The 72,089-nt window shown below is 42.8% G+C and overlaps 1 protein-coding gene across 1 annotated transcript; it reads left to right on the top strand.

Annotated features, from left to right (window-relative positions):
- Positions 1-45,872: 45,872 nt before the first annotated feature.
- LOC138368504 (autotransporter adhesin BpaC-like) lies at positions 45,873-55,026 on the top strand. The gene is made up of 2 exons (XM_069331030.1): positions 45,873-46,019; positions 54,418-55,026. The coding sequence occupies exons 1-2, from the start codon at positions 45,873-45,875 to the stop codon at positions 55,024-55,026; spliced, it is 756 nt and encodes a 251-aa protein (XP_069187131.1).
- Positions 55,027-72,089: the final 17,063 nt, after the last annotated feature.

Below are 72,089 nucleotides of genomic sequence, written 5' to 3'. Positions count from 1 at the left end.
GTGACATAGTAGTAACCTGCAGGTGACATGGTAGTAACCTGCTGGTGACATGGTAGTAACCTGCTGGTGACATGGTAGTAACCTGCTGGTGACATAGTAGTAACCTGCTGGCGACATGGTAGTAACCTGCTGGTGACATGGTAGTAACCTACTGGTGACACAGTAGCAACCTGCTGGTGACATGGTAGTAACCTGCTGGTGACATGGTAGTAACCTTCTGGTGACACAGTAGTAACCTGCTGGTGACATGGTAGTAACCTGCTGGTGACGTGGTAGTAACCTGCTGGTGACACAGTAGTAACCTGCTAGTGACATGGTAGTAACCTGCTGGTGACATGGTAGTAACCTGCTGGTGACATGGTAGTAACCTGCTGGTGACATGGTAGTAACCTGCTGGTGACACAGTAGTAACCTGCTAGTGACATGGTGGTAACCTGCTGGTGACATGGTAGTAACCTGCTGGTGACAGGGTAGTAACTTGCTGGTGACATAGTAGTAACCTGCTGGTGACATGGTAGTAACCTGCTGGTGACTTAGTAGTAACCTGCTGGTGACATAGTAGTAACCTGCTGGTGACATGGTAGTAACCTGCTGGCGACATGGTAGTAACCTGCTGGTGACATGGTAGTAACCTACTGGTGACACAGTAGTAACCTGCTGGTGACATGGTAGTAACCTTCTGGTGACATAGTAGTAACCTACTGGTGACACAGTAGTAACCTGCTGGAGACATGGTAGTAACCTGCTGGTGACATGGTAGTAACCTGCTGGTGACATGGTAGTAACCTGCTAGTGACATGGTAGTAACCTGCTGGTGACATGGTAGTAACCTGCTGGTGACATGGTAGTAACCTGCTGGTGCCATGGTAGTAACCTGCTGGCGACATGGTAGTAACCTGCTGGTGACATAGTAGTAACCTGCTAGTGACATGGAATTAACCTGCTGGTGACATAGTAGTAACCTGATGGTGACATAGTAGTAACCTGCTGGTGACATAGTAGTAACCTGCTGGTGACATGGTAGTAACCTGCTAGTGACATAGTAGTAACCTGCTGGTGACATGGTAGTAACCTGCTAGTGACATGGCAGTAACCTGCTGGTGACATGGTAGTAACCTGGTGACATAGTAGTAATCTGCTTGTGACATGGTAGTAACCTGCTAGTGACATGGTAGTAACCTGCTGGTGACATGGTAGTAACCTGCTGGTGACACAGTAGTAACCTGCTGTTGACATAGTAGTAACCTGCTGGTGACACAGTAGTAACCTGCTGTTGACATAGTAGTAACCTGCTGGTGACACAGTAGTAACCTGCTGTTGACATAGTAGTAACCTGCTGGTGACACAGTAGTAACCTGCTGTTGACATAGTAGTAACCTGCTGGTGACAAAGTAGTAACCTGCTGTTGACATAGTAGTAACCTGCTGGTGACACAGTAGTAACCTGCTGGTGACACAGTAGTAACCTGCTGGTGACACAGTAGTAACCTGCTGGTGACACAGTAGTAACATGCTGGTGACATAGTAGTAAACTGCTGGTGACACAGTAGTAACCTGCTGGTGACACAGTAGTAACCTGCTGGTGACACAGTAGAAACCTGCTGGTGACACAGTAGTAACCTGCTGGTGACACAGTAGTAACCTGCTGTTGACATAGTAGTAACCTGCTGTTGACATAGTAGTAACCTGCTGTTGACATAGTAGTAACCTGCTGTTGACATAGTAGTAACCTGCTGGTGACACAGTAGTAACCTGCTGTTGACACAGTAGTAACCTGCTGGTGACATGGTAGTAACCTGCTGGTGACACAGTAGTAACCTGCTGGTGACATAGTAGTAACCTGCAGGTGACATGGTAGTAACCTGCTGGTGACATGGTAGTAACCTGCTGGTGACATGGTAGTAACCTGCTGGTGACATAGTAGTAACCTGCTGGCGACATGGTAGTAACCTGCTGGTGACATGGTAGTAACCTACTGGTGACACAGTAGCAACCTGCTGGTGACATGGTAGTAACCTGCTGGTGACATGGTAGTAACCTTCTGTTGACACAGTAGTAACCTGCTGGTGACATGGTAGTAACCTGCTGGTGACGTGGTAGTAACCTGCTGGTGACACAGTAGTAACCTGCTAGTGACATGGTAGTAACCTGCTGGTGACATGGTAGTAACCTGCTGGTGACATGGTAGTAACCTGCTGGTGACATGGTAGTAACCTGCTGGTGACACAGTAGTAACCTGCTAGTGACATGGTGGTAACCTGCTGGTGACATGGTAGTAACCTGCTGGTGACATGGTAGTAACCTGCTGGTGACATGGTAGTAACCTGCTGGTGACATGGTAGTAGCCTGCTAGTGACATGGTAGTAACCTGCTGGTGACATTAGTAACCTGCTAGTGACATGATAGTAACCTGCTAGTGACATGGTAGTAACCTTCTGGTGACATAGTAGTAACCTACTGGTGACACAGTAGTAACCTGCTGGTGACATGGTAGTAACCTGCTGGTGACACAGTAGTAACCTGCTGGTGACATAGTAGTAACCTGCAGGTGACATGGTAGTAACCTGCTGGTGACATGGTAGTAACCTGCTGGTGACATGGTAGTAACCTGCTGGTGACATAGTAGTAACCTGCTGGCGACATGGTAGTAACCTGCTGGTGACATGGTAGTAACCTACTGGTGACACAGTAGCAACCTGCTGGTGACATGGTAGTAACCTGCTGGTGACATGGTAGTAACCTTCTGTTGACACAGTAGTAACCTGCTGGTGACATGGTACTAACCTGCTGGTGACGTGGTAGTAACCTGCTGGTGACACAGTAGTAACCTGCTAGTGACATGGTAGTAACCTGCTGGTGACATGGTAGTAACCTGCTGGTGACATGGTAGTAACCTGCTGGTGACATGGTAGTAACCTGCTGGTGACACAGTAGTAACCTGCTAGTGACATGGTGGTAACCTGCTGGTGACATGGTAGTAACCTGCTGGTGACATGGTAGTAACCTGCTGGTGATATGGTAGTAACCTGCTGGTGACATGGTAGTAGCCTGCTAGTGACATGGTAGTAACCTGCTGGTGACATTAGTAACCTGCTAGTGACATGATAGTAACCTGCTCGTGACATGGTAGTAACCTTCTGGTGACATAGTAGTAACCTACTGGTGACACAGTAGTAACCTGCTGGAGACATGGTAGTAACCTGCTGGTGACATGGTAGTAACCTGCTGGTGACATGGTAGTAACCTGCTAGTGACATGGTAGTAACCTGCTGGTGACATGGTAGTAACCTGCTGGTGACATGGTAGTAACCTGCTGGTGCCATGGTAGTAACCTGCTGGCGACATGGTAGTAACCTGCTGGTGACATAGTAGTAACCTGCTAGTGACATGGAATTAACCTGCTGGTGACATAGTAGTAACCTGATGGTGACATAGTAGTAACCTGCTGGTGACATAGTAGTAACCTGCTGGTGACATGGTAGTAACCTGCTAGTGACATAGTAGTAACCTGCTGGTGACATGGTAGTAACCTGCTAGTGACATGGCAGTAACCTGCTGGTGACATGGTAGTAACCTGGTGACATAGTAGTAATCTGCTTGTGACATGGTAGTAACCTGCTAGTGACATGGTAGTAACCTGCTGGTGACATGGTAGTAACCTGCTGGTGACACAGTAGTAACCTGCTGTTGACATAGTAGTAACCTGCTGGTGACACAGTAGTAACCTGCTGTTGACATAGTAGTAACCTGCTGGTGACACAGTAGTAACCTGCTGTTGACATAGTAGTAACCTGCTGGTGACACAGTAGTAACCTGCTGTTGACATAGTAGTAACCTGCTGGTGACACAGTAGTAACCTGCTGTTGACATAGTAGTAACCTGCTGGTGACACAGTAGTAACCTGCTGTTGACATAGTAGTAACCTGCTGGTGACACAGTAGTAACCTGCTGTTGACATAGTAGTAACCTGCTGGTGACACAGTAGTAACCTGCTGTTGACATAGTAGTAACCTGCTGGTGACAAAGTAGTAACCTGCTGTTGACATAGTAGTAACCTGCTGGTGACACAGTAGTAACCTGCTGGTGACACAGTAGTAACCTGCTGGTGACACAGTAGTAACCTGCTGGTGACACAGTAGTAACATGCTGGTGACATAGTAGTAAACTGCTGGTGACACAGTAGTAACCTGCTGGTGACACAGTAGTAACCTGCTGGTGACACAGTAGAAACCTGCTGGTGACACAGTAGTAACCTGCTGGTGACACAGTAGTAACCTGCTGTTGACATAGTAGTAACCTGCTGTTGACATAGTAGTAACCTGCTGTTGACATAGTAGTAACCTGCTGTTGACATAGTAGTAACCTGCTGGTGACACAGTAGTAACCTGCTGTTGACACAGTAGTAACCTGCTGGTGACATGGTAGTAACCTGCTGGTGACACAGTAGTAACCTGCTGGTGACATAGTAGTAACCTGCAGGTGACATGGTAGTAACCTGCTGGTGACATGGTAGTAACCTGCTGGTGACATGGTAGTAACCTGCTGGTGACATAGTAGTAACCTGCTGGCGACATGGTAGTAAACTGCTGGTGACATGGTAGTAACCTACTGGTGACACAGTAGCAACCTGCTGGTGACATGGTAGTAACCTGCTGCTGACATGGTAGTAACCTTCTGGTGACACAGTAGTAACCTGCTGGTGACATGGTAGTAACCTGCTGGTGACGTGGTAGTAACCTGCTGGTGACACAGTAGTAACCTGCTAGTGACATGGTAGTAACCTGCTGGTGACATGGTAGTAACCTGCTGGTGACATGGTAGTAACCTGCTGGTGACATGGTAGTAACCTGCTGGTGACACAGTAGTAACCTGCTAGTGACATGGTGGTAACCTGCTGGTGACATGGTAGTAACCTGCTGGTGACATGGTAGTAACCTGCTGGTGACATGGTAGTAACCTGCTGGTGACATGGTAGTAGCCTGCTAGTGACATGGTAGTAACCTGCTGGTGACATTAGTAACCTGCTAGTGACATGATAGTAACCTGCTAGTGACATGGTAGTAACCTGCTGGTGACATGGTAGTAACCTGCTAGTGACATGGTAGTAACCTGCTGGTGACATATTAGTAACCTGCTAGTGACATGGTAGTAACCTGCTAGTGACATAGTAGTAACCTGCTGGTGACATGGTAGTAACCTGCTGGTGACATGGTAGTAACCTGCTGGTGACACAGTAGTAACCTGCTGGTGACACAGTAGTATCTGCTGGTGAGACAGTAGTAACCTGCTGGTGACACGGTAGTAACCTGCTGGTGACATGGTAGTAACCTGCTAGTGACACAGTAGTAACCTGCTGCTCACACAGTAGTAACGTGCTGGTGACATGGTAGTAACCTGCTGGTGACATGGTAGTAACCTGCTGGTGACACAGTAGTAACCTGCTGTTGACATAGTAGTAACCTGCTGGTGACACAGTAGTAACCTGCTAGTGACATGGTAGAAACCTGCTGGTGACATATTAGTAACCTGCTAGTGACATGGTAGTAACCTGCTAGTGACATAGTAGTAACCTGCTGGTGACATGGTAGTAACCTGCTGGTGACATGGTAGTAACCTGCTAGTGACATAGTAGTAACCTGCTGGTGACATGGTAGTAACCTGCTAGTGACATAGTAGTAACCTGCTGGTGACATGGTAGTAACCTGCTGGTGACATAGTAGTAACCTGACGGTGACATGGTAGTAACCTGCTAGTGACATAGCAGTAACCTGCTGGTGACATTGTAGTAACCTGCTGGTGACATAGTAGTAATCTGCTGGTGACATGGTAGTAACCTGCTAGTGACATGGTAGTAATCTGCTGGTGACATGGTAGTAACCTGCTGGTGACACAGTAGTAACCTGCTGTTAACATAGTAGTAACCTGCTGGTGACACAGTAGTAGCCTGCTGTTGACATAGTAGTAACCTGCTGGTGACACAGTAGTAACCTGCTGTTGACATAGTAGTAACCTGCTGGTGACACAGTAGTAACCTGCTGTTGACATAGTAGTAACCTGCTGGTGACACAGTAGTAACCTGCTGTTGACATAGTAGTAACCTGCTGGTGACAGAGTAGTAACCTGCTGGTACACAGTAGTAACCTGCTGGTGACACAGTAGTAACCTGCTGGTGGCACAGTATTAACTTGCTGGTGACATAGTAGTAAACTGCTGGTGACACAGTTGTAACCTGCTGGTGACACAGTAGTAACCTGCTGGTGACACAATAGAAACCTGCTGGTGAATCAGTAGTAACCTGCTGGTGACACAGTAGTAACCTGCTGGAGACACAGTAGTAACCTGCTGTTGACATAGTAGTAACATGCTGGTGACACAGTAGTAACCTGCTGTTGACATAGTAGTAACCTGCTGGTGACATGGTAGTAACCTGCTGGTGACATAGTAGTAACCTGCTGTTGACATAGTAGTAACCTGATGTTGACATAGTAGTAACCTGCTATTGACATAGTAGTAACCTGCTGTTGAAATAGTAGTAACCTGCTGGTGACACAGTAGTAACCTGCTGTTGACACAGTAGTAACCTGCTGGTGACATAGTAGTAACCTGCTGGTGACACAGTAGTAACCTGCTGGTGACATAGTAGTAACCTGCTGGTGACACAGTAGTAACCTGCTGGTGACATGGTAGTAACCTGCTGGTGACATGGTAGTAACCTGCTGGTGACATAGAAGTAACCTGCTGGCGACATGGTAGTAACCTGCTGGTGACATGGTAGTAACCTACTGGTGACACAGTAGCAACCTGCTGGTGACATGGTAGTAACCTGCTGGTGACATGGTAGTAACCTACTGGTGACACAGTAGTAACCTGCTGGCGCAATGGTAGTAACCTGCTGGTGACATGGTAGTAACCTGCTGGTGACACAGTAGTAACCTGCTAGTGACATGGTAGTAACCTGCTGGTGACATGGTAGTAACCTGCTGGTGACATGGTAGTAACCTGCTGGTGACATGGTAGTAGCCTGCTGGTGACACAGTAGTAACCTGCTAGTGACATGGTAGTAACCTGCTGGTGACATGGTAGTAACCTGCTGGTGACATGGTAGTAACCTGTTGGTGACATGGTAGTAACCTGCTGGTGACACAGTAGTAACCTGCTGTTGACATAGTAGTAACCTGCTGGTGACACAGTAGTAACCTGCTAGTGACATGGTAGAAACCTGCTGGTGACATATTAGTAACCTGCTAGTGACATGGTAGTAACCTGCTAGTGACATAGTAGTAACCTGCTGGTGACATGGTAGTAACCTGCTGGTGACATGGTAGTAACCTGCTAGTGACATAGTAGTAACCTGCTGGTGACATGGTAGTAACCTGCTAGTGACATAGTAGTAACCTGCTGGTGACATGGTAGTAACCTGCTGGTGACATAGTAGTAACCTGACGGTGACATGGTAGTAACCTGCTAGTGACATGGCAGTAACCTGCTGGTGACATTGTAGTAACCTGCTGGTGACATAGTAGTAATCTGCTGGTGACATGGTAGTAACCTGCTAGTGACATGGTAGTAATCTGCTGGTGACATGGTAGTAACCTGCTGGTGACACAGTAGTAACCTGCTGTTAACATAGTAGTAACCTGCTGGTGACACAGTAGTAGCCTGCTGTTGACATAGTAGTAACCTGCTGGTGACACAGTAGTAACCTGCTGTTGACATAGTAGTAACCTGCTGGTGACACAGTAGTAACCTGCTGTTGACATAGTAGTAACCTGCTGGTGACACAGTAGTAACCTGCTGTTGACATAGTAGTAACCTGCTGGTGACAGAGTAGTAACCTGCTGGTACACAGTAGTAACCTGCTGGTGACACAGTAGTAACCTGCTGGTGGCACAGTATTAACTTGCTGGTGACATAGCAGTAAACTGCTGGTGACACAGTTGTAACCTGCTGGTGACACAGTAGTAACCTGCTGGTGACACAATAGAAACCTGCTGGTGAATCAGTAGTAACCTGCTGGTGACACAGTAGTAACCTGCTGGAGACACAGTAGTAACCTGCTGTTGACATAGTAGTAACATGCTGGTGACACAGTAGTAACCTGCTGTTGACATAGTAGTAACCTGCTGGTGACATGGTAGTAACCTGCTGGTGACATAGTAGTAACCTGCTGTTGACATAGTAGTAACCTGATGTTGACATAGTAGTAACCTGCTATTGACATAGTAGTAACCTGCTGTTGAAATAGTAGTAACCTGCTGGTGACACAGTAGTAACCTGCTGTTGACACAGTAGTAACCTGCTGGTGACATAGTAGTAACCTGCTGGTGACACAGTAGTAACCTGCTGGTGACATAGTAGTAACCTGCTGGTGACACAGTAGTAACCTGCTGGTGACATGGTAGTAACCTGCTGGTGACATGGTAGTAACCTGCTGGTGACATAGAAGTAACCTGCTGGCGACATGGTAGTAACCTGCTGGTGACATGGTAGTAACCTACTGGTGACACAGTAGCAACCTGCTGGTGACATGGTAGTAACCTGCTGGTGACATGGTAGTAACCTACTGGTGACACAGTAGTAACCTGCTGGCGCAATGGTAGTAACCTGCTGGTGACATGGTAGTAACCTGCTGGTGACACAGTAGTAACCTGCTAGTGACATGGTAGTAACCTGCTGGTGACATGGTAGTAACCTGCTGGTGACATGGTAGTAACCTGCTGGTGACATGGTAGTAGCCTGCTGGTGACACAGTAGTAACCTGCTAGTGACATGGTAGTAACCTGCTGGTGACATGGTAGTAACCTGCTGGTGACATGGTAGTAACCTGTTGGTGACATGGTAGTAACCTGCTGGTGACATGGTAGTAACCTGCTAGTGACATGGTAGTAACCTGCTGGTGACATTAGTAACCTGCTAGTGACATGGTAGTAACCTGCTAGTGACATGGTAGTAACCTGCTGGTGACATGGTAGTAACCTGCTAGTGACATGGTAGTAACCTGCTGGTGACATATTAGTAACCTGCTAGTGACATGGTAGTAACCTGCTAGTGACATAGTAGTAACCTGCTGGTGACATGGTAGTAACCTGCTGGTGACATGGTAGTAACCTGCTGGTGACACAGTAGTAACCTGCTGGTGACACAGTAGTAACCTGCTGGTGACACAGTAGTAACCTGCTGGTGACATGGTAGTAACCTGCTGGTGACTTGGTAGAAACCTGCTGGTGACACAGTAGTAACCTGCTGGTGACACAGTAGTAACCTGCTGGTGACATGGTAGTAACCTGCTGGTGACATGGTAGTAACCTGCTGGTGACACAGTAGTAACCTGTTGACATAGTAGTAACCTGCTGGTGCCACAGTAGTAACCTGCTGTTGACATAGTAGTAACCTGCTGGTGACACAGTAGTAACCTGCTGTTGACATAGTAGTAACCTGCTGGTGACACAGTAGTAACCTGCTGTTGACATAGTAGTAACCTGCTGGTGACACAGTAGTGACCTGCTGTTGACACAGTAGTAACCTGCTGGTGACACAGTAGTAACCTGCTGTTGACATGGTAGTAACCTGCTGGTGACATGGTAGTAACCTGCTGGTGACATGGTAGTAACCTGCTGGTGACATGGTAGTAACCTGCTGGTGACATAGTAGTAACCTGCTGGTGACATGGTAGTAACCTGCTGGTGACATAGTAGTAACCTGCTGGTGACATGGTAGTAACCTGCTGGTGACATGGTAGTAACCTGTTTGTGACATGGCAGTAACCTGCTAGTGACATGGTAGTAACCTGCTGGTGACATGGTAGTAACCTGCTAGTGACATGGTAGTAACCTGCTAGTGACATAGTAGTAACCTGCTGGTGACATGGTAGTAACCTGCTGGTGACATGGTAGTAACCTGCTGGTGACACAGTAGTAACCTGCTGGTGACACAGTAGTAACCTGCTGTTGACACGGTAGTAACCTGCTGGTGACATGGTAGTAACCTGCTAGTGACACAGTAGTAACCTGCTGCTGACACAGTAGTAACGTGCTGGTGACATGGTAGTAACCTGCTGGTGACATGGTAGTAACCTGCTGGTGACACAGTAGTAACCTGCTGTTGACATAGTAGTAACCTGCTGGTGACACAGTAGTAACCTGCTAGTGACATGGTAGAAACCTGCGGGTGACATGGTAGTAACCTGCTGGTGATATTGTAGTAACCTGCTGGTGACATAGTAGTAACCTGCTGGTGACATAGTAGTAACCTGCTGGTGACATAGTAGTAACCTGCTGGTGATATTGTAGTAACCTGCTGGTGACATAGTAGTAACCTGCTGGTGACATAGTAGTAACCTGCTGGTGACATAGTAGTAACCTGCTGGTGATATTGTAGTAACCTGCTGGTGACATGGTAGTAACCTGCTGGTGACATAGTAGTAACCTGCTGGTGACATGGTAGTAACCTGCTGGTGACATAGTAGTAACCTGCTTGTTGTGGCCACTATGCACCAGTAACCGGGTGGTTCTTGATGTTGTAACCTCTATTATAGTACCCGACCCCATATCGGTAGTATGCTTTCAAGAAATGGTTGTATATTGCAATAAAGATTAAGGGTGGGGGCGATAAAAAATACACTATTCTTTTCTATAATATAATTTCCTTCACCAATAAAAATATATATTTACCATCACCAAAAAAAATATTTTGGATAAAATAGATTATGACTACACGTATATTGAGTAATGGCACTTTCACTCGGGACACTACTATGTTGGCAGTGATCACCAACACCAGCGTTTCCACCATCCAGTACCTTGAGCACGTGTACTGACAAACGCTGGCGAGTTCACCTTTTATGTGGACCAGTCCACCGACTCAGTCTCACAGGGTGCCTACACCCCACTTTCGTTCTCCAGCAACCCACTGGCAGAGAACTTCAGCAAGATGCTGACAGGGGTCACAAACAACCATATACAGGGGTAGCTAACCGCTGGCAGAAGCCTCTAGCAGCCTACTAGCAACGCTTCACAATAGGCACATCACAGTCGTTCGTTACTCTCCTAAGCCAATCCCGGATACGTTGATGTCTTATCAACACTGCATAATTTAGCAGCTAACACACTGCTCAGTTCGACGGCGGCTTACTCAGTCTTCTTCCAGGACCAAGCTGAGGGCTCGTGGACTGCCCAAGGTAAACTGCCTTCATCAGTACACTCACCTCCATATGTCACTTATGTGGACAAAAACGTCCTCAATTACATGGACGGTACACTGGGGAAACCATGAAGAAACACTCACTCACCGGGGAGTTGACATTATGCTCTGTAGGTACAACAGATGACGTTGATCATGACCTGCCATCCACCAGAGGTCATCTACGTCGACCTCTATTTCTGATCAGGGCAGGAAACAGGAGCCATTCATTGCTGTCATGCCACCACCAATAGATGGCGTTGTCCAAATAGCATCCAATATCAGAGGGGGGGGGGGGGGGGTTCGAGTGCAGACCCATAGATGGCGCTGAAATTGCCCCTCTATACTCCGACGATGGTGATGATACCTTAACAGTTCACAGGTGACATAGCAGTAACCTGCTGGTGACTTTGTAGTAACCTGCTGGTGACACTGTGGTAACCTGTTGAGTGTATTCCTGAAGATGTCACATTGCTGATGATAGGTCGAAAAATAAAAATGGAAAGATTAATTTAATAATTTATATATCTTATCACTTTTTGCTGACCAATCACTCATATTCCGTCACAGAACTAAACTTCGAGGAGTCTGTGAGGATGCAAACGGGGTCATTAATTTTAAAATTAATAAAAAATCAATTTATTATCCGATAATTATGTGACTTGTATAATAATGCGCGCCAACGTCTTCCCATTCTCACCGTTACCACAGTGCAGAGGGCTGGGGTAGTGTCCGTGAAGATTCACCTTGGCCACCGTTCAGAGGGCTGGGGTAGTGTCCGCGAAGATTCACCTTGGCCACCGTTCAGAGGGCTGGGGTAGTGTCCGCGAAGACTCACCTTGGCCACCGTTCAGAGGGCTGGGGTAGTGTCCATGAAGACTCACCTTGGCCACCGTTCAGCGGGCTGGGGTAGTGTCCGTGAAGACTCACCTTGGCCACCGTTCAGAGGGCTGGGGTAGTGTCCGTGAAGACTCACCTTGGCCACCGTTCAGAGGGCTGGGGTAGTGTCCGTGAAGACTCACCTTGGCCACCGTTCAGAGGGCTGGGGTAGTGTCCGTGAAGACTCACCTTGGCCACCGTTCAGAGGGCTGTGGTAGTGTCCGTGAAGACTCACCTTGGCCACCGTTCAGAGGGCTGTGGTAGTGTCCGTGAAGACTCACCTTGGCCACCGTTCAGAGGGCTGTGGTAGTGTCCGTGAAGACTCACCTTGGCCACCATTCAGAGGGCTGGGGTAGTGTCCGTGAAGACTCACATTGGCCACCGTTCAGAGGGCTGGGGTAGTGTCCGCGAAGACTCACCTTGGCCACCGTTCAGAGGGCTGGGGTAGTGTCCGTGAAGACTCACCTTGGCCACCGTTCAGAGGGCTGGGGTAGTGTCCGTGAAGACTCACCTTGGCCACCGTTCAGAGGGCTGTGATAGTGTCCGTGAAGACTCACCGTGGCCACCGTTCAGAGGGCTGGGGTAGTGTCCGCGAAGACTCACCTTGGCCACCGTTCAGAGGGCTGGGGTAGTGTCCGCGAAGACTCACCTTGGCCACCGTTCAGAGGGCTGGGGTAGTGTCCGTGAAGACTCACCTTGGCCACCGTTCAGAGGGCTGTGTTAGTGTCCGTGAAGACTCACCTTGGCCACCGTTCAGAGGGCTGTGGTAGTGTACATGAAGACTCACCTTGGCCACCGTTCAGAGGGCTGGGGTAGTGTCCGTGAAGACTCACATTGGCCACCGTTCAGAGGGCTGGGGTAGTGTCCGCGAAGACTCACCTTGGCCACCGTTCAGAGGGCTGGGGTAGTGTCCATGAAGACTCACCTTGGCCACCGTTCAGAGGGCTGTGATAGTGTCCGTGAAGACTCACCTTGGCCACCGTTCAGAGGGCTGGGGTAGTGTCCGTGAAGACTCACCTTGGCCACCGTTCAGAGGGCTGGGGTAGTGTCCGTGAAGACTCACCTTGGCCACCGTTCAGAGGGCTGGGGTAGTGTCCGTGAAGACTCACCTTGGCCACCGTTCAGAGGGCTGGGGTAGTGTCCGTGAAGACTCACCTTGGCCACCGTTCAGAGGACTGGGGTAGTGTCCGTGAAGACTCACCTTGGCCACCGTTCAGAGGGCTGGGGTAGTGTCCGTGAAGACTCACCTTGGCCGAAATGCAACACCACATAATAATATCATACAGACAGATAATAATTGCTGCTGTATTGTATAAACAAGTTACCCATAGAAAATGTAACCTGTAGTGGAATTACCGTCTATAGAAAATGGGATATCATCACCACATACTATTATAAATTCACCAGCTATTCTGCTGGGAATTATTCTTAAATACATTAGTCTTTGGACTTTACCATCATAAAAACATCTCATATAAATTATCTTAATTATCAATATTAAAGTAGAGTAAATGTGACCCTTCTATCACTTTCTGTCATCTGGACAATGTAAGCCAGGCGTCAGTGAGGAAGGAGGGGCAGCCATTGTTTATATCTTAGACCAGAGGCTCAGGGGAGCAAATACGGCTCCTGTTAAATTTACTTGGACGAAGTGTTATGGAAACCAAAGGTGTACCATTATCAACACGCTGTCAACAAAACAAGTTAAGTGTTCTTCCGAAACCCATTTATCTTTCATTTATGGCCATTAATGTCAGTGGATATAGGGTGACCCAATTAGAGCACAAGATAGCCTCATACTAAAGGTAATTAAGCCCAGGTCTTAAGGTTCCATGTACTGTGTTTTCTCTGATATAGCTTGTCATATACTAGGATTCTAGCTTCATAGCTAGCGCCCTTTTGACAGGTCAAGACGAGGAAGCATGCTTTGTGCATCAGTTACCAGGGTGATGGAAGCTACCTCAAAGAGGGAAAATGTGGTGTCTACATCCTGGTTATACCTGGTGGACTAAGGCCTGCTGTACAAATAAGATAAGGAACCTCTTCAATGTATGTAGTCTAATACTGTAGTTTGATTGGTTGCATATATATAAATTCAATTAATATAAACCCCCCTAATGTGTAGAGGATCGATTTGTGAGATTATGAAATTATTGCAGAAATACAGTCCACTCATTATCATACAAATTGCTATTGAAGTATATAAATTAACGTAAATATAAATTCATATAAATCAAATAAATATAAATCTCACAGGTCGGTTCCCACAGCGAAGACTCACCTTGGCCACCGTTTAGAGGGCTGGGGTAATGCCCGTGAAGACTCACCTTGGCCACCGTTCAGAGGGCTGGAGTAGTGTACGTGAAGACTCACCTTGGCCACCGTTCAGAGGGCTGGGGTAGTGTCCGTGAAGACTCACCTTGGCCACCGTTCAGAGGGCTGGGGTAGTGTCCGTGAAGACTCACCTTGGCCACCGTTCAGAGGGCTGGGGTAGTGTCCGTGAAGACTCACCTTGGCCACCGTTCAGAGGGCTGGGGAAGTGTCCGTGAAGACTCACCTTGGCCACCGTTCAGAGGGCTGGGGTAGTGTCCGTGAAGACTCACCTTGGCCACCGTTCAGAGGGATGGGGTAGTGTCCGTGAAGACTCACCTTGGCCACCGTTCAGAGGGCTGGGGTAGTGTCCGTGAAGACTCACCTTGGCCACCGTTCAGAGGGCTGGGGTAGTGTCCGTGAAGACTCACCTTGGCCACCGTTCAGAGGGCTGTGGTAGTGTCCGTGAAGACTCACCTTGGCCACAGTGTTGAGGGTTGATGAACCGTCCATGAAGAACATCAAGGAACAGTGAGGATCGTTAACAGCGGTCAACACAGCCTCCACTCCTCCGCTCAGTAGTGCAACAGTATCACGACTCTCTGTGAAATGTTTGTACTTGATGCCATCTGTTTCATATGGTATATGTAATGTCAATGGAAAATGTATGTATATATATATATATATATATATATATATATAAATTAAACAGGAAATTTCCTTAAGTACTTTCGTATATTAAATACATCTTCAGAAGGTCTTTAATATACGAAAGTACTTAAGGAAATTTCCTGTTTCATTTTTCCTCCGCGGTCTGACATTGTCACATTCTTAATCACGTGTTTATTTTCGTGATATACACACATGTATGTATATATATATACATATATATATATATATATATATATATATATATATATATATATATATATATATAAATATATATATATATATATATATATATATATATATATATATATATATATATATATATATATATATATGTCGTACCTAGTAGCCAGAACGCACTTCTCAGCCTACTATGCAAGGCCCGATTTGCCTAATAAACCAAGTTTTCCTGAATTAATATAATTTCTCTAATTTTTTTCTTATGAAATGATAAAGCTACCTATTTCATTATGTATGAGGTAATTTTTTTTTTATTGGTGTTAAAATTAACGTAGATATATGACCGAACCTAACCAACCCCACCTAACCTAACCTAACCTATCTTTATAGATTAGGTTAGGTTAGGTAGCCGAAAAAGTTAGGTTAGGTTAGGTTAGGTTAGGTAGGTTAGGTACTCGAAAAACAATAAATTCATGAAAACTTGGCTTATTAGGCAAATCGGGCCTTGCATAGTAGGCCGAGAAGTGCGTTCTGGCTACTAGGTACGACATATATATATATATATATATATATATATATATATATATATATATATATATATATATATATATATATATATATATATATATATATATATATATATATATATGTCGTACCTAGTAGCCAGAACGCACTTCTCAGCCTACTATGCAAGGCCTGATTTGCCTAATAAGCCAAGTTTTCATGAATTAATTGTTTTTCGGCTACCTAAGCTACCTAACCTAACCTAACCTAACTTTTCCTGCTACCTAACCTAACCTAACCTATAAAGATAGGTTAGGTTAGGTTAGGTAGGGTTGGTTAGGTTCGGTCATATATCTACGTTAATTTTAACTCCAATAAAAAAAAATTGACTTCATATATAATGAAATGAGTAGCTTTATCATTTCATAAGAAAAAAATTAGAGAAAATATATTAATTCAGGAAAACTTGGCTTATTAGGCAAATCGGGCCTTGCATAGTAGGCTGAGAAGTGAGTTCTGGCTACTAGGTACGACATATATATATATATATATATATATATATATATATATATACATATATATATATATATATATATGTCGTACCTAGTAGCCAGAACGCACTTCTCAGCCTACTATGCAAGGCCCGATTTGCCTAATAAGCCACGTTTTCATGAATTAATTGTTTTTCGACTACCTAACCTACCTAACCTAACCTAACCTAACTTTTTCGGCTACCTAACCTAACCTAACCTATAAAGATAGGTTAGGTTAGGTTAGGTAGGGTTGGTTAGGTTCGGTCATATATCTACGTTAATTTTAACTCCAATAAAAAAAAATTGACCTCATACATAATGAAATTGGTAGCTTTATCATTTCATAAGAAAAAAAATAGAAAAAATATATTAATTCAGGAAAACTTGGCTTATTAGGCAAATCGGGCCTTGCATAGTAGGTCAAAAAGTGCGTTCTGGCTACTAGGTACGACATATATATATATATATATATATATATATATATATATATATATCGTACCTAGTAGCCAGAACGCACTTCTCAGCCTACTATGCAAGGCCGTATTTGCCTAATAAGCCAAGGTTTCCTGAATTAATATATTTTCTCTAATTTTTTTCTTATGAAATGATAAAATTACCCATTTCATTATGTAATTCATTTCATTTTTTATTGGAGTTAAAATTAACGTAGATATATGACCGAACCTAACCAACCATACCTAACCTAACCTAAATTATCTTTATAGGTTAGGTTAGGTTAGGTAGCCGAAAAAGTTAGGTTAGGTTAGGTTAGGTAGGTTAGGTAGTCGAAAAACAATTAATTCATGAAAACTTGGCTTATTAGGCAAATTGGGCCTTGCATAGTAGGCCAAGAAGTGCGTCCTGGCTACTAGGTACGATATATATATATATATATATATATATATATATATATATATATATATATATATATATATATATATATATATATATATATATATATATATATATATATATATATTGTCTCGTCCACAGGTACGTTGGTAAACAGCGATTCTACGTCCAACGAGGCTCTTATCCCTGTGGCCCGTGCGCCCCGCAGTAAGTCCACAAATTCCTTTGGAGACTTCAGGCTGAAGGCGCAAGGAACATAAGGAGTCAGCAGGCCGTTGAGTCGCTTCGCCAATCTGTACGTGGGTGTGGGTATCTGGCTAATGATTGGCCGAAGTGGGTTTCCAGGCTTGTGCGTCTTGACATTTCCATACGCATATCCAGGTTTATATTCCCCAATGATCTTTGGCAGGTGGAGTCCGGATTTCTTGGCGTTCACAGTTTCGATCAGTTTGTTGACCTTTGCTTTTAATTCGGCTGTAGTGTCCTTCGTTACCCTTTGGAACTTAGTTTGGTCAGAGAGTATGATGTTCATTTTCGCCAGATATTCGTCTTTTTTAAGAATGACATATATTGGCGACTTGTCACCTCTCCTGACAACTATCTCCTTGTTCTCACGAAGGCTTTTAGCTGCCGCTCTAAGCTCGGGGGACAGTATGGTGCTTCTGTAGTTGCCTCGATTCTTTCCTCCTTCTGCAATAAGTTCTGCTTGTAAGGTATCTTTGGTAGTGACCTTCTTTTGTGTCTCGAGGTCGAATATGTCGTCCAACAGAATTTCCAACTCCACTTTCCGGGCCATTTCACTCGGTCTGGACATAACATGACAGTTTATGCCCAAATTTAGGAGAGTGACTTGGTCCTCAGTGAGGTTAATTCCTGCAAGGTTCAGGAAGCCATCTCTTGGTCGTGGAATTGCCATAGGTCCTCCATATAATGTTGTTAGTTTCTTGATAATCCTTGTTTCAGTGCTGAGGTGATGTTGGTCTGTGAGGATGTCGAGGTGTTGTTCAATGCGGGTACGGATACTATGGTCGATGTTGCTATTTCTCCACTCGTTTGTAGCATGAAGTAGTTGCGTTTTTTTGGCTTTGATTTCATTCTCTGCCTTGTATATCTGATCACGAATCAGATCCTGGCGATATTTTATCGTGAAGGCTTGATTCCTTGCTGCTGGGTCGTGCACTTTAACATTAGTATATTTTGGTAGCAGTCTTTCCTGTAGACATATTTTATTAAATATGACCGAAAAAGTAAGATTAATAATTCTAACACGAATTTTCTCAATCTTTCGTACATTATGCTTCACTGTTGGAGGTAAATCAAAAATCACTTCTCCAAAATTCATTTTTATTTCTAGTCTGACGCGACACGGGCGCGTTTCGTAAAACTTATTACATTTTCAAAGACTTCACAAATACACAACTGATTAGAACTTGCGTTTCCCTGATTTTATATCTACATTTGAGTGAGGTGGGAAGGGTGATGTGGCATTACATTTGAGTAAGGTGGGAAGGATGATGTGGCATTAGAGGATATTAATAGGGTATTAAAACAGGTACAAGAGGAGTGTTGTTAACGCATACGTCGACCGTGCTCTCAGCCACAGCTCAGAATGGAAGCAAGTCGACGAAGAACTCTGTAGGGTAAGGCAGGTTCTAGTCAATAACGGCTTCTCCAATGGTTTCATCGAAGACATCATAAGAAGGAAAGTGAAAAGCCATGCAACCTCCGAAGAGACAACTAACACAACACCTATACCCCCTATTAGACTATTTTACAGGAACTTCTTTTCCACAGCTCATAAAACAGAGGAAAGGGTCCTGAAAGATATTGTTAATAGAAACGTTATCCCTACAGACAAAAATCAGAGGATACAACTGACGATTTACTATAAAACCAGAAAAACGGCCAGCCTACTCATGAGAAACTCTCCAGACACGAAACAGAACGCTTTAAAAGAGACTAACGTCGTCTATGCCTTCAAATGCCCACTTGGGGACTGTAAGCTCCAAAAAACCCAGTATATAGGCAAGACAACAACATCTCTTTCTAGGCGTTTAACGATGCATAAACAACAGGGCTCCATTAAGGAACATATTATCTCTTCCCATAACCAAACCATCGCCAGAGAAATCCTAGTAAACAACACAGAAATCATCGATAGATACAGCGATAGCAGGCGGCTCGACGTTTGCGAGGCACTACACATCAAGAAGTCAACACCAGCAATCAACAGCCAATTATTGCACAACTATATTCTACCCACCTCAAGACTCCGCTCCAATATAGAAGCATCAAGAAATATGGACCAATAGGCTTTCTACAAACACTTCTATTCAATATCCATTGTTTCGTGTTCTGTCTTGTGTTGATACTTTTAATACCCTATTAATATCCTCTAATGCCACATCATCCTTCCCACCTTACTCAAATGTAATGCCACATCACCCTTCCCACCTCACTCAAATGTAGATATAAAATCAGGGAAACGCAAGTTCTAATCAGTTGTGTATTTGTGAAGTCTTTGAAAATGTAATAAGTTTTACGAAACGCGCCCGTGTCGCGTCAGACTAGAAATAAAAATGAATTTTGGAGAAGTGATTTTTGATTTACCTCCAACAGTGAAGCATAATGTACGAAAGATTGAGAAAATTCGTGTTAGAATTATTAATCTTACTTTTTCGGTCATATTTAATAAAATATGTCTACAGGAAAGACTGCTACCAAAATATACTAATGTTAAAGTGCACGACCCAGCAGCAAGGAATCAAGCCTTCACGATAAAATATCGCCAGGATCTGATTCGTGATCAGATATACAAGGCAGAGAATGAAATCAAAGACAAAAAAACGCAACTACTTCATGCTACAAACGAGTGGAGAAATAGCAACATCGACCATAGTATCCGTACCCGCATTGAACAACACCTCGACATCCTCACAGACCAACATCACCTCAGCACTGAAACAAGGATTATCAAGAAACTAACAACATTATATGGAGGACCTATGGCAATTCCACGACCAAGAGATGGCTTCCTGAACCTTGCAGGAATTAACCTCACTGAGGACCAAGTCACTCTCCTAAATTTGGGCATAAACTGTCATGTTATGTCCAGACCGAGTGAAATGGCCCGGAAAGTGGAGTTGGAAATTCTGTTGGACGACATATTCGACCTCGAGACACAAAAGAAGGTCACTACCAAAGATACCTTACAAGCAGAACTTATTGCAGAAGGAGGAAAGAATCGAGGCAACTACAGAAGCACCATACTGTCCCCCGAGCTTAGAGCGGCAGCTAAAAGCCTTCGTGAGAACAAGGAGATAGTTGTCAGGAGAGGTGACAAGTCGCCAATATATGTCATTCTTAAAAAAGACGAATATCTGGCGAAAATGAACATCATACTCTCTGACCAAACTAAGTTCCAAAGGGTAACGAAGGACACTACAGCCGAATTAAAAGCAAAGATCAACGAACTGATCGAAACTGTGAACGCCAAGAAATCCGGACTCCACCTGCCAAAGATCATTGGGGAATATAAACCTGGATATGCGTATGGAAATGTCAAGACGCACAAGCCTGGAAACCCACTTCGGCCAATCATTAGCCAGATACCCACACCCACGTACAGATATATATATATATATATATATATATATATATATATATATATATATATATATACATATATATACATATATATATATATATATATATATATATATATATATACATATATATATATATATATATATATATATACATATATATATATATATATATATATATATATATATATATATATATATATATATATATATATATATATATATATATATATATATATATATGTCGTACCTAGTAGCCAGAACGCACTACTCTGCCTACTATGCAAGGCCCGATTTGCCAAATAAGCCAACTTTTCATGAATTAATTGTTTTTCGACTACCTAACCTACCTAACCTAACCTAACCTAACTTTTTCGGCTACATAACCTAACCTAACCTATAAAGATAGGTTAGGTAGGGTTGGTTAAGTTCGGTCATATATCTACGTTAATTTTAACTCCATTAAAAAAAAAATTACCTCATACGTAATGAAATGGGTAGCTTTATCATTTCATAAGAAAAAAAATAGAGAAAATATATTAATTCAGGAAAACTTGGCTTATTAGGCAAATCGGGCCTTGCATAGTAGGCTGAGAAGTGCGTTCTGGCTACTAGGTACGACATATATATATATATATATATATATATATATATATATATATATATATATATATATATATATATATATATATATATATATATATATATATATATATATATATATATTGTGACGGTAACGCGTTGGTGTTCGGCTGTTTAAGGCTAGGGGTATGGCCTCGTCACATAGTTATAAAAAAAAAAAATAGAAAAAACTGGAACTTCGTCTGTGGTAAGGTAAGGAGAAGACACACAAAACACAAGTAAACTTTAACAATGAAATTTTAATTACGTTAAATAAATCAAAACATAAAAAATGGACAAACAAATTTGTATAATAAAATCAATCAAAATAATAAGAATAATTAAATGACACAATGAAAAGTTACGTTAAGACAAAATAACAAGAAGTGCAATACAAAAATAAAGGTAAGGTGCTGGAATATTGGCTTTAAGCTACCACCTCTCTCAGTATACGCTAACGTCTAGCCGGGAGGAGTGGTAACCGCGGAAGCACAGAATATTCTGAGGTCTGAGGTCGTGGCGACCCCAGACATCAAGTAGTATGGGGGGGGCGAGTGCAGTTGCAGCCAGACCGGCGACCAATCAGCGGAGCCGGTAGCGATCAACAGGTAGTTTGGCGGTTTGAGTCTGAACAGGTGTCCCTGGCTGCATACGTTTTGCGCTCTGGCAAACCTTGCTGGTGTTGTTGTCGTTGTTGGACATTTCTTCCCTAGTAGTTTTATATAGTTTGTTGCGACGTATTTGTAGAGGGAAGAGCAGGCTCAATCTCTTGAAGGAGATTATTGTCACAACTCTCCCCCGAAGCCTGCGGTTCTGGAAGAAGTACGTCGTTATGTGGTGGAGTAATGGATGGAGTCGCTTCTACTTCATAAACTCTGGAGAGGGCATCGGCTATGGTGTTGTCAGAACCCTTGATATAGCGGATCTCCAGGTTGAAGTCTTGTAAATACAGAGCCCATCGTAGAAGACGCTGGTTGGAGAATTGGGCTTGATGTAGGAAGCAGAGAGGGTTGTGGTCTGAGAAGATGGTGGTAGACCTGGCGCCTTGTAGGTACGGAGCGAAGTGTTGGAGGTTCAGAACGATGGATAGTAGCTCCTTTTCAATAGTGCTGTAGTTCCTCTGGTGTGGTTTCAGTTTGTAGCTGTAGTAGCTGACAGGTAGAACCTCCTCGCCTCGTTGTTGCATCAGGACACCACCAACGCCGGTACCACTGGCGTCGACATGAAGGACGAAAGGCTTGGTGATATCTGGAGAGGCGAGAATGGGGTTAGAACAGAGGAGGAATTTGAGTTGTTCGAAAGCAACGGTTTGCTGCATGGTCCAATTATACCGTTGCTTGGGACTGGTTAATAGAATTAGAGGTGTGGCGACTGTACTGAAATTCCTCACAAACCTACGGTAGTAAGAGGCAAGACCAAGGAAGCGCAGGAGCTGCTTCCTGGTGGTAGGCTGTGGATACTGTTGGATGGCTTGAGTGTGTGAGTCTAACGGAGCTATGCTGCCACTCCCAATAACATGACCCAGATAACGCACTTTACCTTTCGCGAAAGTGGACTTGCCCAGGTTGATGGTGAGGCCGGCTGTCAGGAGCTTGGAGAACAGACGTCGCAGCTGGAGCAGATGTTCACTCCAGGTGTTGGAGGCTACGACGATATCGTCCAGGTAGGCGTATGTGTTATCCAAGCCCTGGATGACACGGTTGACAGCTCTTTGAAAGGTGGCCGGGGCATTACATAGTCCGAAAGGAAGGCGTTCATATCTGAAAAGTCCAAAAGGAGTGATGAAGGCAGATATCTCTTTAGCGCGCTCCGTTAGACACACTTGATAGTACCCCTTAAGCAAGTCCACTTGGGACAAGTACTGGGCACTACCAATGGCATCAAGGATGTCATCTATCCTTGGCAAGGGGTAAGCATCCTTGACAGTGACATTGTTCAGTTTACGATAGTCAGTACATAACCGCACCTTACCTTGGGGTTTGGGCACCAAGATACAAGGTGAGGCCCAGGGGGACTCACAAGGTGTAGCCAGTCCATGATCCAAGAGGTACTGCACCTCAGCACGCATGACTTCCTTCTTGCTCGGGCTGATTCGGTAGAAGGGTTGACGAACCGGCCGGGTGTCGGGGAGCAGTTGGATGTCGTGCTGGGTAACATTACACTCTTGGGGATCATCTCGGAACAACTCTTGATGTCCTCTGAAGATCTTGACAAGAGGTGCACTATGATTATCCTGAAAGTATTTGGGAAGATCATTAAGGATTTCGGAATTAGAAAGCGCTGACTCCTTGTCAGTGCTTTCGGGAGGAGAAGCTGGGAAGGTCTCACTGTGGATGTAGGGTTCTGTGAAGGTGGAATAGTTAATTAGGACAGTGGGAGGAGTACCATTATATTGCTCCAGGAGGTTGACGTGGCACAGCTGGGTCTTCCGCCGCCTATCTGGAGTCTCTATTACGTAGTTGTTATTATTCCTGCACTCTTTGACGCAGTAGGGTCCTGAAAACCTGTTTTGTAAAGGTGAACCTGGGATAGGGAAATAGGCAAGGACGAAGTCTCCCGGCATGAATTTTCTTACTTTGCTGGTCTGGTCGTAATGAGTCTTCATTCTCACCTGGGCTTTCAATAGATTATTATGGGCAAAACGGTGGACTCTCTCTAGAATGTGTTGAAGGTTTTGAAGAAACTGGGGCACATTCTGATGCTCACTGAAGGTGGCATCTCTGAGAGAGAGTCTTTGAAAGCCTTAAGGGGAGTACGGCACTTACGGCCGTAGAGCATCTCATAAGGAGATACTCCTAGGGACTCATTGGGGAGACTTCTGAAAATACACATTATAAGGTCAATCTGCTTATCCCAATCCTTCGAGGTTTCACTACAAAACTTTTTCAAGAGTGCTTTGATGGTCTGATGACTACGTTCAAGAGAACCCTGTGAAGCAGGACGATAGGGGCTGGACAATACCTGTTTGATGTTGAACTCCTCCAGTGTCCTTTTGAAGAGATCACTGGTGAAGTTGGTACCACACTTTGAATCTCCCTGGGAAATCCGTATTGAGTGAAGATCTTCAATAGATGTTTTATAACCGTAGCAGCCGTGATGTTCTTCACTGGAACTGCTATGGGAAATCTGGTGGTAGGACACAGGATGGTTAGGATGTAGGCGTTACCTGAACTGGTCCGAGGTAAAGGACCAACACAGTCTATTATGAGTCTGTGGAAAGGTTCCGCAGGCACCTGTATGGGAATCAGTGGCGCTCTGGGAATGGAGATGTTCGGTTTGCCTGCCATCTGACATGTATGACACTGTTTTACGTACTGTTTGACGTTATTTACCATACCTGGCCAGTAGTAGTCTTGACGAATTCCATGGTAAGTCTTGTTGAAGCCGTAGTGGGAGAATGCTCCGTGGGCCAGGTGTAGAATAGTGGGCCGCAGGCTGGTGGGAATCACAAGTTGTTCGATGCTGGCCCAATCGTCCTCCTCCTTCAGTTTACTGGGTCTATATCTGCGGTAGAGTAAGTCGTTCTCTTGGAAGAACCCAGGAATACTGTCGGGTTGAGTCTCAGCCTGGAAAAACAATGGTGTTAAAGTAAGATCTTCCCTCTGCAACTTACGGAACTCCAACTTGGTCAGATGCGGGGGTAGTTTCTGAGGGTCTTGAGGGACAGCGGTAGCAGTAGAGTCAGCTGGCTGTGGACGTGCGGCTTGTGTACGGGTGGTCACGAGAACCGGAGGAGAAACTTCATCACTCTCTTGAACCTCTGCTGGAACATACTCTAGAATAGGGTTTATTGGCACAGAGTTACACACCTGGGGTTTGTCCATGACGATGAGGTTGGTCGGTTGCAGGTCTTCTGCCAAGTCGTTGCCTAGGAGAAGTTGCACTCCAGGCATGGGAAAAGGCTTTTCCCTGACGGCGACTTGGACTTCCCCGTTCACGTAGGGACAATCCAGGTGGACTCTGGCGAGAGGGTATGGAGTGGTAGCAGTGAGGTCAGTGATGAAGACAGTTTCTCCGGTGTAGACGATGTTGGGCACAGCCGACTTCAAGATGATCGATTGAAGAGCCGCTGTGTCCCTCAAGATCTTCAATTTGAAACGTCCCTCCGGATTTGAACCGTTGGCAGAGACAGTTCCAGTATACAGGTGGTTACTGAAAAGAGAAAGATCATTAACATCAACACCAACATTCATCACAGGCTTACCGGACTTAGGAGGAGTTGGTTTGGGTTTCTGTGGGTCAGTGGTTCCCTTGTATTGAGACTTACCACACTTGTCTATGGTATGTCCATAGAGTCTACAATACTTGCAGTACAGTTGCGAACCAGCTTGATCGGGGCTCACTTTCTCGTAACTGTACCACGACTTCTTACTGGAGGATGGTTCGGGTGTCAGCCGGTGGATGAGGCTGTAAGTGTCAGCCGACTTAGCACACTTCAGGTAGTCGGTTTCTTCTTTATCTGCTAAGTAGAGACGGACAGGAGGCGGCACACGTCTCAAGAATTCTTCAACAAGCATCAGGTTGACGAGTTCTGTAGAAGTAGAGACATGTGCTGCTTCCAGCCATTTCATGAAATATCTCCGTTTTGTGTTAGCAAACTCAAGGAAGGTAGTGGTACTTGCCTTCAGGTGGTCACGGAATTTCCTTCTATAACTTTCAGTAGAGAGGAGGTAGGCGTCCAACACTGCTTGTTTCAGAGTGTGGTAGTCATTCTCAGACGCCAAAGTACTGAGTGTGACTGCAGCTCTACCTGTAAGATGGACTCTGAGAAGTGTGGCCCATTGGTCGACAGGCCAACTGAGTTGATTAGCAAGGGTTTCAAAGGTGGTAAAAAACACATCAACTTCTGCTTCTACAAAGGATGGCATTAACTTACTTGCATGTGATATATTAAAACTGACGGGAAGATTGGCAGTAGCTTGCTGGCGTTGAGTGAAGTGTGAAGTTTCCAAGGCGATTTCGCGTTGACGACACTCTAGAGCCAGAGTTGCTTGTTGCTTGTCATGTTCGCGTTGCATCTCCAACTCGCGTTGTTTGGTTTCAAGCTGTACTCGTTCACGTTCACGGAGTAATGCGACCTCACGTTCGTGTTCTTCTCTCCTCAAGGCAGCTTCGCGTTCTTGTTCTTCTCTCCTCAAAGTAGTTTCACGTTCTCTGAGGGTGATTTCTTCCCTTCTTAAGGCAGCCTCACGTTCTTGTTCTTCCCTTCGTATGGCAGCTGCTTCTCTTTGCTGCTCACGTTCAATCTTTGCCAGCTCTAGTTTGAGTTTCATCGTTGCCAAATCAGTTTTATCTGCAATATAGTAAGTTTCATGAGTTTCAGAGTCTATCTTACCTTGCTCTAAATAGTAATCCAGCAACAGGTTGTGTAGGTCATTTTTGTTGGCTTGGTAGGGAACTTCTAGTTGATACTCATGTGCAAGAGTTTGTAATTCAGTCCTCTTGGCACGACTTAAAGTCCCTATTTCACCTGCTGGATTTGCACGGAAAGCTTGGAGACGAAACATGGTGAAATTAGCAAATAAAGGTACAACGAATATTCAATAGTGAATGTCAGAAACAGGACAACGTGGCAACTGGTACCTATCCTGTGGGATCTTTAACAATTAAAGTTAAGTACAAGATGTTAAATGATTAATTTAAATCAAAGGCGCAGGAAATCTTGTACCCGGTACTCATGTAAGAGGATAAGTGCAAGAAAATCCTACTAACAAATGAAACAGAGTTTCAAAAACAAATGAAACAGTAATTGCCTCAAAAGTAAAATTGGTAGTCCAAGGATGTAGGCATACCTTGCCAAGTCTCTATAGGACATAAAGCAAGTTTTTCCTACTGAATTTAATATGATACTTACAGAATTAGCGAACTTTTGTGCTCTGAAAAAGTAAGCTAATTCCCTACCGTTGTATGTATCATCATCTCTGACTGACGTGTAGGGGTGCGAGGTGTCCACTGGTGACGAGAACTGCTGCTGAGGTCCCAATTCAGCAACTAAAGTTCGAGCTAGAGGAACTATGGCCCTCTTTGTCCTCCTACAGTCAGATTGCAGAAGATTGGGTGCTCTTGACCCGGGGCAGACCACAGTACCAGGGTACCAATATGATGATCTGTCAAAATGAGAAATATCCAAGGGACAAAGATGGTAAACACGAGTAATAACACGGAGGGAGAGATGACCAATTAAGAGTATGACTGAGGCCTACAGTCACCACGTAATCCAAAGTTGTCTCACCTTCACCATATGTTACTCTCGTAATGCACAATACACTGCACCATATAAAAATGAAATTGAATATGAAAAATAGTAAAAGCTACGTTAACAAAGTTAAATACGCTTACCATAAATTACCACTTGGCACCAGTACCTGAGTGAAGCTCCTAGGACAGGCCCCCATTTAATATGTGACGGTAACGCGTTGGTGTTTGGCTGTTCAAAGCTAGGGGTATGGCCTCGTCACATAGAATAAAAAAAAAATAGAAAATCTGGAACTTCGTCTGTGGTAAGGTAAGGAGAAGACACACAAAACACAAGTAAATTTTAACAATGAAATTTTAATTACGTTAAATAAACAAAACATGAATAAAATGGACATACAAATTCGTATAATAAAATCAATCAATCAAAATAATAAGAATAATTTAAATGACAAAGTGAAAAGTTACGTTAAGACAAGTGAGCAATAACAAGAAGTGCAAATAACGTAAATATTGGTGCAGGAATATTGGCTTTAAGCTATCACCTCTCTTAGTACACGTAATCCAAAGCTTTAGTCTACCAGGAAGAAGTGTTAACCGTATGAAAGCACTGAATATTCTGAGGACTGAGGTCGTGGCGGCCCCAGACATCAAGTAGTATGGTGGGTGAGTGCAGTTGCAGCCAGACCGGCGGCCAATCAGCGAGGAGCCGGCAACAAGACAGGTAGTTTGGCGGTTTGAGCTGGAGCAGGTGTTCCTGGCTGCATACGTTTTGCTCTCTGGCAAACCTTGGAGATGTTGTTGTCGTTGTTGGACATTTCTTCCATAGTAGTTTTATATATTTGTAGTGACGCATTTGTGGAGGGAAGAGCAGGCTCAATCTCTTGAAGGAGATTATCGTCACAATATATATATATATATATATATATATATATATATATATATATATATATATATATATATAAATGAGCTTGAACTCACCAGCAACAGTGCCAGTGAGGGAGGCCTACCACCTTAACGGCAGGGGCGCGATGGGGAAGGGCGGGGGCGGAGGGAGGCGCGTGAGGGAAAGTGAACCTTAGAGTAACGCGTCACTAAGAACACCCGCTCACCGGTCAGGCGGAGGAGGCTGGCTCAGTGAATGATAGTGAACAATTTCTGTCTGTTTAGTGTATATTTTGCGGCCCCGACATACAAAGTGAATACCATGTATATATAGTGCCATAGTGAAATATACATCTCAAAGTGCCAACTCCGATACTCAGTGCCATACACCCCACAAAGTATCAACCCCAGTTTATAGTGTCATACATATAACAGAGTGCCAACCCCATATTCTCAGTGTCATACATACCCTGGTGTACATATATATGAATGTATATTGTGTGTCATGTGTATAGCCCACTCGATACCACGCCTCCCCCCCAAACCGACCCCCCCCCCCCCGTACCTCACTACCTGAGCTGACCCTCACCCCACCGGCCTCCACACCCAGCCGCGGCCTCCACACCCAGCTGATGCCTCAACACTCAGCTGATGCCTCCACACCCAGTTGATGCCTCTACACCCAGCCGCGACCTTCACACCCAGCCGCGGCCTCCACACCCAGCTGATGTCTCCACACCCAGCTGATGCCTCCACACCCAGTTGATGCCTCCACACCCAGCTGCGGCCTCCACACCCAGCTGATGTCTCCACACCCAGCTGATGCCTCCACACCCAGTTGATGCCTCCACTCCCGGTTGCTGCCTCCACACCCAGTTGATGCCTCCACACCCAACCGCGGCCTCCACACCCAGTTGATGCCTCCTATTATAGTTCCATGTGTTGGTTGTGTTGTCGTCATTGTTCCTCCTTTACGGACAACCCAACCCACAACTCGGTAGAGTGCTTATACCTCACTTGGAGATCACACTAGGCGTTTCTGGCTCTTGGAGAGAGGCTCAACGTCACACGTTTAGGGGATGCGGCTCCAACACTTAGCCTCGTTGTCACGTGCACACACCCACTCGAGCCGCTGTGACTCCCCACTCTCTCCTTAGGTGATATGTTCTCCTCAATCCCCCTTTGACTTATTAGTATTACCTTCTACCCTGTCCACAGCAGTGGTTCTTGGTTCTTTCGCTCCTTCTTTACTACCTCCTGGGAAGCCTCACTAGGACAAGGGCAAACACCAGCAAATTGGAATACATTTACTGGACAAACCACATACACAATACATACACACATATAATAATAATGAATCCTATACTCTACAATATTACAATCAGGTTGCACTCCAACACCATCAGAACTCTATCATCAGCTTATCAAGTGGTATCCTATCTCCTGGTTCACCACCTGATACTATCAACCTCCTCAAGTTGATCAAGTCTACAAACACTGTTGCACCATCAGTAAGAGAATATATATATGTATCTATAGATGTGTACGAAGAAAATCAGCATGTGAATGCAATAACATATATCAGTATAAATGTTCATTGATACACAACAATGATCAATCGATCACTCTATCAGTCCTAGAACACATACATCTGTAGGTAATCCAGCCTACGACTTTAACTCTAAACTTCAGTATAAAACACTTCTTGACATAAGAATGCAAACAATCACTCACCTCTCACTGCGTCTTGCACGCTAATGACAACCAAACACTATCAACTCCCTACAAGTAATCCACCAGAACTTCCCTTCCACATCTGGAAGTTCACTGCCCTGATCTCTTCAGGTTCTTCTGGGCTTAACTACCAGGATCCTCTGCAGCTCCTCCAGGCTGCTACCGTGAAGTTTCCTTGAGCAACTACGGTGCTTCACCCTTCTGCTAGGGTCCTCCACAGCTCTCCTGGCTGCTACACCATGAAGTTTCCTCGAGCAACTATGGTGCTTCACCACCTCTGCAGAAGCACGTGACACTCCTCTTCACTGCTTCTCCTCACAGCTCGAGGTCCTCTCCTCCACTACCTTGGAGTCTCATCAATTACTTCATCTGTGCTGGCTTTGAAGTTCTCAGCAACTTCTTCCCCAAAGACAAACCTGCAACCCATCGACACTCCAATAAAATTGTTTCCCCTTTAACACATAAACAAAAATAATCACACAATATGTTTGCCTCAAACCTCTATCTGTCCTCTACATGCAGTGAGAGTGGACTCCCCCGTTGGGCGGGTCCATGCTCCACCTCGCCTGGCGGCCCTCGCACTGGGAGGGTCCTCCACCGTCAGGAGCCGGGCTCCCTCAGTTGCCTGCCAGCGCTCAGAGGAGACGGAGGTCGCTCCGTGTTCCTCCGTCTCCACTCTCTCATTTCAGGCCTTCTGCCTTACCAAAACATGTCTAACTTATCAATAAACATTGCTTCTGTCGCTGGGCACACGACCAACTACAAGCAATCACCATGAACTGGCTTAAATCGTGCTTACCACAGATTGTCTAGTCGAGGGCGCTATCCCTCTGACAGAGCTTAGTCAGGGTGCTTCCACGGCCCACAATAATGCCTCTGTGCAGTTTAATAAACACTTCTCGTCGCCCAGGACTTAAGACCACACGTCCCCCGCTCGTACGTCTGCACACTTCTCTTCTCTTCGAGATATATCACTAGGGGTTCCTTTCTGACGGGAGCTCAACGGAGCGCGGCTTTCCCCCTGCGATGTCTGGCCTCAAGTGAGGTCAAAGCCCTCCAGAAGCGAGACCCACGCCTCCAGCAAAATGTCCACATCCCCTAGCCAGGCATTTATCTGTTTTCTTCTTCACTGCCCATAATCTTAAATTGTTCTTTAAATCCTACCAACTATTTTCCATATGTGTTATCGCCTCTATATTTCCTATACTTTCTAGTTAGGTCAGGCTTGCTGAATAACTCTCAAGAGGGAGACTCGTTTCTCCTGTAGGCTGAGATCATAGCACTCCACACCCAGTTGATGCCTCCACACCCAGCCGCGGCCTCCACACCCAGTTGCTTTATCCACACCCAGTTGCTGGCTCCACACCCAGTTGATGCCTCCGCACCCAGTTGCTGGCTCCACACCCAGTTGCTGGCTCCATACCAAGTTGCTGGCTCCACACCCAGTTGCTGGCTCCACACCCAGTTGCTGGCTCCACACCCAGTTGCTGGCCCGACACCCAGTTGCTGGCTCCACACCCAGTTGCTGGCTCCACACCCAGTTGCTGGCTCGACACCCAGTTGCTGGCCCGACACCCAGTTGGTGGCTCCACACCCAGTTGCTGGCTCCACACCCAGTTGCTGGCTCGACACCCAGTTGCTGGCCCGACACCCAGTTGGTGGCTCCACACCCAGTTGATGCCTCCACACCCAGTTGCTGGCAGTTGCTTGGCAATGACCCAGCGTGTTTGCCCCTTACCTTGAGGTTACCTTGAGGTGCTTCCGGGGCTTAGTGTCCCCGCGGCCCGGTCGTCGACCAGGCCTCCTGGTTGCTGGACTGATCAACCAGGCTGTTAGACGCGGCTGCTCGCAGCCTGACGTATGAGTCACAGCCTGGTTGATCAGGTATCCTTTGGAGGTGCTTATCCAGTTCTCTCTTGAACACTGTGAGGGGTCGGCCAGTTATGCCCCTTATGTGTAGTGGAAGCGTATTGAACAGTCTCGGGCCTCTGATGTTGATAGAGTTCTCTCTCAGAGTACCTGTTGCACCTCTGCTTTTCAACGGGGGTATTCTGCACATACTGCCATGCCTCCTGGTCTCATGTGATGTTATTTCTGTGTGCAGGTTTGGGACCAGCCCCTCAATTATTTTCCACGTGTAATTATTATGTATCTCTCCCGCCTGCGCTCAAGGGAGTACAGATTTAGGCTCTTTAGTCGGTCCTAGTAATTTAGATGTTTTACTGAGTGGATTCTAGCAGTAAAGGATCTCTGCACGCTCTCCAGGTCAGCAATTTCTCCAGCTTTGAAAGGGGCTGTCATTGTGCAGCAGTACTCCACTCTAGAGAGCACAAGCGTTTTGAAAAGTATCATCATCGGTATAGCATCTCTAGTGTGGAAAGTTCTTGTTATCCAACCTGTCATTTTTCTTGCAGTTGTGACGGCTACTTTATTGTGCTCTTTAAAGGTAAGGTCTTCCGACATGAGTACACCCAGATCCTTTACATTGCCTTTTCGTTCTATGTTATGATTTGCCTGAGTTTTGTACGTGGTTTCTGTTTTTATATTTTCAATTTTTCCGTAGCGGATGAGCTGGAACTTATCCTCGTTAAACACCATATTATTTTCTGTAGCCCATAGAGGCTACAGAAGATCAGGTCTACGATGTAGACCTGATCTACATCTGATTGGAGGTTTGCCGTGTCCTCTATGTTGCCAACTCTCATGAAAATGCTAGTGTCATCTGCAAAGGATGATGCAGTGCTATAGGTTGTGTTCTGGTCTATGTCCGATATGAGGATGAGAAAAAGTACTGGAGCAAGCACAGTACCCTGGGGGACTGAGCTCTTCACGGTTGATGGGCTGGATTTTATTTTGTTGACTATTACACATTGGGTTCTGTTAGTCAGGAAATTGTAGATCCATCTGCCTATTTTCCCGGTAATTCCTTTTGAACGCATTTTATGTGCAATAACACCATGGTCACATTTATCAAAGGCTTTTGCGAAATCTGTGTAAATTACATCAGCATTTTGTTTGTCTTCCATAGCATCTAATGCCATATCATAGTGGTCCAGCAACTGCGACAGGCAAGAGCGCCCTGTTCTGAAACCATGTTGTCCAGGGTTATGGAGATGCTGTGATTCCATGTATTTTGTGATCTTACTTCTTAGCACTCTTTCAAAATTTTTTATGATGTGCGATGTTAGTGCTATCGGTCTGTAATTTTTTGCCTCTGCCTTATTTCCTCCTTTATGGAGTGGTGCTATCTCTGCTGTTTTTAGTATGTCAGGGATAACGCCAGTATCTAGGCTTTGTCTCCACAGAATGTGAAGGGCCTGCGATAGTGTTTTTTTACAGTTCTTGATGAATATGGAGTTCCAAGAAACCGGGCCTGGTGCAGAGTGCATAGGCATACTGTTTATGGGTTCTTCAAAATCTAGTGGGGATAGGGAGACGTCTGATATATGATTTGATGTTGGTATCATATCCATGAAAAATTCATTTGGGTTATCAATCTTTATTTAAATCTCTATCCCCCCTCTATAGAACAATGCACAGTTTAACTCTCCCAACCGAGCAAATGGAAGGGGTCCCAGCGGTCGGGCAGGACTCAACAAGCCTTGAGATGCCAACAACTACTCCTAAAAGAGGGTTTTGTCGAGTATGCAACAAAAACACCGCCATAAACTCCAACGGTGGTGTCATCCGCTTTCATACCGTCAACGAGGTAAGATGCAGTGGTTCCCACCAGCTTCCAAAGGGAAGCAATGGCCAGCTGCCATTGGCAGTTAGGGAAGAGACTCCCATTAACCTAATCTCATCTGAAAACCTCACCCAAGCGATCATAGCGACGTCTGCTAGAACATTACCACACATCCCAAAAGCAGCCCGCCCAAATGCAGCAACTAAACTCAGACCCAGCACTCAGACCAGCCATACCGAAAGCCAAAAAACAATCCAGTTGGGACAGCCCCATAGTAGACAAAGAAGCCACAGCTTTGCTGGAGGCAGCAACAACCCCCAGTGATCGTGCACGCCTCACAGCAGTGCAGGCTCCCCATGCCGTGTACATCCTTTTGGCAGTCCCTATGTCTGCAACAGGCACACGTCTTGATCTGCAGGAGCTCCGTATTGCAGTCGCTCTCTGTCTTGCTGCCCCTATCCACACTGTTCACAGGTGTATTTGCGGTGAGGCAGATGCTGACGCATATGGATTGCATGGCCTGCACTGTGGAAAATCTGGTGGCTGGCACACTAGACACGACGAAGTCAATGACATCATTAAAAGAAGCCTTGCCTCTGCTCAGTGTCCAGTGGAGAGAGAGCCCCGCAACCTACTTAACCGTGACTCTGTTAGCTTTGCCGGCCGACCAGACGGAATCACACTGCGACCGTGGAAGGGTGGCAGACAGTTGGCATGGGACTATACTTGTGTATCCACCCTGGCAACCACATACATCAACCTCTCTGCCGGCACAGCAGGAGCCGCGGCGACACGCAGAGAAAGAGACAAGTCAGCCAAGTACAGGCAATTAGATCATCGGTACAACTTTGTTCTAATAGGGTCTGATTGAGACACTAGGCCCATGGGGAGAGAGTGCAAGAAGGTTTCTTAACGATCTTGGTTCCAAGCTCATTGACACCACAAGAGACCCTAGAGCAGCAAGTTTTCTCTTTCAGCGCCTCAGTGTCGCGATCCAGAGGAGAAATGCTCTCTGCATCCTCGGTTCCTGCCCGGCGTCGGAGGAGTTCGAGGAAATCTACAGCCTCTAGGAAGCGAACTTTTTTTTGTGTCCTCTTAATGTTAATTTTTTGTATAAAATCAGATATGTAACTGTATAACTTGCATAATAAAATGTACACCATAAAAAAGGGGGGTGGTAGGAGAAGCGAACACTCTTACGTATTCAGAGTTAAATGGCAAGTTTTTCCCTGAATGCTCTGTGTTCCCTTCTCTGAGGCTGTGGGTCCCTATAATTGCGCCAGAGGTGGTACCCCCCTATATATATATATATATATATATATATATATATATATATATATATTGTGACGGTAACGTGTTGGTGTTCGGCTGTTTCAAAAGCTAGGGGTATGGCCTCGTCACATAAAGAAACAAAAATGAGAAAATCTGGAACTTCGTCTGTGGTAAGGTAATGGGAAGACACACAAAACACAAGTAAATTTAACAATGAAATTTTAATTACGTTAGAAAAGCAAAACATGAATAAAATGGACTTAAAAACTGTAACATAAATCAATCAAACAAAATAATAAGAATAATCACTGGCAAAATGAAAAGTTACGTTAATACAAGTGAGTAATAACAAGTGAATAATATACAATGAAATATATGGGTGCAGGAATATTGGCTTTAAGCTGCCACCTCTCTTAGTACACGTAAGCCAGAGCTTAGTCTACCAATGAGACGTGTTAACTTGTGGAAAGCACGGGATATTCTGAGGTCTGTAGGTCGTGGTGGCTCAGACGTCAACTAGTGTGGCGGGTGGAGGGAGCAGGTGCGACTAGCACCAGCCAATCAGCGATGAGCAGGCGACGGACAGGTAGTTCGCTGGTTTGAGTGGTGGAGGTGGAACAGGTGTTCCTGGTGCTGAATACGTTTGCTCTCTGGGCAAACCTTGGTGTTGTACTTGTTGGATATATCTTCTATATTAGTCGTATTGTTGTTAGGGACGTACTTAGGAGGGAAGAGCAGGCTCAATCTCTCTTGAAGGAGATTATCATCACAATATATATATATATATATATATATATATATATATATATATATATATATATATATATATATATATATATATATATATATATATATATATATATATATATAATAATTGAATATTGGTAACACCGTATTCTTTCTCACAATCACACAAAACTGATCTTGAGAGAAATTCATGTAAAGATAAAAGCTTAAAATATCGGACGTCGTAATGATCCAAGTATTCAAATACCTGAGAAATGCTGGAGGTTGGTGACTGTCAGAGGGGAAGTGGCCACCAGGACGAGCTGCTGGAGGGTTAATATGAGAGCATTCATCATGTTGAGGTCATGTTCGCTCCTGCTCCAGAGGGAAGTAAGCGGGTGGCGGCACCTTCGAGCTTCCTCCTGGCTCACCAGAGAATGAAAGAGTAGTTTTATAGTAATAATTCATGATAACAATTCCTGTATATTTCAGGGACTATATATGAATCATATGTTATTTTGTGGAATAACGTTAAAATAATGTTTTTTGAGCATAATAGCAAATGAACACTGAACTTATATATATATATTACTCGTAGTACCCAGCCATGCATTGCTGTGGCTCAGCAATGCATGTTCATTGCTGAAACACAGTAACCTTCCCTGTCCCTCAGTCTTCCCCACCTTTCCGTCCCCACTCGTCTCCTCGTCCTTCCAACTATTCCACTCTCCACCGTCCCCTCGTCTTCCCCACAATTCCCCACTCCAAAATTCCCTCTTCCTTCCCACTATGCCCCACTCCCTTGTCGCTTTGTCCTCCCCATCATTCTCCATTCCCCCTATCCCCTCATACCTACTATCCCAAACTGCCCTATTCCCTCGTCCTTCCCTATCATTACGCCTTCCCTTGTCCCCTCGTCCTCCTCATCATCTCTCACTTCCATCCCCTCGTCATCCCCACCATTTCCCCACTCCCTCGTATGATGCCTTCCCAAATGGTCTGATGTTCCCATAAAAAATTGGGAACATCAAGTGATCTGATGCTCCCATCACTGAAATATAAGAAAAAGAGTTAGAAAAAGAAAAGAAAATATGAAAAAAATAAAAAATAAACTATTCTCACAAAATGAATGGCATGGTAAACAACACAGCTGAATTCGAACGCAATTCACACAAAATAATGAAATCAAAATGAAAATAAATCAAAATCTATGAAAATTCAATTGATTAATGCAATCAGAAACATTGAAATTGAATTGTAACCTATTTAGTAGAGCATGTGTGTTGCTCTTACATGCAACAGATGGCGCTGGTTTTCAAGACAAGCATAGTTTTACCTGTCACAGGTGTGGCATCAATATATATACTTATGAAATGAACGGTCTTGCCCTACCAGTTACACCTGCCTGTTTCTGCAACTTATACATCAGCCTTTTATGGGGTACTGTGTGAAAGGCTTTCCGACAGTCCAGAAAAATGCACCCATCCTTCTCTTTCTTGCTTAAGCTTCGTATATTTATGTGTGTATATATATATATATATATATATATATATATATATATATGCAAACAAGCCTGAATGGTCCCCAGGACTATATACAACTGAAAACTCACACCCCAGAAGTGACTCGAACCCATACTCCCACAACTGGTATGTACAGGGACGCCTTAATCCGCTTGACCATCACGACCGGACATAAGGAAGTGATAGCCGAGGCTATATGAACCACTTCCCCGCCGGCACTCGGATGGTAATCTTGGGCATAGCATTTTATCAAATCACCTCATTCTTTGGGGCACACGTGAGGAACACAAATGCAAACGAGCCTGAATGGTCCCCAGGACTATATACAACTGAAAACTCACACCCCAGAAGTGACTCGAACCCATACTCCCACAACTGGTATGTACAGGGACGCCTTAATCCGCTTGACCATCACGACCGGACATAAGGAAGTGATAGCCGAGGCTATATGAACCACTTCCCCGCCGGCACTCGGATGGTAATCTTGGGCATAGCATTTTATCAAATCACCTCATTCTTTGGGGCACACGTGAGGAACACAAATGCAAACAAGCCTGAATGGTCCCCAGGACTATATACAACTGAAAACTCACACCCCAGAAGTGACTCGAACCCATACTCCCACAACTGGTATGTACAGGGACGCCTTAATCCGCTTGACCATCACGACCGGACATAAGGAAGTGATAGCCGAGGCTATATGAACCACTTCCCCGCCGGCACTCGGATGGTAATCTTGGGCATAGCATTTTATCAAATCACCTCATTCTTTGGGGCACACGTGAGGAACACAAATGCAAACAAGCCTGAATGGTCCCCAGGACTATATACAACTGAAAACTCACACCCCAGAAGTGACTCGAACCCATACTCCCACAACTGGTATGTACAGGGACGCCTTAATCCGCTTGACCATCACGACCGGACATAAGGAAGTGATAGCCGAGGCTATATGAACCACTTCCCCGCCGGCACTCGGATGGTAATCTTGGGCATAGCATTTTATCAAATCACCTCATTCTTTGGGGCACACGTGAGGAACACAAATGCAAACAAGCCTGAATGGTCCCCAGGACTATATACAACTGAAAACTCACACCCCAGAAGTGACTCGAACCCATACTCCCACAACTGGTATGTACAGGGACGCCTTAATCCGCTTGACCATCACGACCGGACATAAGGAAGTGATAGCCGAGGCTATATGAACCACTTCCCCGCCGGCACTCGGATGGTAATCTTGGGCATAGCATTTTATCAAATCACCTCATTCTTTGGGGCACACGTGAGGAACACAAATGCAAACAAGCCTGAATGGTCCCCAGGACTATATACAACTGAAAACTCACACCCCAGAAGTGACTCGAACCCATACTCCCACAACTGGTATGTACAGGGACGCCTTAATCCGCTTGACCATCACGACCGGACATAAGGAAGTGATAGCCGAGGCTATATGAACCACTTCCCCGCCGGCACTCGGATGGTAATCTTGGGCATAGCATTTTATCAAATCACCTCATTCTTTGGGGCACACGTGAGGAACACAAATGCAAACAAGCCTGAATGGTCCCCATTCTGAATGGTCAAACCATTCAGGCTTGTTTGCATTTGTGTTCCTCACGTGTGCCCCAAAGAATGAGGTGATTTGATAAAATGCTATGCCCAAGATTACCATCCGAGTGCCGGCGGGGAAGTGGTTCATATAGCCTCGGCTATCACTTCCTTATGTCCGGTCGTGATGGTCAAGCGGATTAAGGCGTCCCTGTACATACCAGTTGTGGGAGTATGGGTTCGAGTCACTTCTGGGGTGTGAGTTTTCAGTTGTATATAGTCCTGGGGACCATTCAGGCTTGTTTGCATTTGTGTTCCTCACGTGTGCCCCAAAGAATGAGGTGATTTGATAAAATGCTATGCCCAAGATTACCATCCGAGTGCCGGCGGGGAAGTGGTTCATATAGCCTCGGCTATCACTTCCTTATGTCCGGTCGTGATGGTCAAGCGGATTAAGGCATCCCTGTACATACCAGTTGTGGGAGTATGGGTTCGAGTCACTTCTGGGGTGTGAGTTTTCAGTTATATATATATATATATATATATATATATATATATATATATATATATATATATATATATATATATATATATGTATACATATATATATATATATATATATATATTTATATATATATATATATATATATATATATATATATATATATATATATATATATATATATATATATATATATATATATATATATATATATATATAGTTTGTGAGGGTACCACCTCTGGTGCCAATCTGGGGACCCATAGCCTCGGAGAAGAAAATAAAAAGTATTCAGAGGAGACCTTGTGGTTTCTCACTGAACACTAATATTATCTTCTACCACCCCCATTCTTTTGTATGTACACATATATATTTACTTTATTTGAACTTTGTTACAAAAAAGGAGTTACATATGGGTTACAAAGATGGGTATCATAGGTTGTCGAGTTCCTCCAGCTCCTCAGATGGCGGGGCAGGAACCCTGGATGCAGTGCGCATTTCCCCTCTGTATCGCCACACTGAGGCGCTGGAAAAGAAAGCTTGCAGCTCTTGGGTCCCTTGTTGTTTCAATGAGCCTAGAACCCAGTTCCTTCAAAAAACTGGTAGCACTTTTACCCCAGGCGCCGAGTGTCTCAGAAGCAATGGGGACAAAATTGTAGTGGTAAACCAGGGAAATCCCTGGTTTTCCTATTCATCTTAAAATTAAGATTCCCGAAGGGAACATCGATCATAAATATTTTATTAAAACGATATGGAAGACCTGTAGTTACTTTATACAGAAGAATAGAAAAAGTGGATTTCGCAGTTAAGAAGGCTCATTTGGATTTGGAATTTCTACAAACCTGTAAGGCGCATCGTTTGGTCCCAAGATTTCTCAGGTTTAAAGTGTATTCCGACAAATTTGCGTTAACAAGTGAATATAATTCTTGGTTATTAAGATTGTTGGACTTTGAAATTTCTGAAAAGCAGAAGCGGGTAAATAAGTTGAAAAGTGAATTGCACGTGAACTTGGAGAAATTCAAGATTTTGATTTCCTGGGTTGATTTTGCATCCTTAAAATGTAAATAGAAAAATTATAATGATAAAAGGGTTGAAAAATGTAGACTTATTCACGGGAAGAAAATGCGGAACTTGGGTATACCTTCATTTAATTCGGTGGACCCTGATAAGGTGGTTTTCAATTTTTCAAAGAGAATTTTGTCCCCCATTGAGAAAGAACTTCTCTCTCTGGGGTTAGACTTCGGGTTGACGTGTAAAAAACCTAAATTTGTTAATCATTTTTTAGGTTTTGAGCGGTTATGCAATACATTGAAAACTTGTACCCTAAGGACTGGTACAAATTATAGTTGGACCAATATCATCAGTACTGTTTCCTCCTTAGCACATGAAGTCTTTAAAGACTTTGGTAAATATAAATCTACATTCCCTCCTTTTGACAAAAGGAAATTGGATTATATTAATAGCTTAAAGAATGATAGGAGTATTTGCATTACTAGACCAGATAAAGGTAGAGGTATAGTGGTTTTGGACAAGTTAGAGTATGTGAATAAGGTTGAAAGGTTGTTAGAAGACCCCTCTAAATTTACGTTGGTTGCTATAGACCCTTTTTCGTATATTTTGAAATGTGAGGATAAACTGAATAGAGTTTTAAGAAGTCTGAAAGACTCTCTTTTTGATTATACAAAATTACTTGCAACTGGCTCTAAGCCAGGCATCTTATATGGGTTACCTAAAGTTCATAAAACAGGTATACCGATTCGTCCTATTTTCTCAGCGATTGGCACTTTTAATTATAAACTGGCAAAGTTTCTGGTTCCATTATTAGAACCATTAACGCATAATGAATTTACTGTGAGAAATTCTCAGGATTTTGTAAAAGAACTTTTCTCTTTAAATTTTGAGTTCCCAACTATAATGGCCAGTTTCGATGTTGAATCACTTTTTACTAATATTCCTTTGTTGGAAACCATTGATATCTGTGTAAATCAATGATTTGCTGACACTAACTTAGTGTCTGGATTTTGTAGTAAAATATTCAGACGGCTGTTAGAAATAGCGGTTAAAGACTCCATCTTTATTTTTAATAATAAATATTATAAACAAATTGATGGAGTAGCAATGGGGTCTCCTTTAGGTCCTGCACTGGCTACTGCTTTTTTGAGTTTTCATGAAATAAATTGGCTTGATAATTGTCCTTTGGCCTTTAAACCAGTCTTGTACAGGAGATATGTAGATGACACTTTTTTGTTATTTAAGGACCAATGTCATATTGAGAAATTTAGAGAGTATCTTAATGCACAACATAGTAATATACGTTTTACTGCAGAGTGTGAAGTTGATAATTCATTGTCGTTTCTTGATGTCAAAGTGAATAACCTTAATGGGTTCAATACTAATGTTTTTAAGAAACCAACTTTTACTGGTTTAGGTTTAAATTTTAATTCTTTTGTTCCTGATATTTTTAAGAAAAATGGAATTAACACTCTACTGAATAGGGCCTTTGTTTTATGTTCAAACTGGAATAACTTTGATCAAGAAATTAATTTTCTTGTGAATTTTTTTTCAAATAATGGTTATCCTTTGCATATGGTTTATACCTTTATAAGGAATTTCTTAAATAAGAAGTTTCACCCATCGTGTAGGATTACTACAGTGGAAAGGGATCTTAAATATATTAAATTACCATTTTATGGCAGTATTAGCTTTTCTGTAAGGAGTCGTTTGAGGAGACTGTTGCAGCATTGTTATCCTCAAGTAGACTTTAGATTTATTTTTGTCAACACAAATACCATAGGCTCTTATTTTAAATTTAAAGATAAAGTGCCTACCCCCCTGTGCTCCAATGTCGTATATATGTATAATTGTTCCAGCTGTAATGCTGGATATATCGGGAGTTCCATTCGGAACTTTAAGATTAGGATACTTGAGCACCGGGGATTATCTTTTAGGACTGGATTACCATTGTCTAAACCAGCATTTTTGGAGATTAGAAACCATTGTTATGAGTTTGATCATTCTCTGCTGGAATCTGATTTTAAAATTCTGGACACTTGTATGAATGGCCAGTCAGATTTGAGAGTAATGGAATCCTTATATATAAAGGAGCTGCGGCCTCTGTTAAATAGCAACCTCCGTGTGGAAACCTCCGCTCTTTTCCATGACTGTTACATCTAGAAAGGGCAGCTTCCCATCCTTTTCCATCTCGTAAGTGAAACGCAGCACGGAACTCTGCTCAAACGCCTCCTTCAGCTCCTGCAGATGTCTGGCATCAGGTACCTGTGTAAAAATGTCAACATTGCGTTTCACTTACGAGATGGAAAAGGATGGGAAGCTGCCCTTTCTAGATGTAACAGTCATGGAAAAGAGCGGAGGTTTCCACACTGCAGTCTACACTAAGGAAACGAACATAGGAATGTGCCTAAATGCCAACAGCGACTGCCCAGACAGGTACAAGAGGAGTGTTGTTAATGCATATGTCGACCGTGCTCTCAGCCACAGCTCAGAATGGAAGCAAGTCGACGAAGAACTCTGTAGGGTAATGCAGGTCCTAGTCAACAACGGCTTCTCCAATGGTTTCGTCGAAGACATCATAAAAAGGAAAGTGAAACGCCATGCAACCTCTGAAGAGACAACTAACACAACACCTATACCCCCTATTAGACTATTTTACAGGAACTTCTTTTCCACAGCTCATAAAACGGAGGAAAGTGTCCTGAAAGATATTGTTAATAGAAACGTTATCCCTACAGACAAAAATCAGAGGATACAACTGACGATTTACTATAAAACCTGAAAAATGGCCAGCCTACTCATGAGAAACTCTCCAGACACAAAGCAGAACGCTTTATAAGAGACCAACGTCGTCTATGCCTTCAAATGCCCTCTTGGGGACTGTAAGCTCCAAAAAACCCAGTATATAGGCAAGACAACAACATCTCTTTCTAGGCGTTTAACGATGCATAAACAACAGGGCTCCATTAAGGAACTTATAATCTCTTCCCACAACCAAACCATCGCCAGAGAAATCCTAGTAAACAACACAGAAATCATATATAATATATATATATATATATATATATATATATATATATATATATATATATATATATATATATATATATATATACATATATATATATATATATATATATATATATATATATAAATAAATATATAATGTCGTACCTAGTAGGCAGAACGCACTTCTCGGCCTACTATGCAAGGCCCGATTTGCCTAATAAGCCAAGTTTTCCTGAATTAATATATCTTCTCTTTTTTTCTTATGAATTGATAAAGCTACCCATTTCATTATGTATGAGGTCAATTTTTTTTATTGGAGTTAAAATTAACGTAGATATATGACCGAACCTAACCAACCCTACCTAACCTAAGCTAACTTATCTTTATAGGTTAGGTTAGGTTAGGTTAGTTAGCCGAAAAAGTTAGGTTAGGTTAGGTTAGGTAGGTTTGGTAGTCGAAAAACAATTAATTCATGAAAACTTGGCTTATTAGGCAAATCGGGCCTTACATAGTAGGCAGAGAAGTGCGTTCTGGCTACTAGGTACGACATTATATATATATATATATATATATATATATATATATATATATATATATATATATATATATATATATATATATATATATTATATATATTATATATATATATATATATATATATATATATATATATATATATATATATATATATATATCAATTCTTACATTTTTGTTAAGCCACTTGCACGCACAGCGTTTGGAGCAGGTAATTAGTCCAAATTTTCCCTGGAATAGAGTCGCCAAGTCGCTTATGAGCCAGGTACCAATTCACTGTTGTGTGAAGAGAGACGTGCTGTTAAGGATTGGCGTCTAGTCAATCCTCCCCGGCCAGAATACGAACTCAGTTTAAATCGCTCGTTAAGACGAGACGAGTCTTTTACCCCTGCGACCTACACGTGGCACCTGAACACTGACCTATACGTGGCAACTGAACACTGACCTACACGTGGCAACTGATCACTGACCTACACGTGGCAACTGATCACTGACCTACACGTGGCAACTGATCACTGACCTACACGTGGCAACTGAACACTGACCTACACGTGGCAACTGAACACTGACCTACACGTGGCAACTGAACACTGACCTACACGTGGCAACTGAACACTGACCTACACGTGGCAACTGATCACTGACCTACACGTGACAACTGAACACTGACCTACACATGGCAACTGATCACTGACCTACACATGGCAACTGATCACTAACCTACACGTGGCAACTGATCACTAACCTACACGTGGCAACTGATCACTGACCTACACGTGGCAACTGATCACTGACCTACACATGGCAACTGATCACTGACCTGCACGTGGCAACTGATCACTGACCTACACGTGGCAACTGAACACTGACCTACACGTGGCAACTGAACACTGACCTACACGTATCAACTGAACACTGACCTACACGTGGCAACTGAACACTGACCTACACGTCGCAACTGATCACTGACCTGCCCGTGGCAACTGATCACTGACCTACACGTGGCAACTGATCACTGACCTACACGTAGCAACTGAACACTGACCTACACGTGGCAACTGATCACTGACCTACACATGGCAACTGATCACTAACCTACACGTGGCAACTGATCACTAACCTACACGTGGCAACTGATCACTGACCTACACGTGGCAACTGATCACTGACCTACAAATGGCAACTGATCACTGACCTGCACGTGGCAACTGATCACTGATCTACACGTGGCAACTGAACACTGACCTACACGTGGCAACTGAACACTGACCTACACGTGGCAACTGATCACTGACCTACACGTGGCAACTGAACACTGACCAACACGTGGCAACTGAACACTGACCTACACGTATCAACTGAACACTGACCTACACGTGGCAACTGAACACTGACCTACACGTCGCAACTGATCACTGACCTGCACGTGGCAACTGATCACTGACCTACACGTGGCAACTGATCACTGACCTACACGTAGCAACTGAACACTGACCTACACGTGGCAACTGATCACTGACCTACACGTGGCAACTGATCACTGACCTACATGTAGCAACTGAACACTGACCTGCACGTGGCAACTGATCACTGACCTACACGTGGCAACTGATCACTGACCTACACGTGGCAACTGAACACTGACCTGCACGTGGCAACTGATCACTGACCTACACGTGGCAACTGATCACTGACCTACACGTAGCAACTGAACACTGACCTGCACGTGGCAACTGATCACTGACCTACACGTGGCAACTGAACACTGACCTACACGTCGCAACTGATCACTGACCTACAAGAAGTAACTGACTAATAACCGTCACCTCACAACTGACCACTGACCTCTAAACAGCAAATAAACAATGTCCTACTTGTAGCCCCGGAGCACTGTGTATTATTCTACACGAACAAAATGAGCATTGATCAACATAAACAATTAAAGACTGACAAACACATAGCCACTGATAACCTATCAGTAACCACTGATAACCGAGCAGTAACCACTGACAACCGAGCAGTAACCACTGATAACCGAGCAGTAACCACTGATAACCGACCAGTAACCACTGATAACTAGCAGTAACCACTGATAACATAGCAGTAACCACTGATAACCGAGCAATAACTACTGATAACCTAGTAGTAACCACTGATAACTGAGCAGTAACCACTGATAACCGAGCAGTAACCACTGATAACCTAGCAGTAACCACTGATAACCTAGCAATAACCACTGATATTCTAGCAGTAACTACTGATAACCGAGCAGTTATCACTAATTACCAAGCAGTAACCTTTGATAATCTAGCAGTCACTAATTATACCCTAAAAATCACTGATATCCTTTCAGCAAGCACTGATAACCTTGCAGTAAGCAGTGATAACCTTGCAGTAAGCACTGATAACCTTGCAGTAAGCACTGATAACCTTGCAGTAAGCACTGATATATTCGTTTGCCTTGTTCGGGTAGAATGTAGACACAGTAGTCGCTTCTGTATATATTTATTGACTGAGATAGCAAGGTATATATCTGCCTAGCCGAGGTCCTTCTACTCTGAGTCTGTGAGGATGACTGAGGCTGCTGGGAGCATGCCTGATGCTCCTCTGTCTGGCATGACGTCAGAGGCCTACTCGCCTGTGATTGGTTACATTTCAACTGACAGAATTTGAGTATAACACCGCTCGGACACGCTACCAAGTCGACGTCCCTTGTCGACAAGCTCTGGCTAGCTATATAGTTACAATGATACTGAAAGGACCTCGGTAGCATACAATAATGGCTTACATGTGAAATTTGCATAATAAAACATTGAAAGAAGATCAGGTGTGCGTAATACAAACAACTCGGCATATATGCACCAAAAAAAATTCATCATAATAGGTGAAAATCATGGTAACAATTCTTTGATTAAACCAGAGTATTAAGAACATGTGTATGTCTACTGATCAGATATGAACAATACAACTCAAGGTATTGCCTAAACAAAATTATTAACATGTGTCAATGGCATATGCTTGAAAACCATACAAAATTAAACAATTATTACATTAATGGAACAAAGTTCTGACCTAACAACCACAATTGAATTTCAAGATAGATAATGATTTTTTTTTTTTTTTTTCTCTCTCTCTTTTTTTTTCTGAAATAATACAATATATTTACAAGACCAATGTACAATATATATAATGTGCAATATATTTACAAGCATATACAAGACCTGGATCAAGAAGACTAACATCTGCGTGATAGCAGTCAGGATTCACTGGCCTCAATGTGGTTGCTAGAACAATAATAACTCTTATGACAAGCACTGTAAAAATACAAATGGTAGTAGACTTAACAATGGCATCTAATTCATAACAAAATAAAGTTGAGAAAAACTATACATTATATATAATGGTAATAATAAGACACATGTGGTAGAAATACTGCAAATGAGTTTTTTTTTTTTTTCAAAACAAACAGAATAACTGCAGAGTGCATTCAATTATAAATTCTGCGGATATCTACACCTAGCTCATCCAGAGCACTATACAACTCTGGCTCTGACTGAAGGTCCGGAACAGATGAAACTTCATGCGACAAACTATCATCTTGAGAGATATCCTCGTTAACATCTAGCCAATGGACATGTGGTGAGTGCACGGTTGAAACGAGAGGTCTAGATCTAAGATTATAATTGCTAGTATGGGGTTGCTGAACATCAAGTGGTCTGTCAACCACAGAAGGTGGTGTCCGAGTAGGAGTATCTGTCTGGGTAAGTTCATTGTCATCTTCCTCATCAGTCTCGTCAACAGTCATTTTAGCTAACTTCATGTGGTCTAAATGTTCATTTATATACTCTCCTGTTAACAAGTTCTTAAGTCTGTATTTGTTACCTTTAATAAGCTCGATTACCTTATATGGACCCAAAAATTTCTTAGTTAACTTGTACATAGGACCAGACCTGTGTTGGTTAAGTATCATTACTACAGATCCAATAGTTATTTTACTGGGTTTAGCTCGTGCATTCCTTGCTAGAGTGAACTCGGCTGTTGCTTTGGACAGTTGTTCTCGTATTTTCTTGAATACTAGTTACATTTGTCTACGCTTCACTTGAACAAAATCATCTACGTTATATAAGGGAGTAGGAGGTACGTTAATCAATTCATTAGGGAGGATCTTATCTGTACCATAAAGAATAGCGTGAGGTGTGTCACCAGTAGAAACATTAATTGAAGAATTTATAGCACACTGAATTAAGGGTATAAAATCATCCCAATTGTTGTTATCAAAATTCAACGTGACTCTCAAGGCATCTAACACTTTCCTGTTAGTACGTTCAGCTAGTCCATTACTTGCCGGATGATAAGGCATAATGCTACATTTTTTGATGTTATATAAATCACACAAGCTAGTTAGAATACTATTACTGAATTCTGGTCCATTATCTGAAAGGATTACTTTAGGCATACTATATCTACAAATTATTTGGTCATGGAATGCGCTGGCTATGGTTTCTGCTGTTTTGTTCGGGATAGGAACTAGTTCGCAAAACCGTGAAAAATTATCGACCATTACAAGCAAATGTTTGTTCCCTTTCTCTGTTTCCGCAAAATTTGTCAATAAATCCATCGATATTCGTTCCCAAGGAGCTTTAGTTGCTGGGTACACCTGAATTGGATTAGGTCCTGAAACATGTCCCTTGTGCTGTAAACAAGTTAAACATCTGTCAACATAATGAGCAATCTCCTTAGCCATTTTTGGCCAAAAATATTTCAATCGACCTTGTTGGAGTGTACGATCCTTTCCTGGATGTGCACTTGCAGGAGCATCATGGATAATTTTTAACACAGTTGGTACCAAGACAGCTGGAACAACTAACTGACAACATTTCCTCGAGGCTGTCCCTAGCTTTACTACTCTACACAGTAAATTGTCCAACATAACTAGTTCTTTCAATGGTACTGGCGGTTTATGAATCGGGCGAGTGTCTTGCTTAGTCAAAAATTTAATGACGGGTGCCCATATGGGGTCTTGTCTCTGTTCTGTTTCTACTACTGTAGCATCTAATGCTGGGTAATTTAACTGAATCGCAGCTACGTGTCGAGAAAACGCATCGGCTACAACATTCTGCTTTCCTGGAATATATCCAAATGTGGGATTGAATTCTTGAATTGTGAGCAAATATCTAGCAAACTTTCCAACTGGATTCTTATTTTTGAACAAGGGAATTAATGGTTGGTGATCTGTAAGAACATGAACTGGGTAATTATAAATTGTATCCTTGAAATGTTTAAGTGCCCAAACAACTGCCAAGGCTTCTCGTTCTGTTGCACTATAATTTTTCTCTTCTTTAGATAAAGTACGGCTAGCATAAGCTATTGCGTGATCTCTGTGACCTTCTGTTTGAAGTAATGCAGCACCTAGACCTATGTCACTAGCATCTGTAACCAACGTAAAAGGTTTAGAAAAATCTGGGTACCTAAGGACAGGTGACGAAATCAAGGCTGCTTTGAGTTTTTTGAATGACTGATCCTGGGCCTCTCCCCAAACAAAGGGTTCATCTTTTCTTTGCAACTTGTAAAGCGGAGCGGCTATAATAGAGAATCCAGCAATAAATGAACGATAAAATCCTACAAGACCTGTGAACTGTCTTACGGCTTCTGCGGTACGAGGTGTTGGAAAATCACGGGCAGCAATAATTTTTGATTCATTCAATGTAATACCTGAAGGTGTAACTGTATGACCTAGGAAATTAATCTTTTGCTTTAAAAATGAACATTTTGCAAGCTTTATTTTTAAATTAGCTTCAGCGAGCTTTGCAAGTACCTTTTCAAGGTTCTGGAAATGAGTCTGAACATCTTGCGACATGATTATGAGATCATCAAGGTAAACTAGAAGCGTACTTCCTATCAATCTACGAAATAGATTTGTCATGAGCCGTGAAAAGGTTATTGGACTACTACGCAAACCAAACGGCATTCTTTTGAAATGAAAATGACCATTGGGAGTACTAAAGGCTGTCAATTGTTTACTTTCCTCATCAAGGGGGATTTGCCAGAATCCCTGCAACAAATCTAACGTTGAGAATACTTTGTTTCGACCAATACTTTGCAACAAATCATTTAGAACTGGAAGTGGGAAACGATCAGGTATTGTTACTCTGTTAAGCTTGCGATAATCGATTACAGGTCTCCAAGTCCCATCTCGCTTTGGTACAAGAATCAATGGAGCGTTCCATGGCGAATTACTCGATTCAATTACATCACTCTGTAACATTTCTTCTACAAGTCTATCTGCTTCTGCTCTCTGAGAATGGGGAAGACGGTAAGCTGGTACATAAATAGGCGTAGTTCCTTGTTCAAGGGGAATTTTATGTGTAATGAGAGGAGTGAGACCTAATTTTTCTCCTGGTAGAGCAACAACAGCTCTATTCTTGTTCAAAATTTTCAAAAGCTGAGCCACAGAGTCAGGAAAATCAGTAGGACTGAGGTGTTGCGCTTGCACCTCTGGCTGAGATCCCTGTTCTCCTGGTGTGAGTGTACAAACAGTATGATCCATGGAGACATCATCCACAACTCGCACCGGTAACGAGTAATAGGCAAAATCTACAACATGGGTACCAGACTGGAGATGGATATCGGCATTACTTGTGTTTGCGATAAAAAGTGTGACAGTACCATCCTGCACTGTGTGCCAGGAGGGTTCAACAAATGTACCATTCACTTTACATGTTTCACTTTCCGCAATCACATCCGACAATTCAGGCACTCCCTGAACCTTAACTCTTATTCTGGTGAGAGAATGAGGGTGTAGCACAGTGTCAGTAGCCATGGAACCACTGACTTCAGAGATGGAAGCTGCCAGGCGAGCGAGACAACGAGAATCCGTTAGGGCGTCCCCTTCCAGAAAGTCCCGATACTCATTCTCCTTAACAACTGCACAACTACTATGCTTCAATCGAGTGCCTGTTTTCTCGGGTATGCTACCACGACAATGATCTGACAAACCTACGCTTGCAAGGCGGGTGTCAACAAAATTAACATAATCTGATTGAAGATTGAACTCGTGGCCTTGTCGATAGATGCTACACAAGGGTATGACATGGTCTTTGATACTTATGTTCCAACGATGGGGAAACAATGCAATATTTTCATCAATCATGGTGTACAGACCTAAGAGAATGTCTCCAGGAAAATGAATAATGTCAACAACTAAACATGTTATAGACAATGTGACATCATTGAACTTGAGTGGGAGGTCAATTTCACCCTGAACTTTTACTTTATTTCCTGAAATACCACTTAGAAAAGGTATGTGTGACTGTTTTAAAATAGTAGGGTGCATACTTTCAATGTCTCTAAGAGCTGAGGGCTTGACAATATTAATTTTTGCACCTGAGTCAAGAATAACTTTTAAAACTCTACCATGTACAATGGCTGATACAAGGGGACCATCACTTGAGACTGGACAAGTTACTATTTTTGACTTATGTTGTCTGGGATATCTGTGTCTTGTTTGTGTCAAATTTACTGTGGATCCGTCAACATCTACAACTGGTCTAGAGTCAGTGTCCTCCTCTGTCAAGTGTCCAAATCTATTTTGGGTAGCTACTGAATACACAGGGAGGGCACTAGGATTGGCTAGCTTGAATTGGTTAGCGGATGGCCTTGGGGGTTTCCCGACGACATGGAGTGAACATTCTGAGCTCCAGCATTCTGTGACTGAGCATTATAATTTGAAGTTGCATTATAGCTGGGCTGGGAGTTGTAATTACGAGAGTTCTGATAATGTCTTGGACGCTGTGAGCCTCGCCAAGACTAACCATGGGAGTTACGAGGTGGAGATGTCCTTTGCCTAGCTCTACAATCCGCAGTGTGGTGACCAACTTGTTTATGGTACGTGCAATATGGAAGCCTAGAATGATTAGATTGATGAGGGGGCCGAGAGAATTGTCTAGGAGGTGATGATCTAGGGGCGGACCAACAGTCCCTTGCAAGGTGGTTACTCTTACCACAATGCCAACATGAGGGAGTGGATGGTTGTGGACTATGGCGTTTCGGCATTTTATGAGGCGGCGAATTTGACTGGGGGCTACGAGCATGGGTACGCTTCTGCGACCAAGAGTTTTGAGAATTTGTGGGAGGATGCTGAGAGCTTGTGACTACATTTACAGCATCAGAGGGTGGCAACAGTTGAGCACTTCGGGGAGCTAGTTTATCTGCGGCATTGTTAATAGCCTCAAATACTTCACCAATTTCATGTTTAACACCAAAATTTTGTTGCTCAACGATTGGTTTTGTATGCTCGGGGGCAAAATGCATTAAAGTATCAAATGCTATCATTTTGGCCATAGCCTCAGGGGACAGATTATTGTCTTTATCTAACCAAGTTGAATTATTCATAGCAGAAACTAAGGCATACAGATACTGATCGAGACGGCTAGTAAACGCATTAAACGATTCACCAGGCTGCATGGTGGCATTGGCAATTTTCTTGACTAACCTATATGGGTCAAGGTCTCCTTTATTAACAAAGCAACGGCGAAAGAAATCCTTAAATTCAGGCCAAGACTGGAGGCTAACAATGGCTTTCTCATCAACAACAAAACGTGCATCACCTTTGGTTGTGTCCACGGCTGACCGTGCAATTGCTAAGTATTCGGCATCAGTAGGCTTAGAAAAACGTGCAACTGTTTTCGCTTCAACCTTACTAAACCATGATTCTAATAAACGCGATTCCCCAGCAAAAAGAGGAATAGCCATTTCCTGAGCTGATCTCTGGCCATTGGGACGAGCAACTGTTCCCATTGATTCTGAAGGGGTTTCAACAGTGGTAGGCATTGTCACAGCCGTGGAAGTAATATTTGAACGCAGATTATAATTAAGTGCACCTGGCATCAGAAATAGTATACACAAAAATAAACACACAAAAAAATATCAACTTGGCTAAAGTAAAAAATGGCAGAAATAAAATTATTAAATTGGGCTAGGCAAGAAAATAATTAAGAACAAGCAATTCTAAACTAAATTTAGCAATCTTTCATTAAAAAAATGACTGGAATTAGATGTATGTAAATTAATTAAACCAGACTAAGCACAGCAATTGAGAATATAAAAACTGGAAGTGCAATTGCAAAATTTCATTAAAAAGATTCAACACAACAAGTGGCAATGCAAGAAATATGGATGTAGCACATAAACTGGACACAGGAATGTATATAACTGCTAGAAACAATTATTTCTTACTTCTCTCACCTTTGAATTCAGTAATGACACTAGTAACAATTAATGAATAATGGAATCATATGCAGGGAATATTGAAATGTCTCAGAGAAACTGTGGGCCTCTGGAGTACTAAACCGGCTCCAATATTTAACAAGTCACTGAAAGATTAATTCATAAGATATTTTGGATATATTTACGTTAAACCTCATTAAATCATAGCACACGATATCTTAGCTCATATTTACTTAACTCAGGGCTGCAGGATTTGCAATATAACAGTGGCCAAAACGAAAAACGGTGACCAGACGTGTGAAGAGGACCATGTGAGGGCTTGTTTACAAACTGGTGCGATGGCAGCGCTCCTGGCGGCGATGGCGCGAAACTCAGGGACCCCACACTGTTGATGCTGGAAGTGCGAAGATAAATTCTGACGACGACGATATTACGACGATGTCGGTGGAGAAACACGATTGGGAGGCAGGAGTTCACACAAAATGATGTAGCAGGGGCTGGTGGCGAGGTGTGAGCTGGAGAGGGAGGCGAGGTGTGAGCCTGGGGAGGCGACACTAGTCAAACAATTGCAGTCCACCAAATATTCTCAAGGAACAATACAGTACATACGATGGTCAGTTGATAGTTGCGACGATGATTGACCACGATTTCAGTAGCTTGAACACTCACAAAGCTTAGATACTGTCAGCTTGGGTGGCGGTGGTGGTGGTGGGTGCACTAGGTGGTTCCCACGTGGTGGCGCGAGGTTAAAAAAAATGGCTGGCGCGGGAAGCTTCCTTCCTCCTCACTGATGAATGAGCGTTCTCACAGGAAAATATTGACCCTTACTTCTGAACGTTGGCCTGGAGTAGTGGTTGATGGCAGGACCCCGGTCTGGCACAATATTTGATGCGTGGGTGGCAGGATGGCGGCTTATGGCGGTGGCGGTGGCGGTGGCGGCGGCTGGAACACGAGGCGATGCTGGGTACTTGAACTTTTGTTTCCAGAAAAAATTTCTGGGTCCCACTGCTGCTACCAGTATTCGTTTGCCTTGTTCGGGTAGAATGTAGACACAGTAGTCGCTTCTGTATATATTTATTGACTGAGATAGCAAGGTATATATCTGCCTAGCCGAGGTCCTTCTACTCTGAGTCTGTGAGGATGACTGAGGCTGCTGGGAGCATGCCTGATGCTCCTCTGTCTGGCATGACGTCAGAGGCCTACTCGCCTGTGATTGGTTACATTTCAACTGACAGAATTTGAGTATAACAGATAACCTTGCAGCAAGCACTGATAACCTTGCAGTAAGCACTGACAACTTTGCAGTAAGCACTGATAACCTTTCAGCAAGCACTGATAACCTTGCAGTAAGCACTGATAACCTTGCAGTAAGCACTGATAACCTTGCAGTAAGCACTGATAACCATGCAGTAAGCACTGATAACCTGGCAGCAAGCACTGATAACCTTGCAGTAAGCACTGACAACTTTGCAGTAAGCACTGATAACCTTGCAGTAAGCACTGATAACCTTGCCGCAAGCACTGATAACCTTGCAGTAAGCACTGATAACCTTGCAGTAAGCACTGATAACCTTGCAGTAAGCACTGACAACTTTGCAGTAAGCACTGATAACCTTGTAGTAAGCACTGATAACCTTGCAGTAAGCACTGATAACCTTACAGTAACGACTGATAACCTTGCAGTAAGCACTGACAACCTTGCAGTAAGCACTGATAACCTTGCAGTAAGCACTGATAACCTTACAGTAACGACTGATAACCTTGCAGTAACCAGTGATAGTAGAAGGCATCCTGCAATCTTGGGAGACTATGGAGTTGCGCTCTGGTTGTCGAGGCTGGAGTAACTTCCCCAGGGTGCAAAGCCTGGGTAGGTCGATATGGAGGAGAAGCTGTTACCCCATGCAGCAGGTGCCCTTTCTCTACGGTGCTGGAATTTTCCAATGAAAAGGCAAACGCGAATACTTTTGGTTCCAGCACCATTGCAGGAGCTGCCTGTACGAGGTTTTCTGTTTTCTTTAGCAGATAAAACATTCATTCAAATATTACTGATTTGAAATTAAATTCCTATGAATACCATCACATGTTGGTCTCTCAAGGCTTGACAATGTTGATATGCTTGCAAAAACAGCCTGGTACCTCCTGATTATCATGCTTTAATTGACTTCCAGCAACCTATTGATCATCCTGGTATATTATATATTATGTATATGATTAATACACAATAGAGGTATTTATTGTTACGGGACATTACGTTCTTTAAAAAAAAAATGCAACCCATTTTGAATTTACAGTATGTTTGAAATACTATTATCATTATTACCTTTTTTCCTTCCTCGTTTTCGTTTAGGATAACGTTGATTTCTTCAGGGATCTTGTAAATATAGTAAACAAATATTTTTGCCATTAGTTCTCATTTTGTATTAATTTTCTATGCCCAGTGAGTATGAGATGATGGAGAAGTGTTAGTGGATTTTTTAGATAGTGTGTCTGTAAACGATATGCCATTAATGTATATATGCTACTTTTCATATATTCAAGAGGTCACCTGGAGGTCATCACCAAGAGGTCATCCCACAATAAACATGTTTGTTTATTGTGGGATGGTTAGAGAAGTAGTTGATTCTTCCACAGAAAAAACATATGCCATTGAGGAAAGTCTGATAATGTACAACATGCATTATAATTTTGACGGGAAGTAGGATCGTAGATGAGTTGGCCTTGTTGTATAAAGAAATTATAATTTTGAGGTACAATATGAACCAAAACATTTTCATTATAATTATTGTTATTAATCTTATAGACAACCATAGATTATGGTATGAGTGGTGAAGATTCTCCTTTTATTGTCTATTTCTTATGGTTTATTATCAGTTTTTTACTTATTTCAGTTTGATTAGGTGAAAAATATATAAATAAATTAAACCAAATAATAATACTAAGAATAGTTAGAGTAACAAAATATAAAATATCATAGATACACTTTTTTTAATTAAACAACATTTATTCTAGTGACTATTCCGTGCGATGGTAAATCTGGGGTGGTAAGACATTTGATAAATAAATGATAAAAAATATTGTGGGCATTATTAGTATTACATGATCATATGTCTAATAATACAATTTGAGCTTCTCACAGAGTAAACTGTAATCTCTCTTTATTTTCACCATTCTCTCTCTCTCGTATGTGGGACAATTGTCTTCACTCATAGCACATCTCATACTTTCAGTATCCCATTGCTGTGTACTGGGTGGACTAATAATACTGACGCGTTCCAGCGAAGTTTGAATCATAATTGTCGAAAAATGCTCAATACTATCTTTTATTTTCGATTAATTTTCTTGAAAAAGTTGTTCAAATATTTTAAATCATTTTTCATCTTGTTTTTGTAATTTTTTAAAACTTCGTGGGATTCCCCAATATCGACCGTGAAGAGGTGAGGTTAGATGACCTTAACACTGGAAGTGTTAACACTCATATTTCAAATATAAAAATAATAAGATTAAATAAGCCAATGCCAGCTTGTCAACTGCTGATATGTTGAAATATGAATAGAAGAATTAAACTCTCATTCTCTTTTTTTATAATTATATATAAACTGAACATACATACACACACACACACACACACACACACACACACACACACACACACACACACACACACACACACACACACACACACACACACACACACACACACACACACACAGGGAAGAAGCGCAGGGCGAGAGGGCAAAACCAGGAAACCACAGCTCCCAACACATCACCTCCAGAGGCGAGGGGGGAACCCACAACCAGCTACCCAGTAACACCAGCGGGGAGGGCAACCCCACCACCCTCCTCTGCATAGGAAACCCCCCTTTTCTTCCTGTCCTCCCGCCCCTTTCACCCCACTGTTGATATGCTTGCTAAGACAGCCTGCAGAAAACCAGTGGTAGAAATTGATATGGGTGTTTAGGGTGTTGAGTGGGTGTTTGGGTGGGTGTTTCATATGGGTGTTTCATTAGCAGTGACAAAGAGAATACTTAAACAAATATCTAATGAAAATCTCACCGACCTAACAAATTCACAAAGACCTGAAAGTTGTAGCATTAAATATTATGATAGATATCGTGAGGAGATATTCACATATGGGACTAATAGAACAAGAACCCGGCAATGTGATGTTATAGTGGCCAGAATACGCCTGGGATATAGACGTATCTGGCAGCTTTCTCAAAACCCAAATGTCGAGTACACAATGTGTCAACTTTGTGAAAGAGAAAACATGCACTCTCTTGAACGTTATATTGTAGAATGTCCCATACTGACTGACTTTCGCCCTCCTGGGCTAAAGTATGCTGAACTCTGTAATTACTATATGAGTACTGGAACACTTGATATTGGACTTGTATCCAAGATTGACCATGTAATATATCATTTATTCAATGTTATATTCAATATATCATTCAATGTTATATGATGTAACTATATAACCTGAGCTTGTAAAAGCACCTTCATCACCTTCAGTGATTAAGTGCTTAACTGCACACTAGTTTCTTTATCAGCTATCTCACCCTGTCAGAGTAAATGAGACAGATGTATGTGAATGCATGTGTGTGTATATATGTATGTATATGTATGGGTATAAAGTATATATGGAAGCTGATCAGAATTACATTTCACCTTTGTGAATGTACATTAATGACACTATGTAAAAGACACATAAATCACTTTATGTAGGGCATACGTAAATCTGTGTATCTATGTATTTATGTATGTAGGTTAGCTTAGCATTTTAAAAGCACCGAATCACCTTCTGTGGTCGAGTGTTCAATAAACCCTTGAACTCTATGTTTAACATTTCTCTAACCCTGTCCATGGAGGACAGAAGAAAATTTATATATGCTGGTTAGCATTGTAAATGTGTGGCCACGTCTGTGGTAGAAAATAATAATAATAAAAAAAAAAATAATAATAAAAAAAAAAAACCATACCCTCCCTGTCCCTTGAAGAAGCCATAAACAGTATGCCTATGCACTCTGCACCAGGCCCGGATTCTTGGAACTCCATATTCATCAAGAACTGTAAAAAAACACTATCGCAGGCCCTTCACATTCTGTGGAGACAAAGCCTAGATACTGGCGTTATCCCTGACATACTAAAAACAGCAGAGATAGCACCACTCCATAAAGGAGGAAATAAGGCAGAGGCAAAAAATTACAGACCGATAGCACTAACATCGCACATCATAAAATTTTTTGAGAGAGTGCTAAGAAGCAAGATCACATAATACATGGAATCACAGCATCTCCATAACCCTGGACAACATGGTTTCAGAACAGGGCGCTCTTGCCTGTCGCAGTTGCTGGACCACTATGATATGGCATTAGATGCTATGGAAGACAAACAAAAAGCTGATGTAATTTACAAAGATTTCGCAAAAGCTTTTGATAAATGTGACATGGTGTTATTGCACACAAAATGCGTTCAAAAGGAATTACCGGGAAAATAGGCAGATGGATCTACAATTTCCTGACTAACAGAACCCAATGTGTAATAGTCAACAAAATAAAATCCAGCCCATCAACCGTGAAGAGCTCAGTCCCCCAGGGTACTGTGCTTGCTCCAGTACTTTTTCTCATCCTCATATCGAACATAGACCAGAACACAACCTATAGCACTGTATCATCCTTTGCAGATGACACTAGGATTTTCATGAGAGTTGGCAACATAGAGGACACGGCAAACCTCCAATTAGATGTAGATCAGGTCTCTCTATGAGCTACAGAAAATAATATGGTGTTTAACGAGGATAAGTTCCAGCACATGCGCTACGGAAAAATTGAAAATATAAAAACAGAAACCACGTACAAAACCCAGGCAAATCATAACATAGAAGAGAAAAGGCAATGTAAAGGATCTGGGTGTACTCATGTCGGAAGACCTTACCTTTAAAGAACACAATAAAGTAGCCGTCACAACTGCAAGAAAAATGACAGGTTGGATAACAAGAACTTTTCACACTAGAGATGCTATACCGATGATGATACTTTTCAAAACGCTTGTGCTCTCTAGAGTGGAGTACTGCTGCACAATGACAGCCCCTTTCAAAGCTGGAGAAATTGCTGACCTGGAGAGCGTGCAGAGATCCTTTACTGCTAGAATCCACTCAGTAAAACACCTAAACTATTGGGACCGACTAAAGAGCCTAAATCTGTACTCCCTTGAGCGCAGGCGGGAGAGATACATAATAATTTACACGTGGAAAATATTGAAGGGGCTGGTCCCAAACCTGCACACAGAAATAACATCACACGAGATCAGAAGACAAGGCAGGATGTGCAGAATACCCCCGTTGAAAAGCAGAGGTGCAACAGGTACTCTGAGAGAGAACTCTATCGGCATCAGAGGCCCGAGACTGTTCAATACGCTTCCACTACACATAAGGGGCATAACTTGCCGACCCCTCACAGTGTTCAAGAGAGAACTGGATAAGCACCTTCAAAGGATACCTGATCAACCAGGCTGTGACTCATACGTCAGGCTGCGAGCAGCCGCATCTAACAGCCTGGTTCATCAGTCAAGCAACAAGGAGGCCTGGTCGACGACCGGGCCGCAGGGACACTAAGCCCCGGAAGCACCTCAAGGTAACCTCAAGGTAACCCCCTTCACTTGACCCCGCACCCCTCATCCCAGTATCCTCTGCAACCCTGGTATCCACCTCACAAATCCTCACACCCATGGCACTGCTTCCTCCACCAGCAGAACACTCACCAAGGAGGAGATTTGAGAAGGGACAGAAGAAAGTGAACCTCAAGGCAATGTACACTAACATAGATGGAATTACAAATAAAGCAAATGAACTTGGAGAATGGGTACTAGAGGAAAACCCAGACATAATAGCTCTCACAGAAACAAAGCTGACGAAAACAATAACAAATGCAGTGTTCCCACAGTACTATTATGTTATGAGGAAAGAGAAAGAAGGAAGAGGTGATGGTGGTGTAGCCCTGCTGGTAAGAAAAGGCTGGGATTTTGAGGAGTTGGTTGTTCAGGGATGTGAAGGTTTTAGTGATTACATAATAGGAACAATAACAACTGGAGGGCAAAAAATTATAGTTGTAGTCATATATAATCCACCACCAAATGACAGAAGACCCAGACAGGAATACGATAGAAACAATATGGCCACCATTAACATAATAGCAGCTTTTGTTGCTAGCAGGAATGGATCTGGACTACTAATCATGGGAGATTTCAACCATGGGAAGATAGATTGGGAGAATTGAGACCCGCATGGAGGACCAGAAACATGGAGAGCTAAGCTGTTGGACGTGCCAACAAGAAACTTTCTAAGCCAGCACATCAAGGATCCAACAAGAATGAGAGGAGAGGATGAATCAGCAATGCTTGATTTGATATTTACCCTAAATGAGTGGGATATTAGGGAAGTCAAGATGGAAGCACCCTTGGGAATGAGTGATCACAGTGTATTGAACTTTGAGTTCCTGGTAGAGCTAGGAATTATTCCCCCCCCCCCTAAAAAGAACTAGGAAACAAAAGGCTGGCATACCGAAAGAGAAATTATGAGGAGATGAGAAGCTTCCTAAGGGAAATACCTTGGGACACAGACCTTAGAGCTAAGTCTGTACAAGATATGATGGACTATGTCACCCAAAAGTGTCAGGAGGCAGTAAGCAGATACATCCCGACCCAAAAGGAAAAATCCGAGAAGCAAAAGAAGAATCCATGGTATAATAGGGCATGTATAGAAGCAAACAAACTGAACAAAAGGGTGTGGAAAGCACACAACGGAACTTCCGGAATAACAGAACACCAGAAAGCAGAGAGAGATACCAGAGAACCAGGAATGAGTATGTCAGGGTGAGAAGAGAAGCAGAGAAATGTTTTGAAAATGGTTTAGCAAACAAAGCCAGGGCCGAACCAAAGCTACTCCACAGTCACATCAGAAGGAAAACAACAGTGAAAGAACAGGTAGTGAAACTTAGAACAGGCGAGGACAGGTATACAGAGAATGACAAAGAGGTGTGTGATGAACTCAACAAGAGGTTCCAAGAGGTCTTCACAACAGAACAAGGTGAGGTCACAGTGCTAGGAAAAAGGGAAGTAAACCAGGTGGCCTTGGAAGAGTTCGAAATTACGAGAGAGGAGGTCAAGAGACACTTGCTGGACCTGAATGTTAGAAAGGCTGTTGGTCCAGACGGGATCTCGCCACGGGTACTGAAAGAGTGTACAAAGGCACTTTGCTTGCCACTCTCCATAGTGCATAGTAAGTCACTGGAGATGGGAGACCTACCAGAAATATGGAAGAGGGCGAATGTGGTCCCAATATACAAAAAGGGCGACAGGCAAGAGGCACTGAACTACAGGCCAGTGTCCTTGACTTGTATACCATGCAAGGTGATGGAGAAGATCGTGAGAAAAAACTTGGTAACATATTTGGAGAGAAGGGACTTCGTGACAAATCGCAAACATGGGTTCAGGGAGGGTAAATCTTGCCTGACTGGCTTAATAGAATTCTACGACCAGGTGACACAGAATAAGCAAGAATGAGAGGACTGCCCGGACTGCATTTTATTGGATTGTCGGAAAGCCTTTGACACAGTACCACATAAGAGGATGGTACATAAGCTGGAGAGACAGGCAGGTGTAGCTGGTAAGGTGCTCCAGTGGATAATGGAGTACCTAAGCAATAGGAAGCAGAGAGTTACGGTGAAGGGTGAGACCTCCGACTGGCGAGAAGTCACCAGTGGAGTCCTACAGGGCTCTGTACTCGGTCCTATCTTGTTTCTGATATATGTAAATGATCTCCCGGAGGTTATCGATTCATTTCTCTCAATGTTTGTGGACGATGCCAAAAATATGAGAAGGATTAAAACAGAAGAATTTTTTTAGTGTCAGAATGGTTGACAAATGGAATGCATTAGGAAGTGATGTGATGGAGGCTGACTCCATACACAGTTTCAAGTGTAGATATGACACTTGATTCCTGAGCCCAATAGGCTCAGGAATCTGTACGCCTGTTGATTGACAGTTGAAAGGCAGGACCAAAGAGCCAGAGCTCAACCCCCGCAAAGACAACTAGGTGAGTACACACACACACACACACACACACACACACACACACACACACATATATATATATATATATATATATATATATATATATATATATATATATATATATATATATATATATATATATATATATATATATATATGCATATATATATATATATATATATATATATATATATATATATATATATATATATATATATATATATATATATATATATATGTATATATGTATATATATATATATATATATATATATATATATATATATATATATATATATGTGTGTGTGTGTGTGTGTGTGTGTGTGTGTGTGTACTCACCTAGTTGTCTAGGTGAGTACACACACACACACACCAAACCTAACTTTTTCGGCTACCTAACCAAACCTAACCTATAAAGATAGATTAGGTTAGGTAAGGTAGGGTTGGTTAGGTAAGGTCATATATCTACGTTTATTTTAACTCCAATAAAAAAAATTTACCTCATACATAATGAAATGGGTAGCGTTATCATTTCATAAGAAAAAAAAATTGAGAAAATATAATAATTCAGGAAAACTTGGCTTATTAGGCAAATCGGGCCTTGCATAGTAGGCCGAGAAGTGCATTCTGGCTACTAGGTACGACATATGTCTATATATATATATATATATATATATATATATATATATATATATATATATATATATATATATATATATATATATATATATATATATATATATATATATATATATATATATATAACTGAAAACTCACACCCCAGAAGTGACTCGAACCCATACTCCCAGGAGCAACGCAACTGGTATGTACAAGACGCCTTAATCCACTTGACCATCACGACCGGACAAAATGAGGTGATAGCCGAGGCTATTTGAACCACCCCACCGCCGGCACTCGGATAGTAATCTTGGGCATAGCATTTTACCAAATCACCTCATTCTTTGGGGCACACGTGAGGAACACAAATGCGAACAAGCCTGAATGGTCCCCAGGACAATATGCAACTGAAAACTCACACCCCAGAAGTGACTCGAACCCATACTCCCAGGAGCAACGCAACTGGTATGTACAAGACGCCTTAATCCACTTGACCATCACGACCGGACAAAATGAGGTGATAGCCGAGGCTATTTGAACCACCCCACCGCCGGCACTCGGATAGTAATCTTGGGCATAGCATTTTACCAAATCACCTCATTCTTTGGGGCACACGTGAGGAACACAAATGCGAACAAGCCTGAATGGTCCCCAGGACAATATGCAACTGAAAACTCACACCCCAGAAGTGACTCGAACCCATACTCCCAGGAGCAACGCAACTGGTATGTACAAGACGCCTTAATCCACTTGACCATCACGACCGGACAAAATGAGGTGATAGCCGAGGCTATTTGAACCACCCCACCGCCGGCACTCGGATAGTAATCTTGGGCATAGCATTTTACCAAATCACCTCATTCTTTGGGGCACACGTGAGGAACACAAATGCGAACAAGCCTGAATGGTCCCCAGGACAATATGCAACTGAAAACTCACACCCCAGAAGTGACTCGAACCCATACTCCCAGGAGCAACGCAACTGGTATGTACAAGACGCCTTAATCCACTTGACCATCACGACCGGACAAAATGAGGTGATAGCCGAGGCTATTTGAACCACCCCACCGCCGGCACTCGGATAGTAATCTTGGGCATAGCATTTTACCAAATCACCTCATTCTTTGGGGCACACGTGAGGAACACAAATGCGAACAAGCCTGAATGGTCCCCAGGACAATATGCAACTGAAAACTCACACCCCAGAAGTGACTCGAACCCATACTCCCAGGAGCAACGCAACTGGTATGTACAAGACGCCTTAATCCACTTGACCATCACGACCGGACAAAATGAGGTGATAGCCGAGGCTATTTGAACCACCCCACCGCCGGCACTCGGATAGTAATCTTGGGCATAGCATTTTACCAAATCACCTCATTCTTTGGGGCACACGTGAGGAACACAAATGCGAACAAGCCTGAATGGTCCCCAGGACAATATGCAACTGAAAACTCACACCCCAGAAGTGACTCGAACCCATACTCCCAGGAGCAACGCAACTGGTATGTACAAGACGCCTTAATCCACTTGACCATCACGACCGGACAAAATGAGGTGATAGCCGAGGCTATTTGAACCACCCCACCGCCGGCACTCGGATAGTAATCTTGGGCATAGCATTTTACCAAATCACCTCATTCTTTGGGGCACACGTGAGGAACACAAATGCGAACAAGCCTGAATGGTCCCCAGGACAATATGCAACTGAAAACTCACACCCCAGAAGTGACTCGAACCCATACTCCCAGGAGCAACGCAACTGGTATGTACAAGACGCCTTAATCCACTTGACCATCACGACCGGACAAAATGAGGTGATAGCCGAGGCTATTTGAACCACCCCACCGCCGGCACTCGGATAGTAATCTTGGGCATAGCATTTTACCAAATCACCTCATTCTTTGGGGCACACGTGAGGAACACAAATGCGAACAAGCCTGAATGGTCCCCAGGACAATATGCAACTGAAAACTCACACCCCAGAAGTGACTCGAACCCATACTCCCAGGAGCAACGCAACTGGTATGTACAAGACGCCTTAATCCACTTGACCATCACGACCGGACAAAATGAGGTGATAGCCGAGGCTATTTGAACCACCCCACCGCCGGCACTCGGATAGTAATCTTGGGCATAGCATTTTACCAAATCACCTCATTCTTTGGGGCACACGTGAGGAACACAAATGCGAACAAGCCTGAATGGTCCCCAGGACAATATGCAACTGAAAACTCACACCCCAGAAGTGACTCGAACCCATACTCCCAGGAGCAACGCAACTGGTATGTACAAGACGCCTTAATCCACTTGACCATCACGACCGGACAAAATGAGGTGATAGCCGAGGCTATTTGAACCACCCCACCGCCGGCACTCGGATAGTAATCTTGGGCATAGCATTTTACCAAATCACCTCATTCTTTGGGGCACACGTGAGGAACACAAATGCGAACAAGCCTGAATGGTCCCCAGGACAATATGCAACTGAAAACTCACACCCCAGAAGTGACTCGAACCCATACTCCCAGGAGCAACGCAACTGGTATGTACAAGACGCCTTAATCCACTTGACCATCACGACCGGACAAAATGAGGTGATAGCCGAGGCTATTTGAACCACCCCACCGCCGGCACTCGGATAGTAATCTTGGGCATAGCATTTTACCAAATCACCTCATTCTTTGGGGCACACGTGAGGAACACAAATGCGAACAAGCCTGAATGGTCCCCAGGACAATATGCAACTGAAAACTCACACCCCAGAAGTGACTCGAACCCATACTCCCAGGAGCAACGCAACTGGTATGTACAAGACGCCTTAATCCACTTGACCATCACGACCGGACAAAATGAGGTGATAGCCGAGGCTATTTGAACCACCCCACCGCCGGCACTCGGATAGTAATCTTGGGCATAGCATTTTACCAAATCACCTCATTCTTTGGGGCACACGTGAGGAACACAAATGCGAACAAGCCTGAATGGTCCCCAGGACAATATGCAACTGAAAACTCACACCCCAGAAGTGACTCGAACCCATACTCCCAGGAGCAACGCAACTGGTATGTACAAGACGCCTTAATCCACTTGACCATCACGACCGGACAAAATGAGGTGATAGCCGAGGCTATTTGAACCACCCCACCGCCGGCACTCGGATAGTAATCTTGGGCATAGCATTTTACCAAATCACCTCATTCTTTGGGGCACACGTGAGGAACACAAATGCGAACAAGCCTGAATGGTCCCCAGGACAATATGCAACTGAAAACTCACACCCCAGAAGTGACTCGAACCCATACTCCCAGGAGCAACGCAACTGGTATGTACAAGACGCCTTAATCCACTTGACCATCACGACCGGACAAAATGAGGTGATAGCCGAGGCTATTTGAACCACCCCACCGCCGGCACTCGGATAGTAATCTTGGGCATAGCATTTTACCAAATCACCTCATTCTTTGGGGCACACGTGAGGAACACAAATGCGAACAAGCCTGAATGGTCCCCAGGACAATATGCAACTGAAAACTCACACCCCAGAAGTGACTCGAACCCATACTCCCAGGAGCAACGCAACTGGTATGTACAAGACGCCTTAATCCACTTGACCATCACGACCGGACAAAATGAGGTGATAGCCGAGGCTATTTGAACCACCCCACCGCCGGCACTCGGATAGTAATCTTGGGCATAGCATTTTACCAAATCACCTCATTCTTTGGGGCACACGTGAGGAACACAAATGCGAACAAGCCTGAATGGTCCCCAGGACAATATGCAACTGAAAACTCACACCCCAGAAGTGACTCGAACCCATACTCCCAGGAGCAACGCAACTGGTATGTACAAGATGCCTTAATCCACTTGACCATCACGACCGGACAAAATGAGGTGATAGCCGAGGCTATTTGAACCACCCCACCGCCGGCACTCGGATAGTAATCTTGGGCATAGCATTTTACCAAATCACCTCATTCTTTGGGGCACACGTGAGGAACAACAAATGTGTTGCCCCAAAGCTGTTTAAATGATAGCATAGTAAAACTCTGTTTAGTGTTTGCAGGATATAGTTGTGTGTGTGTGTGTAAAGTAAGGTCTTTGAAAATGTAATAAGTTATTATGAAACGCGTTCAAGTGTCGCATCAGAGTAGAAATAAAACTGAATTTTGGAGAACTGATTTTTCAATTACCATCGATAGCAAAAAGAAACATAAGAAATATGAGAAAATTCCTGTTAGAATTATTAATCTTACTTTTTCGGTCATATTTAATAACATATATATATATATATATATATATATATATATATATATATATATATATATATATATATATATATATATATATATATATATATATATATACATATATATATATATACATATATATATATACATATATATGTATATATATATATATATATATATATATATATATATATATATATATATATATATATATAAATATATATATATATATATATATATATATATATATATATATATATATATATATATATATATATATATATATATATATATATATATATACAAGTAGTACCCGGCAACGCGTTGCTGTGGCTCAGCTCAGTGGTTGCTGAGCCACAGTATCCTTCCCTGTCCCCCAATTGTCCACACCATTCCTCCCCCTCACCCATCTCCTCGGCCTTCCAAATATTCCCCACTCCATTGTTCCCTCATCCTCCCTACCATTCTCCACTCGAAAATATTCTCTTCCTTTCCACCATGCCACACTCTCCTGTCCCTTTGTCCTCCCCACCATAATCCATTCCCCATCCCCTCGTCCACACCATCCCAAACTCCCCCCGTCCCCTCGTCCTTCCCCACCATCTCTCACTTCCGTCCCCTGGTCATCCCCAATATTCCCCACTCCCTCGTCCGATGCCTTCCCAAATGGTCTGATGTTCCCATCAGAAAATTGGGATAAAGCAGTTTAAAAATGAAATGAAAATATGAAAATATAAAAAAATAAACTATTCTCACGAAATGCATGGTATGGTAAACAACACAGTTCAATTCCAATGCAATTCACACAAAATAATTTAATCAAAATTAAAATAAATCAAAATCTATGAAAATTCAAATTATCAATGCAGTCAGAAACATTGAAATGGAATTGTAACATATTAAGTATAGCATATGTGTTGTTCTTACATGCAACAGATGGCGCTGTTTAAAAAAAAAAACATAGTTTTACCCTCCACAGGTGTGGCATCTATACTTATACTTACGAAATGAACGGTATGCTAAACTACACACCTCAATTCCATCAAAATGTCACACAAAATGATTAAATAAAAAATAAAATAAATAGAAATCTTTGAAAATAAAATGTAATAATGCAATTGGAAACACTGAAATGGAATTCGTGACATATATAGTATAGCATGCATGTTGCTATTATGTGCATCAGATGGCACTGTTTTGAAAAAACGCATGTTTTTACCTGCCACAGGGATGGCATCTATATAGTAGGTATAAAAAAAGACGCGCCTACTCAAATGCAATGTTGTGTCAAAATTTCAGAGCATTCGGTGAAGATCTTTCAGAGATTACGGCGTATGTTGCTCTTACATCAAACAGATGGCGCTGTTTTTCAAAAAAGCATGTTTTCTCCTGTCACAGGTGAGGCAGGTATAAAGTAGATATATTAGAAGATGCGCCTATTCGAATGCACCGTTGTGTCAAAATTTCAAATCAATCGGTAAAGAGGTTTCGAAGATTTCCCTCACATGAAAAACACAGTTTTTCAGATAAAGCATGCTTTTTTTTTTACCGTCACAGACGTGACAAGTATATAGTATGTATATAAAAACCTGCTCGGATACGAATGGAACGTTGTGTGAAAATTTCAAAGCAATCGGTGAAGAACTTTCAGAGATTAGCGGTTATGCACAAATGAACATTTCCATTTTTATTTATACACTAGCTGTACCCAGCCACGCGTTGCTGTGGCTCAGCAACGCATGTGTGTTGCTGAGCAACAGCAACCTTCCCCTGTTGTGCCAGTCCTCCCCACCATTCCTCTTTCCCCCATCCCCTCATCCTCCCAACCATTCCTCACTCTTGCGTCCTCTCGTCCTTCCACCAATCCCCCCGTCCCCCATCCCTTTGTCCTCCCCACCATCTCCCACTCTACCGTGTCCTCGTCCTCCTAACCATTCTCCACTCCCCCATCCCCCCGTCCTCCCAACCATTCCACACTCCCACGTCCCCTCGTCCTCCCCACCAATCCCCCCCTTTTCCCATCCCTTTGTCCTCCTCACTCTACTGTGTTCTCGTCCTACTAACCATTTCCCACTTCACTGTCCCCTCGTCCTCCCCCCAATCTCCCACTCCCCAATCCCCACGTTCTCCCTACCATTCCCCTCCTTAACCATCCCCTCGTCTTCCCCATAATCCCCCACTCCCATGTCCTCTTATCCTCCCCACCATTCTCCACTCCAATGTCCCCTCGACCCCAACTCCCCTGTCCCCTCGTTCTCCCCACCATTACTCCCTCCCCTGTCCCCTCGTCCTTCCCACAATCATCCCTTCCTGTCCCCTCGTCCTCCTCACCATTCCCCACTCCCTTGTCCGATGCATTCCCAAATGATCTAATGTTCCCCATCAGAAATTTGGGAACATCAAATGATCTGATGTTCCCATCACTTGAATATAAGAAAAAAAAATAATATTTTGTTTAAAAACGAAATGAAAATCAGTGAAAAAATAAAAAATAAGATACTCACGAAATGAACGGTATGGTAAACAACACAGCTCAATTCCAATGCAATTTCACACAAAATAAATAAATCAAAATGGAAAGAAATCGAAATCTATGAAAATTCAATTTATCAATGAAATCGGAATGCCGGAAATTGAATCATAACATATTTATTACAGCGTGTTTTGCTCTTACGTGCCACAGATTGTGCTGTTTCTTAAAAAAGAATGTGTTTACCTGGCATAGATGTGACATCTATACTTTTACTTATGAAATGAAGAGTATGGTAAGCAGCATAATTCCATTCCAGCACAGTGTCACACAAAATAATTTAATCATAATGAAAATAAATCGAAATCATTTGAAAATTAAATTCATCAATGAAATTGGAAACATTGAAATGGAATCATAACATATGTAGTATAGCATGTTGTTAACATGTGCAATAGATGGCGCTGTTTTAAAAAAAAAACATGTTTTTACCCGTAACAGGTATGGCATCTATATAGCAGGTATATAAAAATACGCACGTATTCGAATGGAACGTTGTGTTAAAATTTCATAGCAATCAGTGAAGAACATTCGGAGATTACAGTGTGTTGCTCTAATGTCCAACAGATATCGCTGTTAAAAAAACATGTTTTTTTCGTGTCACAGCTAAGGCATGTGTATAGTAGGTATACAAAAACACTCGATTATTCGAACGCAACGTTGTGTCAAAAATTCTAAGAAATCGGTAAAGTGGTTTCAAAGATTTCCCTTACATAAAAAACACATGGAAAAACACAGTTTTTCAAAAAAGCCTGTTTTTTCCTGTCACAGACGTGACATCTGTATAGTATGTATATAAAAACCCACTCAGATGTGAATGGAACGTTGTGTGAAAAATTTCAAAGCAATCGGTGAAGAACTTTCGGAGATTAGCGATTTTGAATAAACGAACATTATATATATATAAGTATGGTGTACCTAGAAGCCAGAACGCAGTACTCGACCTACTATGCAAAGCTTGATTTGCCTAATAAACCAATTTTTCCCTAATTTATATATTTTTCGATTTTTTTCCTATGAAATTATAGAGCTATCCATTTCATTATAGATGAAATATAATTTGAGTTAAAACTAACATAGATATATGACCAAACCGAACCAACCCTACCTAACCTAACCTAACCTAAACTAACATAACTAAGTCAATAATATATGTTTTTAATATAATATAATAATAATATTTCAAATAAACCAATAGGAAACAAAATTTTGAAAATAAAGAAAATCACTAACTTACCCTATCTAAGCCTAACCTATATTAACATAACTAAGTCAAAAATTTATGTTCGTGATATAATATAATGATAAGAATTCAAAAAAACAATTGGAAACAATTTATTGAAACCAAAGAAAATCACTCAGCCTATTAGGCAAATCGAGCCTTGCATAGTAGGCCGAGAAGTGCGTTATGGCTACTAGGTACATATATATATATATATATATATATATATATATATATATATATATATATATATATATATATATATATATATATATATATATATATAACAAAACACCTATACCCCCTATTAGACTATTTTACAGGAACTTCTTTTCCACAGCTCATAAAACAGAGGAAAGGGTCCTGAAAGATATTGTTAATAGAAACGTTATCCCTACAGACAAAAATCAGAGGATACAACTGACGATTTACTATAAAACCAGAAAAACGGCCAGCCTACTCATGAGAAACTCTCCAGACACAAAGCAGAACGCTTTAAAAGAGACCAACGTCGTCTATGCCTACAAATGCCCACTTGGGGACTGTACGCTCCAAAAAAACCAGTATACAGGCAAGACAACAACATCTCTTTCTAGGCGTTTAACGATGCATAAACAACAGGGCTCCATTAAGGAACATATAATCTCTTCCCACAACCAAACCATCGCCAGAGAAATCCTAGTAAACAACACAGAAATCATCGATAGATACAGCGATAGCAGGCGGCTTGACGTTTGCGAGGCACTACACATTAAGAAGTCAACACCAGCAATCAACAGCCAATTAATGCACAACTATATTCTACCCACCTCAAGACTCCGCTCCAATATAGAAGCATCAAGAAATATGGACCAATAGGCTTTCTACAATCACTTCCATTTCAATACCCATTGTTTCGTGTTCTTTCTTGTGTTGATGAAATTAATACCCTATTAATGCCACCTCACCCCATCCACCTCACTCAAATGTAGATATAAACAAAATCGGAGACATGTAAGTTCTATTCAGTTGTGTATTTGTAAACTAAAGTCTTTGAAAATGAAATAAGTTTTACGAAACGCGCTCGTGTCGCGTCAGACTAGAAATAAAAATGAATTTTGGAGAATTGATTTTTGAATTACCTCCAACAGTGAAAAGAAATGTACGAAAGATTGAGAAAATTCGTGTTAGAATTATTAATCTTATTTTTTCGGTCATATTTAATAATATATGTCTACAG

This window comes from Procambarus clarkii, chromosome 25, assembly GCF_040958095.1.
Source record: "Procambarus clarkii isolate CNS0578487 chromosome 25, FALCON_Pclarkii_2.0, whole genome shotgun sequence".
NCBI lineage: Eukaryota > Metazoa > Arthropoda > Malacostraca > Decapoda > Cambaridae > Procambarus > Procambarus clarkii.
Note: the sequence above shows the minus strand (reverse complement) of the source record. Positions and strands in the feature narration are given on the sequence as shown.

Bases quoted from the DNA above. Each gene is read 5' to 3' on its own strand.
- LOC138368504 (XM_069331030.1), top strand. From the start codon at position 45,873: ATGAGCATTGATCAACATAAACAATTAAAGACTGACAAACACATAGCC. The intron at 46,020-54,417 runs GTAACCACTGAT...TTCAACTGACAG, and splicing joins TAACCACTGATAACCGACCA to AATTTGAGTATAACAGATAA.